Source organism: Rhodamnia argentea, chromosome 2 (assembly GCF_020921035.1).
Source record: "Rhodamnia argentea isolate NSW1041297 chromosome 2, ASM2092103v1, whole genome shotgun sequence".
Lineage (NCBI taxonomy): Eukaryota > Viridiplantae > Streptophyta > Magnoliopsida > Myrtales > Myrtaceae > Rhodamnia > Rhodamnia argentea.
The window spans coordinates 23540659-23600810 of NC_063151.1; the positions used below are offsets into that span (position 1 = coordinate 23540659).

General features: G+C 41.2%; 7 protein-coding genes across 16 annotated transcripts in view; 4 read left to right on the forward strand and 3 right to left on the reverse strand.

Annotated features, from left to right (window-relative positions):
* LOC115755495 (proteasome subunit alpha type-2-A) overlaps positions 1–2994 on the reverse strand; it is an 8669-nt gene extending 5675 nt beyond the window's left edge. Inside the window, exons 1-6 of one of the 3 annotated variants that reach the window (XM_030694913.2) lie at positions 2824–2994; positions 2622–2683; positions 2419–2495; positions 1743–1807; positions 1098–1144; positions 400–475 (exon numbers count right to left, since the gene is read on the reverse strand). In XM_030694913.2, coding sequence (XP_030550773.1) covers positions 400–475; positions 1098–1144; positions 1743–1807; positions 2419–2495; positions 2622–2662 — 306 coding nt within the window. In that variant the 5' untranslated portion in view covers positions 2663–2683; positions 2824–2994. Of the gene's footprint in view, positions 1–399; positions 476–1097; positions 1145–1742; positions 1808–2418; positions 2496–2621; positions 2684–2776 lie in introns of all 3 variants that reach the window. The other 2 variants (XM_030694915.2, XM_030694914.2) reach the window with 2 other exon arrangements.
* A 4605-nt stretch (positions 2995–7599) lies between these two features.
* LOC115755491 (transcription factor bHLH118-like) lies at positions 7600–8818 on the forward strand (the record flags this gene model as incomplete). The annotated part of the gene is made up of 2 exons (XM_048273495.1): positions 7600–7980; positions 8061–8818. Coding segments are annotated over 2 exons (708 nt in total), but the record flags the coding sequence as incomplete, so codon positions are not given.
* Positions 8819–11669: 2851 nt separating this feature from the next.
* Positions 11670–12696, reverse strand: LOC115755492 (V-type proton ATPase subunit G-like). Its single transcript, XM_030694908.2, has 3 exons — positions 12402–12696; positions 12124–12224; positions 11670–12024 (listed from the first exon to the last, which is right to left on the reverse strand). Exons 1-3 carry the CDS (start codon positions 12487–12489, stop codon positions 11881–11883), a joined length of 333 nt encoding a protein of 110 aa, XP_030550768.1. The 5' UTR covers positions 12490–12696; the 3' UTR covers positions 11670–11880.
* Positions 12697–25404: 12708 nt separating this feature from the next.
* LOC115755468 (sialyltransferase-like protein 2) lies at positions 25405–30025 on the forward strand. 4 transcript variants are annotated; one of them, XM_030694876.2, is made up of 13 exons: positions 25412–25689; positions 25803–25876; positions 25969–26058; positions 26161–26238; positions 26411–26511; positions 26877–27069; positions 27145–27235; positions 27306–27370; positions 27458–27612; positions 27713–27794; positions 28193–28302; positions 28818–29042; positions 29560–30025. In XM_030694876.2, the coding sequence occupies exons 1-12, from the start codon at positions 25602–25604 to the stop codon at positions 29011–29013; spliced, it is 1323 nt and encodes a 440-aa protein (XP_030550736.1). In that variant the 5' UTR covers positions 25412–25601; the 3' UTR covers positions 29014–29042; positions 29560–30025. The 4 variants fall into 4 exon arrangements, with proteins under 4 accessions (XP_048131388.1, XP_048131387.1, XP_048131386.1 ...); XM_048275430.1 differs by lacking the exon at positions 29560–30025 and adding an exon at positions 29237–29553 and having other exon boundaries at positions 25409–25689; positions 27306–27612; XM_048275429.1 differs by having other exon boundaries at positions 25410–25689; positions 27306–27612.
* A 301-nt stretch (positions 30026–30326) lies between these two features.
* LOC115755467 (FT-interacting protein 7-like) lies at positions 30327–34001 on the reverse strand. Its single transcript, XM_030694875.2, has one exon. The coding sequence runs from the start codon at positions 33645–33647 to the stop codon at positions 30576–30578; it is 3072 nt and encodes a 1023-aa protein (XP_030550735.2). The 5' UTR covers positions 33648–34001; the 3' UTR covers positions 30327–30575.
* Positions 34002–39605: 5604 nt separating this feature from the next.
* On the forward strand, positions 39606–41549 carry LOC115755510. Of its 2 annotated transcripts, none has more exons than XM_048275434.1 (3): positions 39606–40220; positions 40254–40799; positions 40969–41549. In XM_048275434.1, the coding sequence occupies exons 1-3, from the start codon at positions 39666–39668 to the stop codon at positions 41254–41256; spliced, it is 1389 nt and encodes a 462-aa protein (XP_048131391.1). In that variant the 5' UTR covers positions 39606–39665; the 3' UTR covers positions 41257–41549. The 2 variants fall into 2 exon arrangements, with proteins under 2 accessions (XP_048131391.1, XP_048131389.1); XM_048275432.1 differs by having other exon boundaries at positions 39606–40184; positions 40218–40799.
* A 4340-nt stretch (positions 41550–45889) lies between these two features.
* LOC115755464 (patellin-3-like) lies at positions 45890–57191 on the forward strand. Of its 4 annotated transcripts, none has more exons than XM_048273890.1 (5): positions 45890–45934; positions 54183–55547; positions 55680–55795; positions 56290–56431; positions 56515–57191. In XM_048273890.1, the coding sequence occupies exons 2-5, from the start codon at positions 54240–54242 to the stop codon at positions 56767–56769; spliced, it is 1821 nt and encodes a 606-aa protein (XP_048129847.1). In that variant the 5' UTR covers positions 45890–45934; positions 54183–54239; the 3' UTR covers positions 56770–57191. The 4 variants fall into 4 exon arrangements, with proteins under 4 accessions (XP_048129847.1, XP_048129846.1, XP_048129848.1 ...); XM_048273889.1 differs by lacking the exon at positions 45890–45934 and adding an exon at positions 54016–54034 and having other exon boundaries at positions 54170–55547; XM_048273891.1 differs by lacking the exon at positions 45890–45934 and having other exon boundaries at positions 54064–54455; positions 54660–55547.
* The last annotated feature ends 2961 nt before the right edge of the window (positions 57192–60152 follow it).

Sequence of the window (60152 nt, forward strand, 5' to 3'; positions counted from 1 at the left end):
TCAAGAAGCAGCTCGATAATACTTTTCTATCTTGTGAATTAAAAGGTATCATAAGTGTGTTTGCTAGATTATACTGATATTTTCGGTAATAATTAAGATAACTACACAAATGTACAGGTTCCACAAAAAATACTGATTATTCTCTCTTATGTGTAACCCTACAAAAGAATTAAAGACGAATAACCGAAAAACAAGAATGTCCTTCTACGATATTATGATCCTTAGATTTCGTGTGAACTGTGGATTGTACTTTTACGAAACCACACTATGCTTGCTTAGATTACCTATGAACCAAACATAGGTCAGAACAATCCTTGGTCTCAACACAAGAGAATGGCTAGCTTGCCAACTATATTGACCCAGGAAAAGAGGATCACTGTTCAGAATGCAAAGAGGTACCTTATATAACCTGTGATACTGTTCTGCCTGTTTCCTGCTTTTCCGAACTAAGACTCTAAAATCTGGACCCATGCCACTGCAACATGAACGGTGATGAAAAGACCATAAATCAATAACCAAAGAGAGTAACATGAAGAGCATGTCTAGTAGTAAAAGGAATAGTGAAAAATACTTTCCAAGTGTTACTTGACTGGAGTTGTAAAATTCAGATATACACTAATTTTCAATTACATTAACAAATAAGGGAAACATAGTGCAATTCTTGCATTTTTATCTTCCAAAAGCCCACATTTCTTCACTGTATTGTATCTTCTTTTGCTTCATTGTAAAAGCATGTTATATACCATATTTTCTCCAAGGGCAACAGAGAAGAGCGGCCAAATCTGCTTTCCAGAGCAGAACTGGAAGGCTCAAAGATTTTTTAGCAGATTAAGTATCTTCGCGGAAAAGTCAAAATACACCATTCCATGTCTTAATCTTCGTAAAAAACAATACAAGCATAACTTGAGAGATTATAGTCCCTGAGCTTTACATTAGTATCACTTTCCCGTTAAAAAAACTAATTCTCATATTGCCCTCTCCACTTTAAGGAACAGACTCATATTGCCACAGAACCGGATGCCCGATGTTGATAGTCCCGTCAGAAATAGGGCCCACAAAAGTATGCTTGCAACATTTAAAAGAATAGGGAAAAAAACCTGTAAACAACTCCGATGTTTGGTGTCAGGCACTGTATCTTTTGAACCTGAAAAGAGTAAAATTGATAACATTTAGCACAAAAGATAGAAAAAGGGTTAGACAACAGCTAAAGAATCAAAGAAATAAATGCAAACACATAAGGCCATAATAGCAATTACAACAGTGACAAGAACAAAATATATAAAATTCGCATTATCAAAGATGCCAAGGAGAGAAACCCTTCATAAGTAAAGCATTAGAGGGGAAGCCATCCACAGAGAGGAGACATTAACCAAATGCAGGACATAGACTTTAGTGCCTTGCATAATCAGACAAACTACATATATAAATTAAGTCCTTAGGAGTTGGGACCAATTATCCCTCTATGGTATTCGAAAGCCTCGAAACCCGTCTGCAACTTCTTCACATAGATTCTGTACCTTCAAGAAAGTTCTTTAGCTACCAACTTATTCATCAGAAAATTTGCAAGGACCTCTTACAACCATTTAAAGAGGCAGATTTCATCGCCAGTATATAAAACCAAGAAGAAAACGGAGACAAGTCCAAACATAACCAACAGGCATGATACAGATATTTCTTAGATAAAAATTCAGTCCTTCAAAAGAAACAAAAAGACTATAAAAGGCGTGCTAAGAGTCACTTACGGAAGTTTCATCAACCAATATAGAGGGAAGCTTCTTCTCTGTCGCAATGACAACACCATTAGCAGCTGCAATCAAGTAAATCAGATTAAGGCCATTAAATTATTACATAGTAGATTTAAAAATAAAAATATCCACAAATTTTGGCCACAGAAGGAAACGAGAGATAGAATGAATCTTAAAGAACTTGATCCATCCGGTGCTATCGACTGCCAAGAACTATTTATAGCCCCCCCAATATTCAGGTCAAATGGCCTACCTTGAATTGATCAATCAAGTGAATATTGGTCAAATGGCCAATCTAAAATGCAAAATTTAACACTGAAAAAGTATGAAATCATTGGGTCTTTGTCCCAGTGAATATTGCACAAACAATGCATTAGAAATTCTTCAATGCAATACCTAAACGTAGCAACTTGTTCACCTACGTCCACTAACAGCCAAGTGGCGTTTACAGTTTTCTCTATGCTGAACATTGGGACACTCGCATATAACTAATCAAACCCAATGGTGTTACAGCTGAACCAAAGTGAGTCTAGCAGAATCCTACCTAGAAAGCTTCCCTAGACTCCGTGTGGGCCTCTTCACAATGCTTAAATTCCTACGGCAAAAGATTCTCACACCACCGAAGAAAAAGCACTCTACCTACAGGACAAACATAAGGACCTGGGGAACTCACCTTTAATTCCCAGAGACGTCTGCCCAGAACCCACCGCCGTTAGGGCGTGCTCAATCTGTACGAGCTTGCCGGAAGGGCTGCTCCATCGCAACACAGAACAAAATCAAATTCGACGAAAAACCAGCGAAAGACACAACCAAATGCAACAAGAAGAAAACCAGTGATGACTAGGAGTTCCAGCTTCACCGGCTGCGTGGACGCACCTGAAGGTGGTGAGCGAGAAAGAGTACTGACTGTCTCCCATTGCGAATAATAGAGCGCGAATCTGCGAGGCAAAAGGGAGGAAGTCCGTCACTCGCATGCCAGAGAAGAACTACGAACTGATCCATCAATTGCTATCAATCGCACTTACACGCACAAGCACACGCACACAAACAGAGAGCGAGAGCGAGAGAGAGAGATAACCAGATCTCGGCCTCGAGCGAGAGAGACGAAGACGATCAGGATCAGGATCGTGATCACAAGCTCAGAAGGATCGCGAGGAAGCCAATGCAAGCGCACGAGGAAGGGGAAATGTGAGAATTGACTGAGGTCGCGTCCGCTGCTTCTGTGAACGCCTTCTTCTGCGCAATTAAAGCTTCCGAAAGGTTTCTTGTTGGCAAAGAAGGCATAAGCCCGGGTCCGGACCGGGTTCGGAGTCATTTGCCCCCTCTCGGGTTTGAACCGGAAAACCTAAAACACGGGTCCGGAGTTCTTTCGGGCTGGGCTTTCTTCTTCCTTTCGTCCTCTCAGGACATCTCGATTTTGACCGACGAGTCAACTTCTAATGAGAGCAGGTTCGGTTCAACTTTACTAAAGCCCATTGAGGTCCCAAAGCTCCTTAAAGAAAATGCGGAGCGTTTGGCAACCCTTCACACGGGGCTTTGAGATCAAAGTTACCCTTGGAAAAGATGAAAAGTCAATACTGATAGAGGCCAGTTTTGAGCTTTCAGCATTTAGGCAAATGCTGAGTTAAGATTTTTTCTTCCAAAACTATCCTCGCTTATTCCTTTAAATTTTGATTTTGCCCCTTATCTTTTTTCTTACATTTTTTAATACATTATTTTTTATTAAAATCAAATCAAATCCTAGGCCGCCGGTGAGCCAAATTTGGCTTGCCCGCTACCGCAGCCGAGACCGCAAGGGTTGCCTAGGGCCACACAATCCCAGGCAACGGCCGCCGGGTCGCGTGACCTCAAGCTTCGTTGCTAGGGTAGCGCGATGATGGGATTTCGAGATTGTCAAAACGCGGCGGAATATGATTCTAAATCAAAATCCTAAACATGATCCATGCGTATATTGAAATCAATAGGAGTTCAAGATGTACCTTTTGCGGATCAAAGATAAATTGACGATCGGTTGTGTCCGGATTAGCGCCCCAAGTGTTGTGCCTCTACCGGTATCCACACACGCGAATTGAAGTCTCAAATGATCCAAGTGCTAGCTTACAGATCTTGGACCTCCTCTTGCTTGATTGTCTTTGATCTTCAAGACTCTCTCAAATATCTAAGAACAAAGAACGTTTCTATGTGTTTTTTTTTTTCTCCTTGAGAATTAGACTCTCTTAATTCCCCTCGTCATTTCTTAGGGTTTTCCATGCTTATATATAGCTTCAATATTTACGCGAAACAAAAGAAGTGGGGTAGGACGATTTGGGCCCGCCAAACCGCCGATCTCCAATTGTACGTTCAATCATTATCTCATAACATGCACGATCGCGTAGATATTTAGAATAGGAAAATAAATTAAAATTTACTTCTTAAGTATATCAAAGCATAGAGAAAATGTAAATTCGGTTTGCTATTGTGTACAACCCTATAAGTTCACTAAATATTAGCAGTATGTTCAAAACTCTTTTCGGCCCATAAGTCATAAATGGCCTCTAGCAACATATTATGACTACATAAGTATAGTGAATGTCATTTTTCGACACAACCTAATCCACAACTAATGTTATAATATCCACCTTGATTAATTCCTAAGGCGGATCGCTAACGGAAAAAACATCCTACCTTTTCAAATTGGGACGTTCACATAATACCCTATCATTGTCCTACTGAGATATGTGTGTGAGTTACGTTAGAAAAGCATCGTATTGAAAAATTGAGGTGGTGTGAAATAGTTAATATGTCCTAATTAACCCATAATTCATTGATTTAAATTATCGAGTGAAGGTGGAGCCAACCGGTTTGTTGATGGGCTTGAACTTGAACTTTCTCTTAGCGATCTCCCCGAATGTAGTTATCGAATTTCTAATGTGCTCCCAACACATTCCATTCCCAACAATGTTAGGCTTATATGGTTCATTTAATTATCTATTTTTACAAGCACCAGTAGTTTACAATCTTAATTGGTTATGCGATTCGAAATTGTGATTAATTATGTAGCATCCTTAGATGATGTAAGCGATTGCTTGGAGAAAAGAAGCTGGCCAGCTCCAAAAGCCCTAAGAGGGTCATTTCATAACGCTATAGCTTGATAAGACCCAAGACGAATTTGTGACCGAGCGAACACTTTTAATCGACTTTCAAGTAGGGGTGTACATGGGAACCAGACCGAATCGACAAGTTTTGGGCTGTTCCTAGTTCCAAATTTTTGGAATAAGAAATATTCAATCCTTTTCCCAGTTCCAGGTGAGGAAAAAAAAAATGCCCGGACCAGATCGGACTTATATGTTTTTCCTTTTCTTTTAAAGAGTAAAGAAAAAAATTGTCAAAATCCTAAACCGGACCAGGATTGACCAGTCCAATTTTCGATTTTATGGTGGAATCGGCCCAACTCTTGAGCTAATCACCCAACTCTTAAACTGATCATCCCTACTTTCAAGAGTTCTCACAAGTAGAACTTTGACTGGACGGATATTAGTTGAGAATCATATTTCATGAACCGTACAATGGAGGTGTTGCGGCCGCAAGGATTACCTAGCAAACAAGCAAATATACATGGCTTGGAAAGAAGCAGTATCAAGTCCCTTCTAAAAGAGATTATAGAGCTGTTTTCTTCGCTCGCTCTTTTTGGCGTTAGTGATCAAATGTTGTCAGTTCAACGAAATTGTCTATAATCTTGCACCAATCAAGAAAATTAATACAATGATCTACTGTTCATATACATACTTATCATTAATTTTAAGGAACTAGTGAAAACTTTGTTGATTCAGTTTCTTGATATAGAATTGTGACAACAATGTCATTTTGCGGAAAATTGTAATGAATATTTTAAAGTTCACTTTAGGCCGCATTTAGTTTTCTAGATTTTTAGTTGGGATAGGACTAAATAAGATATGATAAGAAATCATGGGATATTGTAATAGTATATCTATTTTTTAGTGAACTGCAAATTTAAAGTGAGATATTTTGATATTTTATCTTATCCATAGTTTTGTGAAAATTAGATATCACTATAAATGACAGATATTGTACCCGTGAAATTATATCGATAGGTTTACGAGAGCAATAATTTTTTTTTATGTTTTCAAACTCGCGTCAGAAATTAATTGAAAAGCCAGAATGACGATTTTTAAAACAATGGATTAATAAGGTTTGCTACTCTGATGCAATCACAAGTTCATAATTCCATCACTTCCGCTATTAAAAAAGTCCCATCCGTCTTAAAACTTTGTTCCCACGACCAAATGCAGCAACAAACAATACCAACCATCCTGGTATCAAATCCAATGTCTCCTAAACGAGCATAAGTACAATGAAGACAATCTCTCTTTCCAAACCATACTTCAACTAAAGGAAAAAAAAAAAACAAATTACAATTCCATCAGTCCAATAAACAATTTCATCATCTTCCCACCTATCTTTTCCAAATGATAAAGCAAACTCGATCCTCTCGGTCCCATTTCACATGTCTAAATGGGCATGAATCACAAACAAATAGAACTCTCTTTTCCAAACACACCCAATTCATAGCTCTACCAACCCACTAAATAATTGCATCGTCTTCAAAGCACAAGTAATAGCACATCTAGAAAACATTTGATTCCAAGAAATAGCCAACGTCGTTCATTTTCATAAAACAACGAATGTCTTCAACTCTACCTAACTCACCAAGCTCCAAACTTCACAAGAAATAGCACATTCATAAAACAAATTATCAGTCTTTCCAATCTATCATCTCTTGGAGAAGCTGTTCCACAAATATCTTCTTGTCTTCTCCTTGAAATCAAGAAATTGACGAATGTTCTGAGGATCCTTCACAATTTTTCTACATACTTTTATTATTTCCATAGTATTTAGAGACATTTGAAGAAGCTCCTCATTTATTCTTCTCTTATCATTGCCCAAATCTTTAGCATGTCCGATGCGTCTAGCAATCATCTCCATCCTCTTGTTAGCTTTTTCCAAGAAGAAGCCGAAAGTGGTAGCAATCTCAACTAACCCAGCAGCCCTTTATTCTGGTTTATGGCTCAACATTGTTACACAAATAGTAACAATGATGAGAATTAGGAAACCAAAACAGCATAAATCCACACACATAGTACACCTGTAAACCACAGTAGAGCTAAATCAGATAAAGATCTTCCGGTTAAGGAAGCTAGCAATGTACCTTGTAATTCCAGAAATGCAACATAAAAGGTTTCCATGCACACGACAGAGTTTGCTCCACGAAAAAATTTCAGGCACTTCCAAATGAATATCTTTAGTTCTCAAATTCATTTTTTTTTAAAAAAGAATGTGAAAGAACGTAGGGAGGAAAGAGGAGGGAAAATGATTTCTCCATTTTCCCCACTTTGACTAGTTTATTTTCTGTGAACTAAATGTCAGGAAATCTGAAAATCTTTATCCTGAAAGTCGTTTTTCGCAAAATAAGCAAAGCCTAAGACTGAAGCTTTTCTCTTAGAGCTGACATACACCATGTGTTTGGTTTTGATTTATTTGTTCGATTGAAAATGAGATGGGACAAAAATTTGATATTGTTTTCATCATTTTCCTCATTTTTATTCGAAGACCATATAAATCAATCGAAAATTTGTTTCTTTACCGGTAATGTAGTGGAATCATCGTATTATACAAAGCCCATTAATGTGTAATGCGTGTATCAAAGGTGGATAAGGTCTGGTGTGCCTTAAGAAGAGGATACCATACCCAAGCTTTAATTAAAGTGTTTATGCTGATTCGAGGAGATTTTCAAGAATCTCCCGACATTGAGGCCCATCAAAAGGAGAAGATAGTATTCACACACACCCTAACATGATTAATAAAATGTTCATATTTCCATTCCCATTCCAGCTCAAAGCTTAGAGCTCCTCCATTAATTTATACTTTCTTGAGCAAAACGTTTCCTTTACAACCCAACACCGATCTGCTCTATCTCCCACTGAATCACTACCCGATCCCGGAGGATCGGATCATCCATGATGATGAAGATCTTCATGGCCTTTGCGTCATGGATAAAAAGGACAAGAACAAGGGCTTAGGCAAGTCTGCACTCATATCTTGCAGTGGAAGCAGCAAAAGGGATGAAGATTGTGATCCACAGAAGAAGATGCATCGAGACGTCGAACGGGGGAGGCGGCGAGAGATGAGCACCCTTTGCGCGTCTCTCAGATCATTACTCCCTCTCGAATATATTAAGGTAATCTCTCAGAGAAATTGTCTTTTTTGTTATCATGATGTTTTCCCCTAAATTAGGGTTTTTGTGCATGGGAGTTTTAGGGGAATCGAACGACGTCGGATCATATAGGCGGGGCTGCAAATTACATAAACCATCTCGAGAGGAAGATCAAAGAGCTGGAAAGTAGAAGGGATGAACTAAAGAGCAGTAATCGTTCAGTGAGAGCTTCGAGTGTAGGGCCTTGTCTGGATGGAGTGGAAATAGTCATCCAAAGTGCTAGTTCCAGGGACCAAGACCCTAATTTTCCATTATCGAAGGCGTTGCAACTACTACTTGAAGAAGGAATTAGTGTAGCAAGTTGTGTTTCCACTAGAATTAGTGAAATGACATTCATCCACACCATCCAATCCGAGGTACAACTCTCATGAAGAAATGTTGTAGAATTAGGGTTTATGTGTTGATTTAGTTCAATGAAAAATGATCTAAGTGCTAAGGATTTATCCCCTTATATTCTCGTCATCTTTTTTCAGGTGTGCCATGCCAGGTGTCTCGATATAGCTCAGCTGCAATCAAAACTTGATGAAGTGCTTGCAGAATATTGAGTGAGATACATTGTTTTCTGCTAATTGATTGATATGAACAGCTTCCCTATTCTTTTCAGATTTCCATTATCATCGGTCCTCTTGGACAAAGAATTGTGTAATTGATGTTTCTCATGTGTGCACAAGGAGGAGGTTTTCAATCCTACCAGACTTGGGTTTTCAAGATCTTTTGAAGGGTTTGCAGCATTCAGGCTAAATCGTTTTACAAGTAGTGCGCCCAAATCGCCGTAATATTATCCGGGTTATCCCCATCTATACTTTGATCATGTACATAAATATCTGATGTTGCAAATGTGGGTTTCTTCTTCGTTCGTTAACTTGTAATTGTTAACCAAAAAACAAAAACTTGTAATTGACTGATATAAAGCTGCTTGTAATATTGGAATCACCAAGTGTAAATAAAAAACGAGATATTTAAGTAGAAAGTACGGTTAGACTGGCTGCTCCATGACTTTTCTTGGTTACCAGGGGATCCTATACAGTAAGTTAGCTAGAGGAAGTAGCAGATTCCATATATTTGGACAGGGTTGCTACTGTTGCCTTTGCTGATTTCACATCCAGACTTAGTACGTGTGTGCAAAAGCGAGAAGTTACCATGTCAATACATCACTTCGAAGGTCTGAGGGCCTGTGCTTCTTAGGATGAAGGCAGGCAGGTTTCAAACTTAGGGTTTGATTGCACATTTACACTGGATCACATGCTTCTTAGTACAGTGATCCTGACTTGTAAAGGAACATGTGATGGTGGAAATCAGCACGCAAATCAAAAGGTCGGCGACGGGGTTAGTCTTAGTCATTTTCTCGGTTAAAGTTAGATGGCCATTATATGCACATAGAGGTGGCAAAATGGGTCTAACATCAATATTTTAACCCATATTTAAGGATGTGGGTCATAATTCGTTGCCTTAAGTTAAAAAAAAAAAAAACTTAAATGAGTCATAAATGAGTTACTTAACAGCTTAATGGGTCTTAAATGGTCTTTAGATGAGTCATAAATGTGTTACCTTACTATTTTAAGTGAGTCATAAAATATTTTCTGATTTCTAATTTCCTGATTTTTTATATTTTTAATTTTCTTTTTTTTTTCTTTCTTTTCTTTACGAAATCCGGCAAGGGTCGCCGGCTCCCGCCTGACGAGGGTTGGGCGACCCTCGCCAATCTTAGAACAAAAAAATTTTAAAAATTATATTTTTTTTAGATTATAAAAATTGCCCACAATATTTTAACAATATAATTTTTTCAAAAACTTATAAGAAACAAGTTTTCTTACATTTGATAAAAAAAAAAAAATGGAAGTGTTTTAGCAATATGGATCAATTGTGGATCGAAAAATTTGCATTACAATAAATGAGTCATAAACAAGTCATAGGGGTCAATTTCGGTCCGGTCGGGATGACCTCGTCCCGACCCACCCGCTTGATAGGCCCTATATACATAGTGTATAGTTAGGTGCATCTACCATTTAAAACTAATCATGTAACACACTCCAGGGAAAATGTTGTTTTGCTAACGTACACGTTTCGAAATCTTGTGTGGTGGTTTGCAAATGGCAAGTGCATCTAAACGAGGTCTACTTGCCGTCTAGTCTTGTGTATACGTCAAAGCTTCCCGGTGATCATCTTGCTCATGTTTTACAAACCAGATGACTCTTTTTAAGTTGTTGGCCATGAAGGAATCGTCTTGCTCCAAAGTCGATGCATGTTCTTGCCTAATTCGTAAACTCAAAAGGATAGAAACGCAAATGAGCCAGACGAACGCGCTTGAAAACAAATTGACTGATGTGGTTGAATGCTAACCAAATTTGTCTTCAGGATAATGCATGGAATACCTAGAAGAGTTTGGTTCGATTCAGCTATGAAACCGTATCTCCCCTTCGATTCTCACATTCTCAAAAGCAACAACATTCAACATACCTTGTGTGCTCCTTTTTCTGCATACGCGACCCACTTTCATCGCCACGGATTGTGTAGTTATAGTTCGAAAAGAAGTTGACCAAATGTCCAAATCCATAGCAATAGACGCCATTTGTGTGAAAAAAAGAAGAGTCCACGAGCTATGCATCTACTCTTCTCCATTCTGATGGATTCACTTCTAAACTTTTCTTTTCGCTTTATCATACAAGTGATTGAATTTGAAAGCGCCATTTTGCCGGCCAAACATAGTTTGTCACTAATCAATAGGTTCTGCCCTGACATGAGCTATAATTCAAATGAAAATCAAAGAGCTCTTGGGAATTAGTAATGGAAAATGCTTCTATGATAGTATTATCAAGAACGGTATAATCTCAAGCGTAGACCCACACACTATCACCGTGTATTTTGCATAAAACACTCATTGATTGGGAGATCATGTGATTAAAAATAATTTATAAGCTTGTCAGACTGGTAGCTTCCCTCACTTCGGAACTTCTGATCACGAAAAGCAATCGGAACTTCGGTAGGTAACGTGATTCTAGAATATCCTACCAAAAAAGAAAAGAAAAAAATATGATTCTCAGACAAAATAATGATGTGACCTTAACCTCTTCGGATAGTTCCTTTCCATCAGTTAAGCATGCAACCAATCATTCATCCTAAAAACAAAATAAAAAATTAAAAAAGAAAATGCTCTCTTTGCACTTTAACATCAGCACCACCAAACCAGATACCTCTCCATTCACTGCATTCGAACAACATGTGCTCAGTGTTTTCAACTTCATCACAGAAGGGGTATACATGGTTAGGTCTCAACCTTCTTTTAGAGGTTCCCAGGCCTCATTACAGCATTTCCAAAGGAAGTGTTTAAGCTTTGGTCTAGCATTCCAAAGTGAGAATCGGAATGGAATGCGAAATTGACAATCGAGGATGAAATAGGATGGAGACGATGTTTGATGCGGGATGGTGGATTTGATCGGTGGGACTGGAAGGTAAGGAAGATCAGATGATGTAAGAGGAAAGAATAAACGAACGCCGGAGAGGACACCATAACATAGTACTTGAAAAGCAGAACTTTTTCATGAGTAACCACATGAGTTCGTTGCATTATCACGACAATCTTGTTTTCAAAATCATTCTTAATCATCGTAGACTCAAAAATTTATGTGCACTTAGGATTCTTATCATCACGTGTTGGTTTAAGAGAAATCAAGCATTTCATATGTCCCAGCCATGCAAAATTGAGAGGGAAAAGCTCAAGAAGTGGAGAGAGCAAGCTAAACATACGACATGGGCTACGCCAATATCGTTACGCGAATGAAATGGAAAGAAGCACTGATCCTTTTCTAAGACGAAGTAAAGCATAATTGAGATTTCTTCTCCAAATGAAAGCAATGCAATCGGTCTTCACACCTTCACTGTCGTAACATGCTTGATCAACATCCCAGTTATGTCCTCCGAAACTTTCGAAGCTGATTCTTTCAAGTTCTGGATTTTCGCACCTGTTTCTTCTTCGAGCCTCTGTACATTCGCTCCAGATGCCCCGCCCGTCTACGAGTTACAAACGGCGAGCATTAGCTCACACAAACGACTACACAAAGTAACTGAGAAGAGAAGGTTTTTTTGGGCTGCAAAATAAGCAGAGACTACCTCAGCAATACTCTTCTGGTACTCACTCTCTAGATGTGATCGATATGTTGCGACATCCTTTTCCGCTTCTTCCTTCGCTTTTTTCAATCTCGTGATCTTTACTGTTGAATCGAACAAAAGAAATAGCCGAACCAATCGGCGGTTAAGAGCAATGAAAAGATATGACTGGAGGAAATTCTCTCACCCACACGATAAACTTGTTCTTCCGAAACGAGAACATCAATGTAAACGACATCTTAAACAAGTTAAAGAAACGCAATTTGCTGCTCAATCCTTACGATTCTTGGCGCTCGAAATGATCTGTTGAGCCTCCTGTTCTGCAGTCAACAGCATCTGAATCCCGCCTTGTCCCTTCATGGAATCCATCGGAAATCCTAACGACGTTGCCGGACGAAGCTCGATAACTAACGAAGCGGAGACAGATCGAAGTCACGATAAGAAGATGAACGCAAGCAGGAAAAAACCTGAGAGTGGCAATGGCAAATTGAGACTCGCAACGTGTAGCGTTGATGGGAAAGAGAGAATTCTCAGTGCATGAGACAACAACATGTTCTCCGACATTCTTGCCGAGATCAGCTCCTTTCATTCCAACAACATGTTTGACAGATTCTCTCGAGAGAGAGGCGTCGTATTGGCTTCAACAATCCAAAAGCGATGTTTAACGGATTTTTAGGTGCTTTGTTTTTCGAGAGTTTTTTTCTATGTATAATTTTTCCTAGGCAAAAGAACTCCTGGAGTGCCAATATTTATGTACGGCGCTCACTTTGGTACTAACATATTTTTTGGATTACTTAAGTGCCAAATCAGAGAAAAAAGATCACTTTAGTGCTAATGGCGAGAAATTCCGGCCAAAATATATACATGGCATTTTTATTTAAAACGTTTTAGTGCCACATCATTTATAAATCCACTTGGCAATTTTTTTTTATAAAAATCAGTTCACGTGGAAATTTTATTTTAAAAAAGGTCCATATGTCAATTTTTATTCAAAAATTCACTCTTAAAATTAAAAACAAGTTAAAAAATAAAAAATAAAAAAGTAAAAGCTCAATGGCAACAACGAGAGCTATGCGACTACTGGGGGCTGGTCGATCGGGGGTCGGCGACGCCCGACCATACCCCATCCGTGGGCGGCAACGGCGAGGGCTAGCCCTCGTCGCTGCCCGCTTTTCTTTAGTTTTTTGTTTTTACTTTTTTTTTGTTATTTAGTTGTTTTTAGCTTAATTTCTAATTTTTAATTTTTTTAGTTAAAATTAGGGAGTAAATTGTGATGTTTTTGCATATAAAAGTGATGGAGATTGCATTAAAATTTTTCAGATATCAATGCTGAAGTACTGATGCTTTTTAGCAATTTTTTTTATTTTTTCTATTTATTTTTATATTTTAGCTTATTTTATTTTTTTAATATTATGTGGCATTTTTTAATTAATTTTTGCCTTTTTTTATTGCTTGTAAGCCATTAGATGCCACGTAAGATTTCTAGCGACGCTCACCAGAGTTAGTACTCAAATAATCATTTTTAAAAAAAAATTGACACTTAAGTGATCCAAAAAAAAATTGTCACCAAAGTGAGCGTCCCACACAAATATTGGCACTTCATGTGTCCTTTTGCCATTTTTCCCTTTCTTATATTTAACAAATTTCACTTTTATTGTTGTTTTTCTTTATTGTAGAGTAGATGAGAAATTTGTGAATTGCAATGAAATAAGGTTCGGTTGAAACAAACTACCGGAGACTACAAAGTAATAGAAGTATAAAGTATGTGCATATTTTATAATGCTTCATTTATTCCGTGAAAAATAAATGATTTGGAGAATATTTTTCTAAAAAATTGATAGCTTGTATCACTTGAAATAACTAGTGGATGGAAAATATTTTCATCATCAATAATAATTTATGTTTAAACAATTTTAAGTCTAAGTATAAAGTGCTTATGCATATTCCCGATCGTAATCATTCATCACAATGTGTTATGTTATCTGCTTGCATTTGACTGAATAATCTTGTATGAGTTCATGATTTTCATCGATATGACACAATAGTAAATTAATGCAGACATTATTCAATTGTTTCTCATAGCTATGTTGCATGTGATTGGGATTGTAGTGTTGTGCATGCACCAAGTTAAGTAGCGAGACAATCTCCTATCTTAGACTCAAGGATTTCATATATTGGGCTTCGGCTCACTCCTTATTTTTCAAACACATAGGATGGTCCCCCCGGACAAGACGATGGAGGGAACAAGATGATGCTAGATGCCATCAACCACTGAGTTGGATAGTGGTTTGGTTAATGTGTAGGTTTGTCTTTAGTTCATTATAGGTGTAGTGGCACTAGATAGCCTGACCTTCTTTCCAGATCTAGTGTAATGTATTGTATTGGTATGAATATTGTATAAGGATGCTAACTAGTGATGTAAATATAAAGAAGGATATGTATAGTATTTAAATTCGTTAGATTGTCTTGTATGGTATGTTATAGTGCTTCTAGATGCTATTAAACAAAGGATGATATAATTAGAAAGGACACGTGTCGTGCATGACGTTCTAAGGCGTCACACGGGTAGATGGTGATGCACCTAGCATATTGGCTAGTCTTGCCCGAGATTGACCCAAATTGCCGAAATGCGATCAAGCTTGACGAGAATTGTTGATGATTGACCAAGCATCAAACCATTATTCGGTTCTTTGTGTGTGTGTGTGTGTGTCACATCTATCAATTGGTCTAATCAATGCCACATGAGAATCCGTGTTAAAGTATTTAATATGCTATTTTAATTGGAATGACCAATATAAACAAAAAGGACTATAGTTTAATGACCAATCAAATAAAGTTGAACGAAAAATGAGGGATGAATAATGTCTTATATTTCTATTTTAAACTGAGGTTCTGTTTGTTTATCGAAATGGATGATTTCAAAAATGTTTTTTGAAAAATAATTGTTTATATCGCCCAAAATAATAATTGATGAAAAATGTTATCATTATTAACAATGATTTACATCTAAATATTTTCAATATTTTATGTTTATTTTGAAATATAAGCCATCATTTTACGAAAAATATTTTTGAAATAATTCTTGTAGCATGGAACAAATAGAGCCCGCATTAAAGAAATTTTGGGACATATTTATTAGAAGTCCTAAAACTTGTCACGAAAGTGCAATTGATTCTTAAAACTTGTAAAAAGTGCAATCAAGTCCTAAAACTTATCAAATTGGTTCAATCGAGTCATTCTGTTAATACCATCAATTTGTCTAAAGAAAAATGCTGACGTGGTATTTTTAAATTAATTTCTTTATCCCATATGAAATTTTTAATCATTTTCTTTTTCGAAATCTTTTTGCAGTTAAATTAAAAATTGAAAAAAGCTAAAATTTTATTTGAAAAAAAAAAAGGCGGGGCCTTGCCGGTGAGGCCCCGCTACCGTCGCTGCCCATCGCCGGAGAGGCCGACGAAGGTCGCCAACCCTAGGAGAGGGTGGTCGGCGAGGCAAGGGCGAACAACGCCTTGCCCAAATCTAGATTGATATTTTCTCACGGTTGCTTTGTTCTCCCCTCATCCACTCGCGCCTCAACTCCCTTATATTGCCATTTCATCTTCCCTTTCGATTCACGACGATTTTGGAGCTTCTTCCATGTACACATTCTTTCTGTCCTCGTATTTCTCTCTCTTAGACATTGAACGGAACCAACACTCGATTTCTTTGTAACTCGCTTCCGACCATAGTACCGAGGCGGCTCTTATGTCATCGCATCATGTTCGAGTGTTGATTGGTGCCCATGAATGCTTCTTGGTGTTGTTTCGATTTTTCGCTCGTTCGTTAGTACCGGATATGGGTTGAAGAAACCCAAACCTCACCAGCCCTTGCCTAGGGCTGGCGAGGGCTAGCGACCTCCACCAACCCCTCTGACAATGGGCGGCGGCGTGAGTGGGGCCTCAATGATGAGGCTCTGCCCCCTTTTTCCATTTTTTTTTCAAATAAATTTTTAGCCTTTTTACAATTTTAGTTTAATTTAAAGAAGATTTTGAAAAATAAAATAAAATTAAGAGAAATTTTCAATTAAGAGCTCGAAGTGCTATGATTTTCTCAAAAAATGGCTTAAAGTGAACCTTGTTTCAAAGAAAGGCACGAGTACCCTCTTTATTTTAAAGAAGGACCTGGCCGAAGGACATTTTCATCTTTTATCATTTTAAATTATTTTATTTTTCTTTCTTTTTTGTTTTCCTTTCACCGGGACCGGCGTCGAGCAAGGGTTGCCTCCAATTCGCCGGCCCCTTTCACTAAGTTCAAAAGAAGAGGGCCAGTGAGTCAAACCCCTTTGTAATCCCCAACTTCCCCAGAGAAATCACATTGTCCAGGATGTTGTTGCCGGACTTAGTCGGGGAGGAGACCGAGTCAACCAAGTTCACAACATGGTGAAGGAATCGGAGAAGACGAGCTTCAGAGTCGTCATGAATAGCTTCTACGAGCTTGAGCCGAGCCTTCGTTGACCATTACGGGATTTTCTCTCGGGAGATGTGTAAAATAAATGTAGCCCATATGATGTCATAATAATGGTGTAATAATTATTTCATGTTATAATTAAGTTATATTAGTTATGAAAGGATACAATTGAAAAGGTGCGATTTTGACGTGCTTTGATGGAAGGCACCTCTTGGACAACATTTCAAGTTTAAAAGAAGTTTGGTCCTTTCTCCACCATATCAATGAACAGACATTAATTACGTGACGTACGGTTGTCTCTCTCCATCAGAAACAACGTGAAAGAACAGAGGGTTAAGGGAGAGAAATCAAGTCTTCATCTTTATTACGTCGATCGTTCTTGAATAATCGCTATGGATAAAGGTACGTTCTTCATATTTGTTGATTGTGAAAATCATGAAGATCGAAGATTCGTATATGATGAATATCAACATAAAGTTTACGTTAATCGCTTACAATTGATATCAAAGCATGGTTTAGGATCTCGTGATTTTCCGATTATATCAGTTATGTATATGTACTTATGGATCAAGGCTCGATGAATTTTCGTGGTTTTGATAAAATTGTGGGGCATGATGAATTCACGTTGGCGTTTTTACTTATGGATTAATTTTTGGGGTTTTTAGACGTTTTGCAATATTGGCTACTTTTCGATTCTTGAAAGAAAACGCCGATTCCGGCCAAATACCAGTCACCCACCACCCAAAATTTGTATAATAGGGTTACATCGCCATGGGCAACAAAAGCCCTAAGTTTGCTCGGCATTACTGTGATTGGCAGAGGCGAATCAAGTGGCGGAAATCTCCGTGGTTAGGGTTTACGTTTAAGAGAACTTTACTTGATTTCTACCAAAATTCTTGGCCATTTTCGTTGATTTAAGGGCCTATGTGGTTGTGTCGGAATGGTCTCCAAAATCCACCAACTAATTTGTTTGGGGGTGGGTTGTCGGAAGAGACCCATGTGAAGATAAGACCGGCGGAGCACAAAAAAAAAATTGCGTCTGTTTGCTTAAAGGAGGAGTTTACGCTAGGACAAAGAAGGCGCATGGAGTCCACATGCCACACGCGTATGATCCACAATCCCGTGAGGGCAAACATGCACCTGCGCGTGCTGGGCACACGCCAAGGGTTGGATTTTCCTTTTTACCCCTACTGTTTTTTCCATTTCATTGTTTTGTCCTTTTAAAAAAAAATACAGTTTTGCCCTAGTTTTGTCCTTTTGTGAAAATTACAAATTTTGCCTTGTTTTGTCCTCTTACGACAAAATTACTGTTTTTCTCATGAAGCCTAATTATAGATTTTCCCTTGACACATAAATTTACTATTTTGGCCGTAGATGTTGAATTTACGATCTTGCCCTTGGACACATGAATTTAATAAAGTTTGAAAAGTTAAGGGTTTATTAGTCACCAAAGGGGCCAAACCTTAAGTTTCTTGAGTTTTTGAAATTCATAATTTTTTATTCAATCTTATATGATTATTTGATGCTATGCTTGAAATTGATATGTTTCATATCTTTATTGGTATCATGGATATATTGAAATTCATTTATTATAAGAACTTAAGGATTAACCAAAAGGTTAATTAATTTCTTATAATTCATGAACATAATGGTTGGTAACTCAAATATCTTATTAGATTTATTTGTATAACCAAAGATAGCAAATAAATTTTAATGAGATATATCTATAATTGCCAAATAAAAGTTGTTAGCATCATTATGGTTTAATATATGTTGGAGTATCATAGGATCTCCCAAAGGAAAACTATGATATACATGTAATGTTTACTTTGAATACGATCGTGATATTCACAAAGCGTTAATGTATGAGTATTTTCTTGCATACATGTAGTATCTATACCCATTTCTCTTCATTCGCAAACTTCATCTGTTCCAATAGAATGAATTTCTCTAATTGGGGTGAATAAGTCCAATTTCACTCAAGTGTCATATATCTTGATTTAGCACTTCAAGTTGAGAAACCGGCTACTATTACTGACGAGAGTAGCGATGATGAAAAGTTTTTCCATAAAGCTTAGGAAATATCGAACAGACTAAGCTTAATGTTCATGCTAATGACAATAGCGAACAACTTAAACACCTCACTTCCCAAAACTGATAATGCTAAAGAATTTATGAAATTTGTGAAAGAGCGTTCTCAAACTACGGACAAGTTACTTGCTGGTACACTGATAAACACTTTGACCACCATGAAATATGCTGGTTTACGTACCATGCATGAACATATACTTGAGATGACGAACTTAGCAGCAAAGTTAAGGACTTTGGGAATGAATGTGGATGAGTACTTTTTAGTGCAATTCATTCTTAATTCCTTGTCTCATGAGCAATATAGGCTATTTCGGATGAATTACAACGCTATAAAAGATAAGTGTAATGTAAATGAATTGGCCAGCATGCTTGTACAAGAGGAAACAATGATAAAGAATCAAAAGGCTCATTCTGTTCATCTCTTAAGTCATCAAGAGCCCGAAAAGAATTCCAAATGAAAAGGTGGGAAAGATAAAAGAGCAAGAAGAAAGGATTATTGTGACGCCATGGAAATATGTCGATTGTAAGATGCCGGAATTTAATAAAATGATGAAAATTGGATTTCGGTCTGTACGAAATTTTGGAGCGTAAGGACGTAAGTGACAATTATTCGGACGATTCCCGAGTTGTCGATCGGTTTAGATTATGTTTCGAAAGTCTTAGCCGCCGCGATTGAGGATTTTTAATCCTCATACCTAAGCTTACTCTTGATCGAGCCCGGTGCGAGTTGCAATGACCTGATCGACCAAGCGCAGCCCCGGCACCCAAGGCCCGCAGTTCGGCGCCCCGCCACCTCCATCCACCACCCTTGCCTGTTGAGCTTCAACCGTCACCAAACCCCGCCCGACCCGGGACCCCTTTCGGCCTCCTCCGTCCGACGCTTCCGTTAGCCGCGGCCCCGATCGCAACTATTACGTCGCCTCACCACTCCATCGCGCCGTTGCTTCACGGCCAAGACCCACCGTTCATCGTCGCCCCCACTTCATGCTACCACCAGCCCGACGACTTTTGGCCGCCACCACCTTAGCCTGTCGAACCCGAGACCTCTATTTCCCCCCCGCTAACCCCGCCACCTCTGTCCCGAGCCAACCGGCCCCTATAACCCCGAGGAGCCCATGGGTCGTTGCCGCCGACGAGCTAGCCAGAGCTTCTTGCCCTCTGCCATGACGCGGTGCCATCAAGCCCGAGCCAACTCAAGCCTATGAACCGTCACGACCCACCGTCTTGAGCGCGTGCCGCAGAGGTTACTGACCTGTGAACGATTGCCGGCCCGTGAACAGTACCCGATCCGAAAGTTTCGTGCCCGACACCGACTCACTGTTTTTCTTGTGAGTTAAACCCCTAAATCCCGATTAGGGCGCTAATTACGCTTAGTTAGTGTAATTAGCCTAATATGGTGTTTATGTAGCTTAATCGTGATCAATTTAAATAGAGACTAGGTTTAAGTTAAATGGCCACGATTAATTAAGTCGATCTGCTAGTCGGGTTGTCAACGGCTATTTGGTGATTAATTGGACTAATTGTTTGGGCAATAATTGTCGGTGTGTGTTTACGAGCGAGCAATAGGACAGAACCGAGTTGACGCTTGATTGTTTGTTGGTAGGACTTTCGATAGTTGAGTTATAAATCTGGATCAACTTTTATCGTCAAATTATTGAAATATGTACGGTTGATTGTCCCGATTGCATGTCTGGATGCTTAGTTTTGCGTGTTGGATGTTATCGGTGAAAATTATGGGTGTCGGTCCCATGTTTTCGGATGCAAAGTCTGGTGGATAATCGGTACATTCATGCGAATCGAGTGAAATCAAATTGCATATTTTAGCATGAAAACGGCATGGTGCCGAGTCCTTGATCATGATCGTATGAGCATCCGGCTAAGTGTAAAGATAAGAATTTGACTAGTTGTTGTCGGATGCGCTTGAATGATCACGTAATGGTTGTCCCTAACAAGATTGTACCGTGTAGATCGGAATTACACGACTTGTTAGATCCACGTCAATCCGTATCGTCGGGTTGATCGGATGCCGGTCGCAGCTTGTGACGGACCAACGCTCCTTTTGGAATGCACGCTATGTCGTGCCACGTCGATCGGAATTACAACGGCACGGTAGTCGCCGTCACCGAAGTAACGGGACGATGCCTAGTCCCGCCAGTAGAGCACCAACTGCCTAGTGTGTTAGGCACCAACTATCTAGTGTGCCGGGCCATGTAGCCTCATCTGTTAATAATTGGATTTCATGTGGTGTCCTGTGCATGCAAGTTGATATGATGTCTTGCCGGTTATTTATCGGCGGTGGATGTTGATTTGAGTCAAGCATTGCATTATGCGTGGGCGAGGACTAGTAAGTTGCACGTGCTTGAATTATATGCTTGATACCTTGTGGTTGTTGCCTTATAGGATTTTTCGAGTGAATCAACATCCTAACCGGACTTAGGCGTTGACTCACCGAGATTCATATTTCACCCCGTCGTTGTTAACCATTTTCAGGCCCTTAGTCTTAAAGAGCTAGAAGTGGCGTGGATCTTATTGGAGTAATTTGGGAGATGTGTTAATTTCGACTTGATATCTTCAAGAGTTGTAGAAAGTGTCCCGAAGAATGGGCTTGTAAATAATTCATAAATCTCAATCAATGAATGCACTTGAAGTGTATATTAAAGAGGTTAACAGACAATTAGATAAAAAGGTGAAAATAGTAAGGTCGGATAGAGGTGGTAAATATTATGGAAAGTATGATGAATCAGGATAATGTCCTAGTCCATTTGCCAAATTTATTGAAAGACATGGTATTTATGCTCAATACACAATGCTAGGTACACCACAACAAAATGGTGTACGCGAAAGGCGTAATCTTACTCTAATAGAAATGGTTAGGAGTATGATGAGTTATTCATCTTTACCCTCATCTATGTGGATGTATGCATTAAAGACTTCTATGTACTTATTAAACAAGATTCCTAGTAAGGCAGTTCCAAAGACTCCCTTTGAATCATGGACGGGTAGAAAACCTAGTTTACGACACTTACATATTTGGGATTGTCCAGCTGAAGTACGTATTTACAATCTACATGAAAAGAAATTGAATTTTAGAACGACCAGTGATTATTTCATTGGTTATGTAGAAAAATTCAAGAGGTATAAATTTTACTGTCCTAATCATAATATGAGAATTGTTGAATATGGAAACTCTAAGTTTATTGAGAATTGCGACATCGGTAGGAGTGAAAGAATACGTAATGCTTACATTCAAGAAGTTATGGTAGAGGTTCCTTTACCCAAAACTTCTAAAGTTGTTCGTGATATTATTGTTCAACCAAACAATAATCAAGAACAACAAATAAATGATCAAACAATTCATAATGAACATGGTTGAGCCACTAAAAATAGCATTAAGAAGATCTCAAAGGGACAAAAAGTCAGTTATTTCTTATGACTATGTGGTTTATCTACAAGAGTCAGAAATTGACTTAGGAATTGATAATGATCTAGGTTCATTTTCACAAGACATGGATTGTTGAATTGTGCGGGATATTGTTGAATTGATAATGATGCCATAAAAGAAGAGTTAAAATTTATGAATCGGAATCAAGTTTAGGATATTGTTGAATTGTCTAAAGGATGTAAAAAGGTTGGCTGTAAATGGGTCTTTAAGACCAAGCGTGACTCAAAATATGATATTGAACGGTATAAGGCCACACTTGTTGCTAAAGGTTTTACTCGGAAAGAAGGCATTGATTATAATGAGACTTTTTCACCGGTCTCTAAGAAAGATTCACTTAGAATCATTTTGGCTTTGGTGGCTCATTAATATTTAGAGTTATACCAAATGGATGTGAAAACTGTCTTTCTTAATGAAAATTTAGAGGAATAGATTTATATAGACCAACCTAAAGGTTTTCGGTTAAAGGAAAGGAATACATGGCGTGTAAATTAAAGAAGTCAATGTACGAACTTAAACAAGCTTCCCGACAATGATATCTCAAGTTTAATGATACAATAGTCTCTTTTGGGTTTAAGGAAAACAACGTTGATCGGTGTATATATATAAAAATCAATGAGAGCAAATTTATATTTCTAATTCCGTACGTTGATGACATTTTGCTTGCTGTTAATGATCTTGGTTTGTTACATGAACCAAGAAATTTCTCTCTAAGAAGTTTGAAATGAAAGATATAAATGAGGCAACATATGCGATGGGAATAGAAATATTCCGTGATAGAACACAGGAATTGTTTGGGTTGTCTCAAAAAGCTTATATTAGTAAAATTCTAGAAAGATTCAATATGAACAAATGTTCAGCGGGAATAGTTCCAATTCAGAAATGGAACAAATTTAGCCTTATGCAATATACGAAAAATGAATTGGAACGTGAGCAAATAAAAAGTATTCCTTATGCATCTGTTGTTGGGAGCTTAATGTATACTCGGACTTGCACCGGACTAGACATTGGTTTCGCCATCGGAATGCTGGGCAGGTATCAAAGTAATCTAGGATGGATCATTGGAAAGCTGCAAAGAAAGTTTTCAGATACTTACAAGGAAGGAAGGATTACATGCTTACTTATAAAAGATCCAATCATCTTGAGGTGATTGGATATTCAGATTCAGATTTAGCCGGATGCGCCGATACAAAGAAATCAACATTTTGTTATTAGTTCCCTTTGATTGGAGGTGCAATTTCATGGAAAAATACAAAGTAGTCGGTCATTGCTGCATTCACTATGGACGCCGAGTTCGTGGCATGCTTTGAGGCAACTATTCATGGATTATGGTTTCGAAACTTTATTTCAAGGCTTGTGATTGTCGACTGTATTGCCGGACCGCTGAAAATTTCTTGTGATAATTCTGCAGTAGTTTTCTTCTCTAAGAATGACAAGTATTCTAAGGGTACTAAGCATATGGAAATCAAATACTTGTCCGCCAAAGAAGAAGTTCAGAAACAAAGAGTGTCAATTGAGCATATTAGCACCAATCTTATGATTGCATATCCATTAACAAAAGAAATATCACCCAAAACATTTAATGAACATGTTAAAAGGATGGGCATTATTGGACGTCACTAATGATATTGTATTATGACTCTATTAGTTTCTGTATTTGACACTCAGAGCTCATTTATGTGTGTTTCTAATTTATCATGTTTTCTACTTAGTATACGTGATGGAAGTAGATAATGTTTGAGAGGATAGTCTCTAACAGAGATATTATAATTGGATCATTGATATATTTCTTATCTATGAATCATGATGAGTAGAGAGTTATAGTTGTAGTACATAAAAGGGATTGTATCGATTAATGACACATAACCGCTATGACTCGCATTAGTCTAATTTACTTTATTGTAGTTATTATTTGATAGCCAATTAAAGAAAAGTTTTAACATGATGTTATTGTGCACATTATGGTATTTATTAAACCATGAAAGGAAACTCATATAGGCCAAGTGAGAGAATGTAAAATAAATGTGGCCCATATTAATAATGGTTTAATAATTATTTCATGTTATGATTAAGTTATATTTGTTACGAAAGGATACAATTGAAAATGTGCGATTTTGAAGTGCTTTGATGGAAGGCACCTCTTGGATAACATTTCAAGTTTAAAAGAAGTCTGGTCCTCTCTTCACCATATCAACGAACATACGTTAATTACGTGACGTACGGTTGTCTCTCTCGATCAGAAACAACGTGAAAGAACAGAGGGTTAAGGGAAAGAAATCAAGTCTTCATCTTTACTACTCCGATCATTCTTGAAGAATCGCTATGGGCAAAGGTATGTTCTTCATATTTATTAATCGTGAAAATAATGAAGATTGAAATCCATATATGATGAATTTTCGCATAAAGTTTATGTTAATCGCTTACAAGATGATCTTGGTTCGTAGGCCCATTCTTATTGTGCAGTAAGGAGATTGAGGACAAAGCAAACAGGCAACCAAGCATCCATAGACCAGCACAAGCGCCTCAAGTGGCTTGATTTGAAGTAACCCAACTCGGTGATCTATATTTTGCTTCAGAAGCATGGAGAGTTTCAATGCTGCTCGGCTCCACGAGATCGCAATCGGATTGGAAGCATCGGGGTAACAGTTCATCTAAGTGGTGAAGAATGGCCCAAATGTGGAAGAAGGCAGAGAAGAGTGGTTGCCCGATAGGTACAAATCGAGAACCCAAAACAAAGGCCTCATCGTGAGGGGTTGGGCTCCTCGAGTGCCGATTCTCGATCGCGAGACGATGGAGGCATTCGTGACATATTGCAAGTGGAACTCAATCTTGGAGGCGATCATAATCGGTGTCGGGCGACACTAGCTCGAGCGAGGGTCAATCGACGGCGGCGTGGATAGCCATGGCTTATGAGGGGAAGGGGGAAGAAAAAGGGAAAATAAAAAATAAAATAAAAAGAAAAGGAAATGAAAAAAATTTAAAATGGTAAAAGATAAAAATATTATTCGGCCAGGCCTTTCTTTGAAATAAAGTTCACTTCATGCTCTTATTTGAGAAAATCGGAGCACTCTAAATCTTTAATCAGAATTTTTCCTAAAATTAATTTAAAAATATCACGTCATTCCTTTCCGTTAGATAAATTGACAGTTTAAATAAAATGAGTTGATTGAATCAATTTGAAAAATTTTAAGATTTAATTATATTTTTCTTTTGTAACAAGTTTTAGAAATTATGGTGAAAACATATCCAAAAAAATTCTAACGGAACTCGCCTCACCCGACATTTCTAGACAGACTAGACTGCGTTGCCGCGTCGACTCGGCTCGGCTCACCTTTCCACGGCTCTCCGACTTCTGCTGCAACTTTTCTTTTTCTGTTCTAGATCCCGCGTGCGACACCGAGTGCGTCCGTTGTCTTGCCATCGCAGCAAGAGTTCGAATCTGCGACTCGAGCTTCTCTTCTTCTTCTTCTTCTCTCGCGACTCGGGGAAGAAGGCGACCGGTATGAGGGTGTTGCGGCTTGGCCTCTTGCTCGCGCTCGCCTCCGGACTCCTCGCGCTCTGCATCTACATAACCGGCGTCTCCGATTTCTGTATCCCTCCCGCTCTCGATTCGCGATTTTCTCTTCGCTCGTTTGGTCGCCCGCAATCAAATGCATTGTGATTATTGACCTGCCGTATCTGTGTCTTTGCTCGTGTGTGGCAGACGGTGGCTATCGGCTCTCCGACGACGATTTGGACGCTCTGCGGTCTCTGCAGAGCCAGTTCCAAAAGTGCGTGGTCAGTCATCTCCCTCCCTTTTCTTCTCTCCTCTTTTTCGGATCGATCGTGTGGTGGGAACAGTTATGATTCGCACCTTGCCGTTCGTGTAGAAGGCGAATGGATTGGGATTAGAAGCTGTCAGTGGGAAGAGTATCTGTGAAGTCGCCTTGAGCTTCCCTCCTGACACTGTTTCCAAATGGGTGGGTGATTGGGATCTTCTTGCCAGTTGAGGCACTGCGTTGTCCGTGGGCAGTTGGGTTTCTTTTTTATTTTTTAAGTGTAAAATGGGTTTTGTTTGACAGAAAGATCCCAAATCTGGAGAACTTGAAGGTTTGTCTTTCGATTTCAATCTTTGTGAAGCTGTAGCTACATGGGAACAGGTGAGCCTAGGGTTGGCAAATTGAAACACAAATTGAGATATTGAAGATAGGATAGAGTAAATGTGGCCTTAAACACCCCCCCGGCCCCCCTTCCTTTTCCATGGAACTTGGTTCCTGAGAAATCAGATACGCTATGCGATTGATTTATTATGTAGCGAGTTGATTGCCACAGGTGAGGAATAGTACCACTATACTTACCAGGGAGTTCCTTGATGCTTTGCCAAATGGGTGGGAAGACTATGCGTGGCGGAGGATTAACAAAGGAATACAACTGTAAGTATCATGTAAATTTCTCTCGATGTTGTTCATAGTTCGATTCGGCCCTCGCTTGGTTAGAGAATGCCATAATGTTAGGAAAAGAAAGAAACATTGGGGGTAGTCTATGGGATGGAATTTATTGACATTTCTTCAAAATATAGGAAATTTTGTTCTTGCATACAGTCACTTCTGGCTGCTCATATGTATGAAGTTTGCTTTGCAAATGAAATTAGTAGCGTCCGATGTCTTCCCTTGGTTATGTTCTTCCAAAGTTTTAGTCACCTTAGGGAGTTGTTATATGAAATTTGTATAGCTAACTAGAGTGAGCTGCAGAAAGATTGCACACAAGTAGTCTGACGAGGTACATTTTTGTGTTCCAGCAACCAATGTGAAAATAAGACTCTATGCAAGGAGAAACTTTCTCTGGTACTTCCTCAAACCCCCCCATACTTTCCACGGCAGTTCGATCGCTGTGCTGTCATTGGTAACTCTGGAGATCTTCTAAAAACAAGGTTTGGAAAGGAGATAGATGATTATGATGTTGTCATCCGGGAAAACGGTGCACCTATCCAGGTCAAATTTCATAGTGCATGTGCAAATTTCATTTCTACTCTACTTAACCTGCTCTTGACTATCTTTGTATACCAGAATTACACGGATTATGTAGGAAAGAAAAGTTCATTTCGTCTTCTGAATAGAGGATCTGCAAAAGCTCTTGATAAGGTTGTTGAGTTAGATGGTATGTGTGACACCTGACTTATCATGTTCTCTGACTCCACTGGAGATATTGTAACAACACTCTTCTGCAGAAACGAGGAAGGAAGCTCTGATCATAAAAACGACAATTCATGACATCATGAGCAAGATGATAAGGGTCCGTAAGTTTCCTTTTTCTCTTAATCTGTCTCATAGGCATGTTTGGAGCATCCTCCTTACTTGGCACAAGGTTTGCCTTTTGCAGGAACTTCCTATAAAAAATCCTGTGTACCTTATGCTAGGGGCATCCTTTGGATCTGCTGCTAAAGGAACTGGGCTCAAGGCTCTTGAATTTGCTCTATCTATCTGTGAATCAGTAGATATGTATGGTTTCACCGTGGATCCTGGTTATAAAGAATGGTATAGATTGTAATTTGCGTATATCATACGACCTCTTTCACGTTTTCACTGTGGATCTCTGGTTTTCCTAATCATGTGTCCTTCCCAAGTGTTCTCTCAGGACGAGGTACTTTTCAGAATCTCGACAGGGTCATACACCTCTTCATGGTCGGGCTTACTATCAGATGATGGAGTGCCTGGGGGTATGTGAAGAGTTTATCTACGTTTTTCAATCAAACCTTTAATGTTTTCGATAATAAAATTGGAAGACTCTGGCAATAGGATTTGGTTTTACATCAATCTGGTGAAGCATCTAGATGAATTGATTTTTTAACATATCATTTACATGACAAGTCGAATGCAATTCTTTCTTGAGATTTGAATCCATTCTTAACTTGTTTCAGTCTTTTATCGTATCTTTGTAATTTGTACTTCCGAAATGTATCATCATCGTATTCTATCCCACTGCATGTTAGAATGCTCACCTGTCAGTTTTTGTAATTAACATTATCTAATGTCATTTTTTCATCGTCTTGTAAAGCTCATCAAGAGTTTTAGTAATTAACATTATCTAATGTCATTTTTTCATCGTCTTGTATAGCTCATCAAGATTCATTCTCCAATGCGTGCTGTTCCAAACCGTGTCGTGAAGTGGTTGCCAAGCCATAGCTTAATCAGAGCTGCTAGAATTGCATCAGAGAAAGTGTTAAGGTGACGCTTCCCATTTGTCCTTAGTCTTGATTGTAACTGATAGCTTGATATGTATCTCCTTGCTCATTCCTCAAGCAAGTTCCAAAATAGTGTGTCAAGACTTGAATCGTTTGATTTTTTCCAGCCATAGTTGGATTGATAGGCTATTTCTGACCTCCAATATGATAGTGAGAACTCATGTGATTTGAGGTCAATATGATAGTCAGAACTCGTGTGATAAACATCTATTTTCTTCTCTTGCAAGACAAATCCTTTAGTCAACTCTGCATCCAATGATCTTTGCCTGCTGATCTAGACTGAAAATTTGGTAAAAACAAAATTAGATGGAGCAAGCCTTGCGTTGCTGTAACTTTTTGTCATCGCCATGATTTTTGTGTTTATCTCAACAAAATGTAAAAGCCTAATCACTACTAGTTGACAGACTGACGTGGTCAAAGTCTGCTCCTAAGTAATCAGATTTTTGGGTGTTGATTTTTATTTGGAGTCTGGTTGATTGTTTTTCTGTATGACTGCAGGAGGGCTGGAGCTGCATCTTTCGACCCTCTGGCAGCTTGTTCAATTGTCAAAAAGCAAATTAAAAGGAGCTCTAGAGGACTCTCCAGTCTCAGAAAATCAGCAATAGACCATAAAAGATATGTTAGAGGGACAACAATGTATCCTTTGGAGCATAGTCCTGGACATGGCTTGCTTTGTACGGTGCCTGCTGATTGAATCTGTGGCTACTTCCAATTGTTTTTCAGGTTTGCTCTCTCTTTAGTGAATAGAGCTTGTACAGAAGTGGTGGTTTGCAGCAGCGTTACCTCTATACCGACATGGTCGAGTTAGAAATAGCTGGGAGCTACTTTTGCCAAAGGGCGCAGAAAAATTTTCCCCTGGTATTTGTAATATTCTTTGTCAATCCTGTCAGAATATTTTGCACTTTGTTGGTCAAAAGGCAAGAAGATGGTGGAGATATACATTCGGTCATTGACTAGCGCATTGGTCTGTAGGGTTAATTGGTTCAGTTTCTGGCATAACTATGTCACTTAAAATAGAATTCTTGCTCAGTGTGATTGTAGAGCAGTGTGTCTGAACTAGTTAGTCCTAGGAAAAAGGCTGAGTGAGGTTCTTGAGTTGGTCGTTGTCCGGATAGATCCTTAAGTCTGCGAGCTCTAGTGCTACTGGTCAAGTAAATTGGCTGCCTCTGTAACCTGGAAACCTGCCTGAAACACTGATGCATTTTTTGGTTTCTACTCCGATCACGTGGGTGTAAACTAGGTGGCAGAACCAAGGCGTACGCATCTCGCCAGAGAGATATCAGGTTGAAAATTTGCGGGAGCCAGGCCAGATTCCGAACATGTAAGTGGAGAATTGCAAGCAAATCTGGGTCGTAAAGCTCATGGGAGTGGATTTCCTGGAAGGGTCCAATCTAGAAGACAGCCGCCGATACCATCACATAACTCTATGCAGTTCAAGCTCCTTTAGAAAGTTTTCCCCAAGTCTCGAGAGCCATAAATCCCTTACAAAACCTTCTCTTTTTACTTTGGATCAATTTGCAGTGAAATCAAAAAGAAAAATTTCCAATTAAGCTCAAGTGACCTGCCATGCATGGGAAGAAAGAGAGCAATGACCTAGTGAACGGTGATCAGCTAGGAAATTTTGCGACTTCTCGTCGCCAACTGTTGATGCAGTAAACGTCACAGAAATTTAATTTGAAGAGTGGAAGAAGGAACCGCTTTAGCAACTCTCCAGGACCGGAAGATGCCTATGATGTCATTTTCTTAGCTTGACTAGAATGATCAATACATATTCTATGGTAGTTTCGCATTTAGGGGAAATGTTTATAAACTGTGGACGTCCTTAAGTACAGGTTAAACCGAGACATTATTCAGTCTCAAACTAAATAGACTTTGGAAAAGATCTTCTCGATGCCATGTTTGCATATCCATGCATTTCAGCCCTGTGCCTCGCGATCCGAAACCGGGATCATTAAGGGAGTTCCGAAATCATCGATCCTATAATATAGGGGGATACGATAAAGTATATCAGGAAATGAATATGTGTCGCCTAATTCGTTCAATATCTCTTATCTTCCAAAGAAAAACTATACGATAGATACCACAGAGTACAATTTTCTGCAGCAATCACTACTTGAAACAGCAAGTTGCTGGCATTTTATTACTCTGACGTACCACAATCCTTCAGGTTTATTGGTGAACCACTGTCCTATATATATATTGAATCAATAGGACAGGACGCATCTGAAGTTAATTCGTATATATATGAACTCTACCTTACAGTAGCATGTCTGACTTGGCCGGCAATCTCTTGAAGAAATTGACCGGCACAGGAGGCAGCTTGCCCCGGAACCGCGGATGCCTCAGCAGGTACAGCCCGACCAGCACGGCAATAACCTGGAGCGGAGTGATATAAATGATGACTGCCCATATCAATGCGAAGATGATGAAGATCGTGGTCGCCCTCGGGTCCCGCCAACTCAATATTGCTTGTGCTCGTTCGCCTTGCGAGGCTAAATCCCCCATCACGGTCTGGACCTTGCCTGCAATGCTCCGCAGCCTATCGTACCTCATCCTCACAATATCCGGATGCCTGCTTGTGGGAAATGTGTCGAATTCCTCGTCTAGCTCGTCCACATGGACTGCATCCGCTTGCGACAGCCGGGCATCCATATGTGGTGGGTGCCTCGCCCTGAATCGGTAATTCCAAATCCCGACTGCGAAGAAGTACAGGAAAATCGTCGGCAAGATCAACTCCGGGTAGCAAACGAGTATAAAAAACAGTATGTGAACGAGACAGGTGGTCACGGGGTTCCTCCAGTGGCAAATGCTGTCGAACCATCTGCAAAGGGCGGTGATGCTCGAAAAAAGGTACATGAGCCGGTTGAAATTGGCTTTGCTCCTCCTCAAGCTGAACATGTGGGCATCCACATCTAACATGTATTCCACAACTTCACGCCTAAGTGGTGGCTCGGCCCGGGCCAGGCGCGCCGCCACGATCTGCGTGGCTTGGTGCCGGAGCCAATCGATGTACCGAACAGGTATGGGTTGGATGTAGTGCATTTTCGGAAGCAAAGGCCTGCTGTATTGAGCCACCATGTTCACCCACGCCGTGCAAGTAAACCGTAGAGCCAAATGGAGCTCCCCGTGCTTCTTCAAGCCGTTGGGTTGCAGGACGAGGAGGGGATAGTAGTGAGTGTACACTCGATCGGCTTCTAAAGTCGAGAGACGAACTCTCACTTTCCCGATTCTCTGATCTCTAGCCTCGTCTTTTCCGTTGATGTGGCAGTTGTCGAAAACTCCGATCGTGATCACGGTGCACAAGTCGTAAACTTCCCAAGTGTACTGCTCGTTCCACTGCGGAGCCAGGGTGTCTAGGAGAGTCCTGGTCCTGACCCATTTGTTCCCGTACTTGGCTACGCAATAGGCGTCGGTAGTCCTGTGCCCCTTCATAGGAAGTAAGTTTCGAGCGCTCAGGATCCCGAGCTCAAGAATCCCAATGCTCTGCTTCCTTAAGATCTTCGACGATGGCTGAAGATCGCTGCTGAAATGTGTGGACTCGTCGAGAACATGATACCCAACTTCCAGGCAGAACCGGATGCAAATCTTGCTAGAGAATTTTGGTTCCTTCTTCTTCTCTCCCTCTTCGATAATAGTTGGCTTGTGGAGGTTAAACCACTGAGGATCAGGCAGCTTGGCGGTATCGCCTCTTTGCCGAATGTTCCTAACTGGAATCAACAACCTCCCTAAGGGCTCGTCCCTTCCGGGACCTACCCGTTCGTCGACCGACACGATTATGAGATCCTCAAACGGCTCGGACACCACAAACATTAGCTCATCGTGCCACACGGGATTCACAGTCTTCACCTGGGAAGGTCTAGTTACCCTTCCCTGGTTCCCTACCTGAACCTTGACGTATGTGTCGACCGGTCGACCGCCCTCGGTGGGAATAAGATCCTGAGCTTCCATGACAAGAACCCGAAGGTAATAGAGCTTCGGCGAGAAATAGACCTTGGATCGAGTATTTTGCAAGTTCGCGTGGCTAATGTTGTGCGCATCGGAATGCCAGGCCTCAGGGAATGACTCGTCGGCTTGTGTCCCGATCCACACGGCGAGCATGATCTCTCCTCTGAATCTCTCTCCTTTCTTGTTCTCCAACTTATACCACTGCGGGGCCAGAGGGCTGTCCGGAGGAACTCGAGTAGGCACCTCCGAAATGTCGAGGACGACCCTCCCCACGAAATCGTCCTTCAAAACAAGATCCTTGTCCATCACGATCACCTCGAGGAAATTCGACTGCAACCGCTCCTTGGCGAACGCGAATATCTGACGCCACACGGGGTTCTGGTTCTTCTCCAAGTGTTTTGTGATTCCTCTGTAGTTCCCAACCTTCACTTCCACATAGGGATCGAGGCTCCCGGTAACATCCTTTGGAGGAAGATCTCTGGCCTTGACCACATTCACGTACAGATAACGCATCTGCTCGACGAGATCATAAGTAGTGGTGGTCTTATCCCCTCCCCGGTAACGCAAGTGTGCCGCCACCGGCGGCCGAGTCTCCTGCAAGGCAAATTCCGGGTTCTGGCCTGGCATCCGCATTTGCATGAGGGAAGCCGGGCCCGCTCGGGCGAAATCAGTCCTGGTCTCGACGCTCGGCGCCTTCTCCTTCATGAAATGGGCTTCGACCCCGGGACCCGAGGAAAAACTCGACGCCGGAGGAGCGCCGGCTGGAGCCGAAGCTCCGATGGAGTGGAAAGTCCTCACTTCCGGGTCCTTATTCTTCTTCTTCTTCTTCCTCTCATCGAAATCGACATGATGATGATGATGATCGACACCAACGTGGTCATTACCAAGCTTGTTGTTACCTCTAAAATCGGCCTCTTCCAGAGGTGCCTCTGCAGCTTCAACACTATCGTTAGGACCAACATTTGGGGGCGACATGTAAGCACCAAAACCATCACGAGCGGCATAAATCCTAAGCGAAATATCGCCACTGATGTGCGAAAACAGGCCGCGCTTATCAAGCGGGTATCTTTGGACCGAGGCCTCCGATTCAGACAAAGGGACCGAAGCACCAGAGATCCTTACCCGGCCGAGGAACTGCTTGTGGTGACCTCCTTTGGTGTCATTGTACACCATGACATGGATGGTCTCGTCGTGGAGGCTCCTCGGGTCGCCGATATTGAAGACGAGCTTCTCGTTCCACTGGGGGTTGAGGTCTCTGTCCTTGGTCTGCGTCCTCTGCCGCTGCTCGTCCAGCTCCACCTCCACGTACGGGCTCGCGGAGCCTTGCCCGTCCTTGGGCTTCAGATCGCTCGCGTCGAGGACTTCCACGACCAGGTTTGGCATGGTGGGTAACTGGGGTTCTTCCTCAAGGATCGTCCCCAAGTGTTAAGAGAAGTAGCTTTGTTGGTTCGACCTAGAATGGTGGGTGGAGATAACAGTTCTTGGAAAGGACACAGAGCCAGAAAGGAGATGGAAAAGATAAAATTCGCAACAAAGAGATGAGCAGCTGGTGGTGAAGAAAGATGAGATGGTAATTTGGAGTACGAAGTCAGAAACATCATGTTAGAGAGAGAGAGAAAGAAAGAAAGAGGTTTTGTCTGGTGGTGTGAGGTGGCCCTGGAAGTCACAGATGTTTGATAGAGAGTGATTCTGGTGGATTCTTATGTCAGACAGTCAGATCGAGATAAAGGGAGAGAGAGAGAGTTAATTTAGTGGGGTTCCATTCTAATCTACTTGTGGGGTATAATTATGATTAAGAAAGATTTAACTTTTTAGGTAGAGAGAGAGAGAGAGAGAGAGAGAGAAATTCTTTGATGTGGAAACAGGGGAGGTTTGCTCTCTGTTTTCAAGAACATCTCCCCTTTTTGGCCTCAAAAGAAAAAAACCAGTGAAAGGAAGAATTTTTCTACCTCTTTATCTCCAAAGGGTGCATCCAGGGGATCCATTATTGATCCACCACCATGGTGGAGGTAGATGTCGAAGTCATGGGCCTTAAAGTGGGTCGGTCAGCATCTTGATTGATTCTCGCTTTTGTCTGCCCAGGAAAGAAGATCCTCTTGCCTATTCTCCCGACCCCCCAAATCAAACAAACATCAAAAGCTAAAGAGAGATGCAAAAGAAAGGTCTCCCAAGCATACCCACTGAAGAAGGTCACATGGTGTTTCCTCTCTCTTTCTCTGTGGTTACAGAGAACAGACCTATGAAGAAGTCTTAGCGACGAAGATGGAGGCTGGAGCAGAGCCAGCTCCGAGGACTTTTACAGCGCCCCTGTTCTTTGATGGGGATCGTAAATCTAATTGACCCTTAGCTTTTTTGGTGACACTTCTGTGCTTGGGCAGATGCATTTGGCTACTCCTTAGTTGAGATCTGCCTCTTGGGTGGATTGCACTGATTAGTGATTCCAGCTCGAGCAACAAAAGTTTCATTTTGCTCGTCCTCGTGCGCAGATTCGAGGGGGTCCTCCAGATTCCCGGCTTTTGAAGAGATAAGGATTTGATCTAGCGGTAAAAGCGCTCCCGTGCCAACTGCGCGGGGAATCGATAGTTGCGGGTGCGATTCTTGCAATGAGGAACTCGGATTTAAGTGATGAAACACACTGATAAGTCGCCGTGCTTGTTTTCCCTCAAGATTGGAGGTGATCAGTTCCTGATCCGGTCCAGTCTCACTCAGGAACCAGGAACCTAATCGCAAGGACTAGTTCTCGATTTCTAGGACTGGGTCCGGCTCCTAGTTTGTCCAATGACATTGCTGGATTAATAGTATGAGTGAGCAACATGAACTTTAATTTTAATATATCAATAAAAACAAGGTGTGCATTTAAGAAATAAGAAAAATAATCGATAAATTATTAGATTTACATATAAGAAATAAAAATAATAATAATAGTCCATCCGTTCTGGTCCCCTCCTAGAATTGGATCGAAAATTGTCTGTTTCGATTTTATGGAACCGGCAACTAGACCAGCGTCCTCGAGAATCGAATCGGCCGGTTCGGTCCGGTTCGGGTGGTTCCCGATTTACTCATCCCTACTCAAGAATCGAGATTGTCATTTGTATTACAACTAGGCCTTTGGATTGTATAGAAGAAAATAGAAGAGGTTATGGGCATCGTGCTTGATAACATGGTTTTTTTTTTTCTCTTTTGCCCTCACGAGATTAATCCAAGGAGTCCATATATTGACTAATTTGACCACAAAAACTTTGGGGCTAGGACCCGCCAAACTTTTGTCCAGACAATTCGATCTCAATCCGCCATTTAAAAAGTCTCGACCATACATTAAAGATGATCCAAAGTTAAAATCTCATCGAATCTAATAAAAGCATAATGAACTAATATCACAAAGCATAGCCACCAGACATCTTGAACCGATCGATACCACTGTCTCCACCGATCGAACGTTATCTTCTTTGCCGAAAACCGCGAATGAAGAAGGAAATCCTATCGAACAAGAAGAAGCATAGGCATAGCCTCCCGATTACATCATTTCGGTAACTAGGCTGCCAGACACGGCCGTCACATCGAGATCGTAAAACCACGGCGTACGAGAGGGAAGAAAGTCAATTCGCTTCTTGTGAACAAAAAATTCCCAATTTCACAAAGTTACTTCTGGTCCATTTTGGAGTACTAGGCCGTTAAAACGCTGGCCATTAGAGATTGCGCACGAGGACCAATCCCCGTTCGGGCCGTGGAAAACCATTGGATGCCTCCGTCGCTTTCGGGGCTTCCGGAACCAAATCGGAGACCGGCGAGGAAACGAATATTTTATTGGTGGGCATGACCTTTTCAATTTCTGGTCAAACGAAGAAATAATTTTCTACGATCACGGAAAAGTATGGTACTACCTTAACATAATCATTAATTATGTTTATTCTGAAGATTTCGATATATACTGAATGGAATAACTCTACTTGTCTATAGTCGTGTTCAGCTCATTTCATACGTTAAAGTCGTAGTAAAACCACTTTTGGTTACGATCTCGCTTCTTTCTCGTCTTGGATATTGGCTATCGGACTTTCATCTGGTCCATCGCTAATGTAGGGAAACAAGTTGCACTTTTAATACCGATCGTTCCACGCGGCATACCGAGTTGGACAATGCGTGGATCGATACGTCGGCAATTTCCGGCTGACAATTGACCCCGAAGGACTACAATGGAATCTTACGCAACCGTGTAGGACTATATTGGGAAAACTGAAAAATTTGGAACCGAATTGATATCGGTACTATAGATTTAATGCTGATTTGGTTATTTCCCACGTGTTGCGCTACATGTACTCTATGTAGGACGGACACTCTCCGAAGGCCCCCATACCGTATTCGACACTCTCCTACAATTCGACATTCTCCGACATGCAATCAATACATAGTCAGCACTTTAGACACGCCAGCGACATATGAGTCCAGCATCTCGACACTCCATTTCGATACGCACATGGTCAATTTTATGCATTTTCAATAAATTATGGGTCAAAATATAAATTTATCAAATATATATATACTTAATTCATATATCCAACCACTCCAAAATTAATATACTCGGCCAGTCCAAAAAATACTTAAGCGTGAATATCTAACGGAAGAAAAATAAGAAGAAGCGACAACTTACCGCCGATATTTTTGTATATACATTTAATATACGTGTCCCAACATGCCGAAATTCTGCATTTTTTATAGAAATCACATGTCGGTATATAGTATCGTATCTTGTTGCGTGTCGTGTATCATGTGTCGTATCGGGGCTACATAGCATGTACTTGGAGAGAGATGATGGAGTTGGCCTAAGTCTCTTTCGGCCATTTTCCTTTGGGGCCAAAACAAGTCATCGTTGAAGGTGTGAAATTCTTAGCGCGCTCATGGTGGGGGCAATGCATCCTGGGCTTTTTCCCCTAACTGATTGGCCTGTTGAATTCTGCATTCGGGTCTGTTCCAGCCAGAAAGCTATCGCATGCGTTGGATCCTTGTGCTTCACCCACATCATATAACAATGATCGGTTCCCAATCTGGTCTGGTCCGATTCCCAAACAGTCCAAACATTGAATCGGTTGCATTTTTTTGTGATTTGCCATTAGATTTTTTCTTGTTAACAACATATTCACCGAACCACATCTCGTTAATTGAATCGCGTTATTGCTAAATTTGAAAGTCGTAGTAAGCATCTTAAGCAATTTACGTTTACATTTAGGAAACTTAAAAAATATATATGTATATGTATATATATTATCCAGTTTGATTCCCTCTAGAACCAGGAACCAAACCTAAAATAACCAATTCCAATTTTATGAAATCGGAAACCGGAATGGAGCTCTTGAGAATTGGACCAAACCAACTAATTTGGTTCTGTCCCAGTTCGATCGGTCCATTATGCTCGGTCTTAACTTCAACAAGGTCTCCCTTTTCTCCATCAATTTGAGCCTTCGGTTTTCAATGATCGGGAATATTTCACGTGTCGATAAATCATATGGTACCAAAATAAGAGCATCGTGCAAATACGTCCAATCGGAATAGCAACATATATAATAAACATGTCGAACTTTCTCGACGCATACAGTTCAAGACAAGTTTAACGAAACAACTCTCACACACGACACGACGGGACACTATAGAATATTGAACTAAGCCAGCGGTCCGAGAAGTGTTCTTTAAGACAAGACATGAATTCATATTTAGACACAATATACAAGACATGTTCTTCATATGTGCAGTAAGGGTGAGCATAGTTTCAGCGTAAAATCGAGACTCAAAGAATAGGACATGCAGAATTGATCCGGTTCCAAATGCGATATGATCCGATTTCTGGTTCCATATTTTTTGGAACCTATACTATGTGGTTCGGACTCGAACCAAACCACCTACGGTATCGATGAGGGCCATGAGGCAGAGGCTAAACAACTGTGTTTTTGAGTGCGCTTCGCTTTGTGATTATTGGTATCGGCATCATGTGGTCTCAATCTATTGAAGTGCGGTGCGGGAGATTTACTGTAGATCATTAGATTAACTTAAAGGTACGTTCAAGATTTCAAAAATTAAAGCATTTGCAAGGTACATTCAAGATTTCAAAAATTAAAGCATTTGCTCCAACGGGTAAGTTTCAAATTTCAAATGAAATTTAATTCGATTCTGAAAATGCTTACCCCTAATGCACGATGACAAAGATAATATATTTCAGCACTTTAATGTTGTGAACCAAAACTATCCACAATCCTCATATGATCTCGCTTGAGTTTACTAATTAAAAAGTCTGGCGAATGTCAATATTCAGCTTGGTAGCATGTAACGTTGATTTAAACGGGTTAACTTTTTACCTAATCGGGTCGCGAGAGTTGAATGGTGTCACGTCATAAATGAATCTTTATCACCACGTACATAGAAAAATATGACCACATTTTTTTTTTTGGTACGTCGCGAAAAATGAATGATTTTAAAATTATTTTTTAAAAACGATCGCTTATGTCGTGTGCAAAAAATAAATTAAAGACTTTTTATCGTTGAATAAAAATGCTTGCACATAAATTATAATCGATATAAAAACAATTCTTATTGACCGATTATTTCGAACAATAAAAATGATAATCTTTAGGAATATGTTTTTCAAGTTATTTATTGTTTCCGAAATAAAAGAGCATTTCCTATTTGTCTCCGATCGTGTCTCATATTCTAGGGGTGATCGGGCCCGGTTCCCAGTTTCAAGGAATGGGAACCGGATCGACCGGTCGGGTCCAATTAACGGGCGGTCCAATCATTGGACTAGTCGCATTTTTTTTTAATGATTTTTCATTATTAAAAATTTTTCCTCGACAACATATTCACCGGACTACCTCTGATTAATTATATCGTATTGTCGTTAAACTTGGAAGTCATACTAAGCTAACTAAGCATCTTAAGTTTAGGTTTAAGTTTATAATTAGAAAATTTTATATTAAAAAATTAATCAGTTCGATTTCTCTAAAACTGTCCGAAATGGATTTTAATTATATGAAATCGGGAACCAAATCAGAATCCATAAGAATCGGACGAAATCGATCCGTTCGGATTCGATCCAGACGGTTGCCGATTTGATGTATGATGAATTATGTTCGGCCCTATCATATTCGTCTGTAGAAATCAGAAGTGAGAAGCGGTTTCTTTCCTCTTTTGGCTTTGGCCGCACCGAGTAACTTTTTCTGGCTTCCACATCTATCCAGACACGCACGTGGCATTAAGATGCACACGTTCTGGCCCAGGTGGAACCTCCTTCCTTCCACGCGTGTCAGTTATCTCTGGGAAAGCCAGCCCTTTTCTCCTTCCCGCGACTTGCCCGCAAATCCAACCTCCCACTTTAGTTGGAACTTTCCCGAGAGAAGAGAGAGAGAATTTTACGTGAGGATGATGAACGTGGTGGCCATTTGCCTCGTAGTGACGTCGCTCGCGGCGGCCGGAGTCTTGTCTCCGGGCCCGGAGAAGCAGAGCAGCGACCGAAAGAACGACGAGGTGATCTTGAAGGAGGGCCACCGAGTCGTCGTCGTCGAGTACGACCGGGACGGCCACGCCAACACCAAGGTCTCCATCTCGCCGGAGCACGACCACGTCCCCATCAAGCCAGCCTCCGTCTCCAACCTCGAGGGCCACCTCTACCAAGGCGCCAAGGACGTCCTCGAACGCTCCAAGGACAAGGTGAAGGAGGCGGCCTCTTCGGTGGTTCCGGAGCGGAAGGAAGACGGTGGCGGTCGTGGCTATACTGGCGCGAAGGAGCTGATATGTGACGCCTTGGGCAAGTGCAAGCACGGGATCGCCAGCAGCCTCGAGAAGGCCAAGGAGGAGGTGACGGAGAAGGTCCACAAGGTCGAGGAAGACGCGAGGCAGGCGAAGGATGCGGCGGAGGAGAAGCTGCGGAGGGCCGGGGAGGCGGTGACGCTGAAGGCGCACGAGGCCAAGGAGATGGCGAGGGAGGCGGCACAAGAGGCCGGGGAGAAGGCGAGGGAGACCTTCGAGAGCACGCGGGGCGCCGTGCAGACCGCCAAGGAGGAAGGGAAGATGATGGCCGAGGACATCCGGAGGAACGTGTCGGTGGCAGCCGGGGCAGCGAAGGAGCGGGCCAAGGAGAAGGCGGAGGAAGCGAAGGAGGCCGCAACCAGCGTGGGCTCAAGGCTGCGCAGGCTTGGGGAGACGGCCAGGAGGCACGTGGCCTCGCTGTTCGACAGGAGGACGCTGGCGGGGCTGGTGCACCTACTGGGGTTCGCGATGGCGTACGGGACGTGCGCGTGGGTGACGTTCGTGTCGAGCTACGTGCTGGCGGGGGCGCTGCCGAGGCAGCAGTTCGGGATGGTGCAGAGCAAGATGTACCCGGTGTACTTCAGGGCCATGTTCTCCAGCGTCGCCCTGACCCTGGTGGGGCATTTGTTGGGCCAGGGGAGGCAGGTATTCGCGAGCAAGCCGGAGATGTTGCAGGGCTTGAACTTGTTGGCCTCGCTTCCACTGGTCCTGGCCAATATGCTCTACTTGGAGCCTCGTGCCACTAAGGTAGGACGAGTTTATTTTGATCGGATCATTTATCTCCGACTCAACTCAATTTACCCGTGTAACAGGTCTACTAAATGGCACGCCGCACCTGACCTTACATTGTTTCTCCGCATGATTGTATGTACCCTTTGTTGATGTTAACTGTGCTCTTCCTTACGATTCATTCCAGATAATGTTCGAGAGGATGAAGCTGGAGAAGGAAGAGGGCAGAGGGCGAGAGCACCAGGGCGGTGCCGAGGCGACCCGCGCTACCGAACGGAGGCCCCCGCTGCCAGATGACGCTGCAGCGCCGACACAGGAGGACAGGGAAGGAGACGCCCTCCGGTCCCGAGTAGCGAGGTTGAACGAGAGGCTAAGGAAGCTGAACTCGTATTCGTCGCTCCTCAACGTCGCGACACTGATGGCCCTCACTTGGCATCTGGTCTGTCTTGCCCAGCGCATCTCGGCGCCGTGCTGATGTGCACCCGAACTTGGGAAGATTTTGATGAATGCCGGTGCAGTAAAGAGTCCTTTTGCTTGCTTCTGGTTCATCTGTGTACATATACGCCTTTGTGTATGGTTCGGCTTTGAAACAGAGACCAACTGCTTTTGGGTTTTGCCGTCATTTGGTCTGATTGCCCATACTTCTTAGGTTGGATGCGCCGCCTCTATTTAAGTGCTTTGCTACTCAGGGTGCTGCCATACAAAATAGATTTTCTTCGTTCTATTGGGCTAGGTGCTTCAAGACAAGCCTCTCCAAAAGATTTAATTTCATTGGGGGATGATATTTTCACTCCATTTTGACTGAGCCACTCTTTTTTTAAGTTAAACAATCAAAATACGTTCATCTCTCTCTTCAATTGATTTTTCTTTTTCTGTTAGACTAACCGACCAAAGCCACATTGATCATTTACCTTGTTAGTTTCACTAACAAATACTCCATTATACTCAATAACATATCATCTTATCTTGCATTCTGGTATCACTTTATCTAAAGAAGGTTGTTAGTTTTAATATATCAAGCTCGGCTGTAAGTTGTTCAAGAATAGTGGTCAAGTTTTCAATTAGAAAAGCTACATGAGTTATCACAGGTTTCTATTTACGACGGCTATAACTATAAGGCTTATCGATACATAATTAATTATCTATTTTTTATCAAATAATTTGACTGAAACTTTATTTGAAGTTAAAATTTAAATTTGATCTATTCATCTAGGCAATCTTGACCTTGAGGTGCTTTTTGGGAATGAATTTGCAGATTTTTAATGTTAAACATTATTTATTTTATGCTTCCTTTTGAGTTTTTGACATTTTAATTTGAATTGCAAGATGGGGATTGAGGAATTTGTTAAACATTCTTCGCTCTCAAGTTAACATCAAATTATTTCAGATGAAAGTTTTAAGCGTATGTTAAACTTTTTTGTCAGAGGTTAAATTTACAATTATTAGTTTCTTCATGGTAGGAGTAGAACAACAAGGAGTTCCTTTTTTTTTTCCCTTTTTCTGGTTAACATTTGATTATGATTCTAACAAATTATCCATTTCAATATTTTTGAACAATTTTTTTCTTTTTCATTATTGATTAAGATCGGCTAGAGAATGAGATTGAATTTTAATCTTCAACTTTGAAATATAGTCTCAAAGCAAATAATTGTGTGCTTAAAAATCGCCATATTTTAAAAAATTCTAATATTCAATATTGCCTCTTATGAAACAAAATGTGAAATCATAAATTAAAGTTAACAACTATCATTAGGCAAAGTGATAGTATGATGCATGACAAGATGATGTCTTACTGAATATAATGGAGCATTTGTATGGTACAACTTACGAGAAAGATGATACAAATAAAAGTATATTTTTTTTGTTAGCTTAATAAAATAAGCAACAATAAATTGACGAGAGAAAGGAGGGTATTTCGGCTATTTAACTAAAAAAAAGAGTATCTTAACCAAAATGAGAATGGAAATAGCACTATCCTTTTATTAAATACCGTGAAAAATTTTCGACTATGTCACTGTGACATTAATTTTCCAATCTTTTTTGTTTTTCCAAAGCACCAAACTTGTACAAGTATGATAAAAATACTTTCTTGTCCATCATAAAAAAAAATTCTAAATTTTGCCCATTGTGGTATCGCATACCACAAACTTTTTTTTTTTTTTGTCATCTGTATTCAAATTTGTACCATTGTGACAAAATTTTGAGGTATTAGTGTCAAGGTGGATATAATTTAGGGATTTTAATGACACAAAGGGTATTTGGTAACACGAAAAAATGTTTGTATACAATATTGGTGTTATAGTGGGCATACTTTAGGATTTTGGTAACACAAATTACATTTTATGTACAATTTGCAACCCTAGCTTTGCTTTCTAGGCTTCATTTATTTCATGAAAATGAATAAGGTATAAATATTTTTCTAAAAAAATTTAGTCAATAAAAAATATTATTATTATTATTATTAATTTATGTCTAAATATTTTTGTGAACTTAAATTTTTTATAATTATCATTTTAGGTAAATATTTTATAAATCAATTATTTCTCATGAAATCAATAGTCATTATTTTTTGCAAAATAACCGGACGGTAAATTCACCATTAATGTCCAGAATAGATTTCTTCAATATGTCTTGATCTGCCTCGGATTAATCCTATAACGTATCAAAAGCCCGTACGAAACATGATCAGGCGAAGCCCAGTTTGGTTAGCCATTCAGATGAGAACGAAAGCCCAGTTTAGACTGGATTCCAAAATCCTTGCATGTGTGGGGAAAATTGTCAAAAAAAGTCTTAGAAATTTGCAGACGCGGACATCGGCCGGCCTACATGGCACGGTTGACTCTAACATGAATATTTTTTAAATTTTTTAATAATTTTTATATTCTATAATTTTTCCTTTCTTCTTCATTCTTTTTTCCTTCCCTCTTCTGCATTGCAGGTGGATAACCACCGTCCTGCCGCAGGCTGCACGCTAGGATGGTTGGCCTCACCAAGTCGAGGGCGAGCCTCACCACGGATGACCCTTCCCGGGAAGGGTGGCATCGACTAAAGGCCCACGAGGCTGCCACGACGATACCTCGCCATTGCGCCTCTCGTTGTCATCAAACGCCAACCCCTCACCACTTGAGTCATCGCTGCCAACCCTCCATTATGTCTATCACCATTCGCGAAGGTCGTGGGTTGGTTTTGGCAGTGGGAATGAAGGTCACATGCGTCGGTGTCACCAAATTTGGCCTAGGCGAGCCTCACCCAGGCCAGCAAGGCCTTGCCGAGTGTCGCCTTCGCCTAAGTGAAGCCGACCATGGCCACCCTGGCCTACGCAAGGGTTGACCATGGCAAGGCTCGCCCTCAAGCTAGCGAGGCCAGTCGTCCCAGCGTGCGGCTAAGCAGTGACAGATCACATGCAACACAGAAGGAGGGAACGAAAAAAAGAATGAACAAGAAAAGAAAATAAAGTAAATAAATTATTAAACTATTTTAAAAAATATTGAAAAATATTCACGTTCACGTCGGTCGTGAAAAATATTAAAAAATATTCACGTTAGCATCGGTCGTGCCATGTGATACGGCCGGCGTCCACATTAGTAAATTCTGGCTAAAATTAATCGAATGAACTCAATTGGCACAAATACAAAAGGTTTAAGATTAAATTGGCATTAATAAAAGGTTTAGAATTGAATTGGCACAAATACAATATGTTTATAAATTTTTTTTTTACGCTTTTCCATACTATATACATACACACGTCCGAATAACAACATACAGTTCGAAGTCAACATTTATTTTCCAGAGTACGAAGGACTCAAAAGCGCACTCGCGAGATTTTGATTGAAAGAGAAACTGGCAAGCGGGGTGGGCTCGTTGAGTAGTCCGAAGCCCAGTTCGTAGGATCACACGTCTCGGCCGGTCCCGGGAAGGACGGGGCCTGGACTTCAGCCGCGTTCCCCCCAGGCCAAAGCCCATTTTCACGGGGCGGCGGCGCGAGGGCGAAACTCCTGGACGCGCCGCCAACTCCCTTATGGTGCGTAGACCAGCTTCTTTCCCAATTCCGTGTATATTTTAACGGGAAGTTTGGCGGACATACGTTGGATGCGTACGGGGGGACGGAAAGACGTCGATCCGGACAAAAAAAGGGACGAAAACGACCGATTAATTTAGAACGGAATCTCGAGACATTGGGTTTAAATTCGTGGGGGACAGCTGTTTGGGAGGCGGGGACACCTAATCCTGGATTATCGGCCAATTTCCCCGCTCCTTAATCATTGCGAGCCTCCAGCTGCGGAGGTTGCTTCTCCGTCAAGCCTGCCACAAATCGAGACAATCATGAATTTCTCCTCCTTCCCCACAATGTTTTTTTTATTATTTTAAAGTGGATGGATTGCTGTCAAACTGATTAATTCCTCTGCTAATTTGGTGGGAGATTCCTCCTCATGCTCTTGATTGGCCCAACTGTCCGTGCTGGGCCCCCCCAGGCCCCACTTTTTTTTTTTCTTTTTATGTTTCTTTTTCATTGAAATTTTTCAAAATTTTTCAATATATATATATATATATTTTTTTTTGTGGGGGAGGGGTCTTTGACAGAATCGGAGGACCCCACGAACGGGCGTCAGTTTCCTCGTAGAGACCAAAAAGCTTATTGCATGGACCCGAGTGCAACTTACCAAAAGTAATTTTCTGGCCGAAGCATATTATTTTCGCAAGGCATTTTTATTTAAAGTCGATTTCTTAAGAAATAATAAAAATAAAGAGATCCAACTTTAAGTCAAATTTCGATTCTGTTCTGAATTTTTTTTTTCCTTTTTTTAATCTAACATGGACCTTCGACTTTCGTCCCGATCTCAAATCTGTTAACATGTGAAAAAATCGCAACTAATTTCTTCGAGAATATCAATATTAGTGCGGTTGCCAACGGATCAATTCTACTTGAGAATCAAATAGGCCCGACCCGAGAATCGGGGTTGCCGTTGGAATCGGTTAGATTCCGGGAGCGAAGAGCCACTGGAGACCGAATTTGGAATCGATTTCATAAATCCTAAAAACCCTAATTTTCTTTTAGCATCTTTTTCTCTACCTCACTTTTTTTCTTTGTTCTTCCCGACCTCATTTAGGTATTTCACGACTCTCTCTCTCTCTCTCTCTCTCTCTCTCTCTCTCTCTCTCTCTCTCTCTCTCTCTCTCTCCGCTAGCTCTTCGTTCGAGCCTCACAGCACTAGCTCGTTCTCGACTCGCCTTTGCTCGCTCGTCCTCGTTCATCTTTTACTTTGAACCGTTTTGTCGCTCATATTATTTTGCTGTAAAAAAGGAACAAAAGAAGCCGGGTTCTTCTCGGGTAGAATCTGGAATTGACGGCAAAAGTAGGGTTGGTTCCAAAGTCGGTTCCGAAACAAGTAGGGTAAGTTTCAAGTATCAAAAATTGGAAATCAATTGTAACAAGTTATGTTACAAGTCTAGAGCCTAGCCACTTCGGAACCGACCATCCCTTATCAACAATGGAATGCTATTGTTGTTCCATAACAAGTTGATGGCGTTGAAGAAGACACGAGTTTTTGATAATAGACATGTAACCGACCCCAATATTAAAACTTTTGAAGAAACTAGAGGCAATATTCAGACGTGCGGCCATACTCAATGTTAGAGTAAAAGTCGGGAATTTTTTAGGGAATTAGCAACAAAGAAAAAGAGTGACTTCGCTGGCATTAACAAGCCGTCTTCTGCCGTTCCACGAACATGGGCCAGGAAAGGGCAAAAGCTAAAAGGAAAATCAAAAGGAAATTAAAACGAGTTACGATCCGAACAAAAAGCAACTGCGACGAAACCGAGCAAGGCGACAAAGCCAAAAACGTTCGAGAAAAACCAGATGCCGTAATTCGAGGTACGACGGAGGAATATCAACGGCGGCGATGTCCCGAAGCGAAATTAATGTCCGAAGGGTCGTTGTCCAGTCCCCCATCAACGAGCCCTGTTCCAAAGCTGGCGCTTGGCCTCTTTCGTTTCCCCCGATTTTGGCCTCGCGTGAATTAAACGTTTTTCGAAATCTAATCGCCATGATTAAGGAGCCAGCTCTTAATGGGATCGCGCCACCTGTCCAGCTCCATCCCAAGCTCGGGTCGAGAGTGCTATAATATTTACATAATAAATCAAGCATTCATCTAACAATTTAAACTCCTAAAATAAGAACAGTGATCTCGTAAAATTTCACATTTTATTAGAACGTGAATTGTTGGGTTTGAAAATACAAAGTACCAATTTCGAAACATTACGTAATAGCATACGACCATCATTGGCATACAATAACACGTCTAATCAAATGTTTCTCTTGGATGACCCTTTCCACAAAGCCTTCGGGCATTCAAACAAGCAACCGACAATTTTTTCCTTAATTCGGATCACGTGCAAACTACACCTTTACAAGTCGTGATCGTGGAATATTAACGACGTATTACGAAATCAGCGACTTAGTCCCACAGTTTCTAATTTTTTTCCCATTTGAATGCTTCTAGATAAAGAAAAGTCAGCATGCGACTTAAGGAGGATGGGATCTTAATCATCTAATCCTGGACCACAAATCCATTTCATTAAGAGTATTGAACCCCGAAGGTTGGTCACGATAGCTGAAAAGGGATCAGCTTCCCGGGACGAAGCGTTCCCTGATTACGGCATTTAAATTTGCTCGGGTCAATTTCTACACCGGCATATGCTGAAAAAGATAAAGGAATTCATGATGATGATGACTTGACAATTGATTGATTGGAAATTACCTAGAATTTATCTTCTTCTTTTTTTACCCTAAATGCGGGAAACTTTTGCAATAAACAAAATATTAATATATAAAGAGTTAATATTATGAAAAATCTTAAACCGATATATCTGTAATAAATTTACTTCAAATCATTTTTATCACAAAAAATTTTAAATTAGTACACATGTAATAAATTTACTCCAAATTATATTTTTCATCACCAAAAACTTTAAACTAGTACATTTGTGATAAATTTACTCCAAACTAATTTTTTTTTACCACAAAAAATTTCAAACCGATTTACATGTGACAAATTTACCATTTGCTAACTATTGTTACATTTTACTCTCAATTTGCTGTGTAATATATATTTTTTTTAGCAATATTGTTTAGATGACACGTGGCAATTGGCGGATGTACGAGTTGAGGATTTTTATCTTCTCCCATAAGTAAAAGTTGAGGGTTTTTTCATAAAATAAAAGAAAGTTTCGGATATAATTTGGACAAATGCTAAAGTTTGGAGTTTTTTACGAGATAAATGCTAAAATTTGGGATTTTTTTTTTTTTTTGGATATTAGGCTCAATTCAATATGATAAGAGATGTCAAGAGCTCATAAAGGGTGAAAATAACGCTGAGCCTAAACATAACCAAATGAAAGTTTCAGGATCTTATTGCATTTGTCCGCACGGTTTAAGGCACTCCCCACCTGCCGTCCCACCTTGTAATATAGATAGATACACAAATATATCTATCTATGTATGTATAGTACAAGTATACAGCTAGCATTTCTTTGGGAGTGACAACGTGATGATATTAAGAGCACATGGATAAGATGGGGAAGTTCAATTGGGTTTTTAATAGGAGCAGTTTTTCATGAGCCGCCAAAAAGCCTTTGGGCATGGACAAAGTTCGACCACGCCTTTGGAGCAAGCGTGCTGTGCTCTATATACCTCTCCACATCTGCATACCGATATTGCGTCCTCGACAAAACACGCTAGAGTGAAGGATTTGCCTGATCGACAGACTATCACTGGTGCCGGTGGGAATAGGAAGCCAATCGGGGTCTAAAACGTGGGGATCGAAACGGCGATCGAATTGATGGGTCGACATAACAAATTTTGCCCGACCGGAAGCTGCACATAGACGGCCTCGAGACCTCAAAATCCGCACGCATTCTTTCTGACAACGGACCACAATATGGCAAAGGTGGACTTTAGAGAAATCGTCATACGGTCGTTATAGAATAATTGATGATTTATGAAGAAGTAAATCGCACGTTACAAAGCCGTCATATGACCGTTGTAAAATCGCTGTAAAATCATTATATAGTAATGACAGATAAAAAACGTTACGAATTGATGACGATAAAAAAATCGTTACAATAATAGCTTTCACTATTTCAAAAATTATTGAAATATTCAACAAAAACTACATTCATAATTTGATCTAAACGGATACACTAACCGCCAGATCAATCAATTACCATGACGACAGCAACGATCGAGGACACATTTCTCTTCCCCGATTTAAGTTTCAAACGAACGACCGACGAGCATTTGCGTTCGAGGCCCCAATTAAAAAGAAGGAAGGAAAGGAAAAAAAACTTATGGGGCCAAGAAAGGATGACATTTGAATAATAGTGCCGTTGGGAGGGGGCACGTGGTAGGGCATAGGGTGCAGTCCATTCGTCAATCATGATGGAACAAATTTTGCGTGCGTTTTGGAAAAATTGTTGGCGGCTTCTTGTAATCGTAACCTTACCTTAGCCTGCCCCGTAGCGTAGGCCCCAATAATGACGCAATAATTTTTTGCAATTTTTCGGGGAATCCGCTTTCACTTCCCCTCCCCTCGCCTTCGCGTGTAATTACGGTTTTGCACTTGGTGAAACGTGCGAATTTCCCCCTTTTGTCTTCTGCCCAGTACTCGTAAAAGATTCCAACATCATGACATTCACGAGGTTCTTCTGCCTTCTGTCCTCGAATTGATACGTTAAGAACGTTGGAGACTCGGCTATCTAGAGATTCACGAATCACCTTATGAATCTCGTAATTATGAATCTCGTAAATAAGTGAAGGTCGAAGTTTTGGTATGTGCAAAGTAGTCCTAATTTAGAATAGTTTGCATGTAATTAGTGCGATTTGAATGGACGCCCCCCTTTAGTGCTCAAGTTAGAAATTCTCAAACGCCCTAATTGATTGTGTCAATCCGATGCTTAACACCCTCGAAAATAGCGTCTCGTTTTTTTGTTCAACCTAGTTATCGGATTTTCGAAAGTTCATTCGTTGTAGCCCTTCCGTTAAAAATTTCTAACACTGTTAGCCAATGTGGCCATAATTTGTGTTAACCTGATTTTAGATTTGCCGTGTCGATTTCTCGCATGGTTTATTCGTGGTTTTTCTGTTTGATTCAAAAAAGAGAAATCGGAAAAAAAAATGCTACGTCATATTTTCATCCTTTTCGATGCTGTTTAGAGGATTCATCAAACGGCTAGCTAGAGAAGGCCCCCCACGGACACTGAAGTGCATAACGAAAGTTTGTTTCCTGTTCGCACCAAATGATAAACAACGGCGTTAACGAAAGCTGCTTTCCCTTTTCAACCAAAAATCAAAAAACGACAGAAATTGTCTGATCGGCTGCTACATTTGAAACGTGCCTTCCTTAACAGTTAACACCCGCCCGCAATTGCAAACCGATCAATGTTTTTTATTTAATAATCCAAAATATAAATTCAATCCACTAGAGTCTTCCATCTTTTCTTTTTTCTTTTTTTGTGTTCTAGAAGGGGGAAGTTTAAAGGAATCTAATCTTAATCCGTATTTCCGTAATTGAACCGTGCATCCGGAGTTTTGACTCACTCTTTCGTGAATGCGCACTTAACCCTTAAGGTCGCGTTTGGTCGTCCGTATAAAACTCGGGATAGGGTATGTTTTATCCTATCCCGTGTTTGGTAGGTGTCCCGGATAGTATAATGTCGGATATAAGGGGGATATAACCCGGATAAAAAAATCCTAGGGGAGGGGTAGAATAAGGTCGGATAGGATTTCTCTTATCCGTCATATAAAAGCTAACTTTCTTGTCTCATTTGTTTCTATTTTCATTTTATTTATTTTTTTTGCAAAGAGTTTTGAAAATCTAATAAAATGTGTACATTTTCAAGTTTTTTTTTTTGTATGAGAATATTATTTTTATAGTAATAAGATTGGAATATTTCATAACATCACATAGAGCATATATGTCATTTATATTGATATACGGTTTCTACCAAATGCGATATAAGATAGGATATGAGAATATCCGACTTTAAATCCGTAGTTTACCAAATGATGGATAGGATATGGCCAAATCCCTAGATTTCTTATCCTATCCTATCCAATCCTATCCCGACCAGAAATCCCGACGACCAAACGCAACCTAAGTCGCCCGAGTCATTTCTTCCGTGCGACTCGATCTCGCCAATCGAGCCCCGTCCAATTGTACTCAACCGGAAATCCGACCACTGACTCGATCCAATCGCTCCGGCGAGCCTATCTGTTGAACCGTCGGGACGTGTTGATATACTCCACAGGTCTATGCACACGAGATAACGACGTCTAAGAGTACAGATCGTTCCTGCGTTCGCACATAGATAAGATTCAAACTTGTGACCTCTCGCTCAAAAAAACATAAAAAAGAAAGGGTGGGCCCGAGAGGATTAGGCCAAGTGGCCAGATGATAATCCCAGTCCTTGGCCCCTTAAGTCAAGAGGTCTATCGCGGTCTTATAGCAGGATAAACCGGATGAGATTTACCTCCTCGCGCATTAGAAAGACGTCAATTCGAAACATGACATTACCATATGACTTTTTTGAAAGTAACTCCTCATTAGATACGAGATAAGGATCCACGGGGGAGCGATGCTTTTCTCGAAACGACGTCGTACCGCGCGCTCTGGATCGTTCAAAGTTTTGACCGCAGCTACGCTTTCATTGCTACACCGAAAGATTACTGAAAAAGGCGGGGCTGTTTCCCGATTATTATTGGATTGTTATTGGACCCGACCCAAGAAACGAATAAAGATCTAATAATAATAATAAAAATTCCAGCAAAAAAAATAAAAATGAAGAAATCGAAATCGAAAATTTTTATTATAAAAGCAATTGATTTCTTTTTTTCAACTTTTTTGAAAGGGCAAAGAAAGAGACAGCCAGGAAAAACCAGCCAACAGCTTTGGGTTGCTTTGCGGGGCAAGAAAGCCGAGCTTCGCGGGCCCCACGACCTTGGGGTGGTGGGGCCCACTGCCCCCCTGACCCTGACAGTTAACTGTTGCTGGCCGGCCCTCCCAAAGCTCTCTCGATAACGTCGAGGTGGTCGTGAAATCCATTTTTTCTTTTTTATTTCTTAATTTTTTTTCTTTTTTGATTTTTTTTCGGGGGATTTTTTTCAATTCTTTTTTTTTATCTAATATTTTTCCAATTCATTCGCACGAGAAAATGATCGTGCGACAGGGTGTTCTGAAGACATTCTCAATACGGAGGCCACTATGAAGTCGTGCGTTTCCGGCCAAAAAAAAAAAAAAAACGAAAGTCGTGGGTTTTTTTGGAGGATTTTTCTCTTTTTCGAGGAAAATAAGGTGAAGAGAATATTTGCATCCAATTTTATCCTAAAGTCGGGCGGCGCTTTGGGGACACGAGAAACTGCTCAAAAGGGTCGTGCCCGCAAGTCAAAAGTGACGGGCGGGTAAACATGCGATATTACCATTGGACCAAAAAAAAAAAAAACATGCGATATTACCTGAAGTATACATACATTCCTAGCCTCAAATCAATCAAAAGCCAGCCCCACACGTGATTCTTTTTGTGTGATTGATCGTTTTTATTTCGAGCATGATAAATGAACGAGTCGAGCTCACGTTCAAATCGTTCGATTCCAAAATTTGGCCAATATGAAAAGTTCTAATCAAACGAGTCCTCTCGATTAAGTTACGTCGCTCGACCTGAATTAAATCATGTGGTACACATTTTACATGGGTTAATAGATCACCGAAATCATCCGTACGAAAAATCGAGGAGAAAAGATTGTACTGGAGAAAAGATATTGCTCGGAGCATGTGCGAATCAATATTGTATTCTAGGCCATAAGCGATGGAAGTTTGGTCAGCGGTGTCTCGAGAAACTTCATTAGCGTCCATTTCCTAAGTGGATGGAGTAATGCTTCGGTGATGGAGATTGATTTTTATGCAACGGTGTGATAAAATCACGGGCGATGGCAAGTCTTTAGTTTAGTATCGGAGGATCGGGCAATCGATCGAATCTTCAGATTATTTTTTGGACTTAACTCGATTTGTTTCAACTCGGGGGATGTTTGCAGCATTAGAATATTTAGTTGATTCAGCATATTTTTCGAAATTATGCATATATCTCCTTTGATATTGCATATTCTTAATTGATTATATTTGATATTATTTTTTCCTAAATACCTTAGTTAGTCTTTTAATAATAGGGGCCCACGTACCCGTTTCTAGATACATAGAAATATACCGAAAATTCTCTTTTTTCGCATCACGGCGAAACCATCAATCCATTTATTTTAGGCACCTAACAGGGGAAGGTACCATTCCAATTGGTCGCGAATACCACGATTTCGGGAACTTATGATCGGAGCTAATGGCATGTGGTTGAGCGAACTAACTTGTACTTCAAAGTTTTATCCCAAGCTTGATTCCATTGCTCCTCTCTACCCCACATAAGGTTTGATTAATGTTCGCTCTCCCAAACAATGCCTAATCACAAAATACTAAACTTTGCTTTCGAAGGAAAAGAAAAGAAGAGAAAAAGAAATCAGGGCAATACCCAATAGATTATAAGATTGCTTTGCGGATGGGGGCATCTAGAACATCTGCATGACCTCTTTACTCTAAAAATACGTGCACCCAAGTCGCACTCTAGATGAGATGATTTCTGTTTTCGGCGCATGCTTTGAGTTACGTCTCTCTGTAGCTGATCGGATCAGCAATTTCCCGACTCTTCTTCTAGAACTCGAAATGAAAAACGCGAATTATCTTTATGAAAACATCACGGAAAATCACACGTGTTCGGTAAAAGTACATGTTACTTTATAACGGCCAGACACGAGTCCGAGTCGAGAGTTTCGATAACTCGATTAGTATTGAAATTACATTATATTTTTTTCGAAATTTTCATACGGATTTAAATTTGGTGGGAGGAAGTTCTTTGTGCCTTTTTTTTTTTAATTTAATGCGAGTGCAATCCGATAGAATAATGTGGAAAGAAACAGAGGACATTACTATTCCATCCACGAAGGCGAAGAATTTGGGGGGGCCTTCGTGATTATTATGATTTTGAGAAAAAGAAGAGGGATTACTGCGTGATGGCGGTTTTTCTTTTTTTTTTTTACTTTTAAGAGACGTGCGGGGAGTGGGGCCCGAGCTAACGAAAGTGGTGTACTAGCTGGCAATCTCACTCTGACAGTCTGTTCTTCTTCTTCTTCTTCTTCTTCTTCTCCTATCTCTCTCTCTCCGCTCCTACAAACACACCACCAACTCCATACCTCCGAACCTCAACTCTCAAACCCTGCTCCATTTCTCTCTCTCTCTCGCGTCCCTAAAAAACCTCCGCTTTCTTCATCAAAACGTACCCAAACCCCTCCTCTCCTCTCTCTGTCTCTCTCTGTGATAGTCTTCATATTCTATTTGTTCTCTGTATCGCCTTCGTCCTTCATCCATGGCCGAAGAGACCCAGAAGCCTGCTGCCGAGGCCCCCGCCGCCGAGGAGGTCGTCGTCGTGCCTGACGTGCCTCCTGCCGAGAAGCCCTCAGCCGAGAAAGAGTTACCTCCCGCGCCCGAGCCCGAGGAGGCTCCCGAGAAGCCCGCCGCCGCCGCCGCCGCCGCCGAGGAGCCGGCCTCGGAGGAGAAGGCCAAGGCGGTCGAGGAGGAGAAGGTCGCTGAGAAGATCACCGAGTCCGTGTCCTACAAGGAGGAAACCAACGTGTACTCGGAGCTCCCCGAGCACCACAAGAAGGCTCTCGACGAGCTCAAGCAGCTGGTCCAGGAAGCTCTCAACAAGCACGAGTTCACTGCTCCTCCTCCTCCTCCTCCGCCTGCGCCGGCGGCCAAGGAAGAGGAGAAGCCGGCCGAGGAGGAGAAGAAGGAAGTCGAAGAGCCCAAGACCGAAGAGAAGCAGCCGGAGCCGGAGCCGGCAGCTCCTGTCGAAGAGCCTCCGAAGCCCGAGGCCGAGGCCGAGGTGCCGCCTCCGCCTGCGGTTGAAGAGAAAGTAGAAGAGGCGACGGCGGCAGCGCCTCCGGCTGAAGAGATGGCGGTGGTCGTCGAGGAGGTGGTGGAGAAATTGAGGGCGGAAGTCGACGAGGACGGAGCCAAGACCGTGGAGGTCGACAAGGAGACGATCGTGGAAGTTGCCGCTGCCGCTCCTGTGGCCGAGCCGGAGCCTGTCAAGGAAGCAGAGCCCTCTTCGGAGGCAGCCGTGCCGCCCAAGGAGGAAGCGGATTCCACCCCGCCGCCTCCGCCAGAGGAAGTGTCCATCTGGGGATTTCCCCTCCTGGCGGACGAGAGGAGCGACGTGATCCTGCTCAAGTTCTTGAGGGCCAGGGACTTCAAGGTGAAGGACGCCTTCGCGATGATCAAGAACACAGTCCGCTGGCGGAAGGAGTTCGGAATCGAGGCCCTCCTCGAGGAAGAGCTCGGAGCCGAGCTCGACAAGGTCGTGTTCGCGCACGGGTTCGACACCGAAGGCCACCCGGTCTGCTACAACGTGTACGGGGAGTTCCACAACAAGGACCTGTACCAGAGCACTTTCGCGGATGAAGAGAAGCGCAAGAAGTTCTTGAAGTGGAGGATTCAGTTCCTGGAGAAGAGCATCAGGAAGCTCGACTTTGGCCCCACAGGTGTTTGCACTATTTTCCAAGTGAACGATCTCAAGAATTCGCCTGGACCTGCTAAGAGAGAGCTCAGGCAGGCCACCAGCCAAGCCCTCCAGTTGCTTCAGGACAATTACCCTGAGTTCGTGGCCAAGCAGGTACCCGAAACATTCACCTCTGCTCTTGTTGGAATTCTTTGGTTCTTTCTTTGAAGGGAGGTGAGAAAAGTTTTCCTTTTTGGGATTAGCAAGCGGAGTTCTTATTGTTGGGTTATTGTGGTCTTTCTGCAGGTGTTCATAAATGTTCCATGGTGGTATTTGGTCTTCAACAGGATGATCAGTCCCTTCCTGACTCAGAGAACCAAGAGCAAGTTTGTGGTTTCCAGATCTGCTGAGGTCCTTTTCAAGTGAGTATTAATTGCTCCCTTGGATTCTTTGCTTTGCCAATCTTGCTTCATGCTCCATCGATAGTACTTCTTGTTCCATCCACCACCCCTAGTTATAGTCGTACCTACTCAATTATTGTGTTCCTTCCCCTTCGGCCGTTTTTTTCCTGGTTCAACTATATGATATATCCTTTTGGCTAGGCCCCAAAGAAATCTTTGATGATTCCCCGTGACAAATTTGCTTGATCATCTGTTGCCTCGATTGTTCTGTCTCTTATTCCTTGTGACTGTTTGAGGGCGAGTCTGTAATATCGAAAGAACGTGACTTTTTCCTGCATCGTGGATATTATCGACGGGTGCGTAACCTGAATTAGAGTTCTTGTCTTTGATATCTTGTTGGCGTCATACTGGTAAAACATGTAACACGTGAATGTGTATTGGGTCGTGACAGGCTACTATTTGCAACACAAATTCGTTGTGATTGTAATTCGTTTCTTCCAATTAACATCTAACAGGTACATAGCCCCTGAACAAGTCCCAGTGCAGTACGGTGGGCTGAGTAGGGAGGGCGAGCATGAGTTCACCACCGCCGATGCCGCCACTGATGTCACTATCAAGCCATACTCGAAGCACACCATTGAGCTCCCAGTCACTGAGGTACATAGACATATATCCCTAAGATTCATCCTTGTCTCCATGGAAAGAATTTGCATTGACCCAGAATTTTCTTAATTGTGCAGAAATGTCTTCTTGTTTGGGAAGTTCGGGTCGTCGGTTGGGACGTCGTATATGGAGCTGAGTTCGTGCCGGGCGCAGAAGGCGCCTACACTGTGATTGTGCAGAAGACAAGGAAGGTCGCCCCTGCTGACGAAACAATAATCAGCGAGACCTTCAAAGGTGGAGAGGCTGGCAAGATTGTTCTCACCATTGATAACCAATCCTCCAAGAAGAAGAAGCTCCTCTATAGGTCCAAGACAAAAGCCTACTCTGACTGAACTGCAGATTGAAACGAATTCCCATGCTCAATCATCATCTAAAACTGCAGGGGAAAAAGAAGGGGGGTTGGGGGTGGGTCCTTTCTTCCTAAATCAGTCCTTTCATGGTCATTTACTTTGTCTGAAACCATAATTTAATTTCCTATATTTCGTGTCTGGGGATTTTTTTTTTCTCTTCTTCCAAACTTCCTTATTTATTCCATACGTTTCAAGGTTCTAGCTTTTGGGGATTTGGTGGTTTTTGGTATTTGGAATGCACATACCTTCCTGCTGAATTGGGGGAGCATTTGAGGTTTTATGTCATCATTTATGTAAAGGGATGGTAATGTTTTGTTGGCTGTGAATAGACTCTGTTCTTGTTCATGATACTTTCTGTATAAATGGTGTAAATTTGATGGGTCTCTTCGTTTTGAGCCGGGTCATTTCTGTGTGCTGTACAATTTTGTCTTCGTTCAAGAGGTCAGGAATCTTTGGGTGGCGAAGGTGTTGGTGTTTTGACAAAAGGGGGAAACCTTGGTTTGAATAACCTGGGATTCCCATCTGCTGGAATCTGACTGATTACTTCCACCGCCAGCCGCAGATATAAAGTTATACAGGTGAACGGAGGCCGGGCGGGGCCTGCGCTCCAGCTTTTCCTGATCGATTGATGATTTTTGTCTTCATGAGGGTCGAAGTGTCTGCATGTGATGGGATCCTGCAAACCACTCGTGATGATCACAGAGGCACTAAATCCATCGTTCTTCACCAACCCAACATAGGATACTGGTTCACAAATAGAGCACGCCATGTTGATAAGCACCTTGGAAGGAGGATGAAGACAGTATTTGACCTTGTGGGGGGGCTACGGTCTTCGGGTCTTTGGATGCTCCGTTAACATTACATTCCTTTCTTAATTAGAGTTGTTGTCATCTTAATCTTTTCCTCCACCATCATAGTACAAGAGCTCCATTAACCACTTACCAGTATAATTTCAAGTACTTAGAGCAGTAAGAATGCTTTGAGAACCCAGGGAAGAACCCGCGAAGATGATCATTGATCATTGATCATACATAGCAGAGATTCCCGAGTTCCCAATGGTGAGCCGTCGCCGCCGATCAAATTTAAAAATCAAGCTGGGCGTCTCGTAGCGTCTGATCCGGCAATTTGTAATGGAAAAAAACAACGGTTATAGGGTCGGAAGTAGGGTAATAACCCTTATAACTAGAATTAATTAGCTTTAACGAAAGGTAAACCCGCAACCAGGCAGATAACGTTGCGTCAATTTTTTTTTTTTTATTTGGTCGAAATGTTGCGTCAATTTGGACAGTGGACAGTGACGGGGTCGTTTTCGACGTTGGCGTTCGGCCGGGGGACATCGCTTTCGTTCGTTCTTGGACTGGCTCGAAATTTATTAGAGACGCGTAAGGGTTCCCGGAGGATGGTGTGCGGTCAGAAATCCAGTGAACGAGGCCCGCCCTCTTGCGAACTGACTCTTCGGACAGCGACCATCACGGCCGTGACCACGGGATGTCCCTCCTCTTGTAAATTTACTCTTCTTCGCTTCTTTCTCCCTTCGTTTTTGAGGATGACGATGTTGAATATAAAAAACGACAACAAGATTTGTCCGAGGGATTGGAGATAAGTCCTGGGACTGGACGACGGTTCTGAGATGTGGGGAGAGGTGTAGGCGAGCTGGGAAAGCGAAGTTTGAAGTGAACGAGAAAAACATTCTCTTAATTGAAGAGTTCATGAAAGAATCGAGAAAAAATTTGTCTCGAGTTGCTTGGTCGAGAGAGTCCGACTTTATGGGGGAAAATGCCGCGTTCGGGGTCCGGACGAATCTGCGTGATGCTCTTGGCTCGGCGCCATCGACGTGATGCCAGGCGATAGCGTTCGTGGTCATTGGTGGTGAAAGGTTCGGGTTGATGGGGAAAGGGAAAAATGGCGTAGAAGTTGTAGGATGTGGTTGGAGCCAATCTACTACTGACACGGCTCGTGACGCGACGCGATGCGACGCGACACGACACGACACGACGACACGTGATTTTTCAAAAAATAGAGAATTCTGACACGTTAGAACATGTTGTATATTAAATCTATATTTTTATATGTACAAGATAAATTATATATATATATCAACGGCGAGCTTCTTCTTCTTCTTTTATTAGGGATTCACAATTAAATTTTTTTGGAGCAGCTTAGTATATTAATTTTGGAGTGGCTAGACTTATGACTTAAATATATATTTTTTAAGATTTACATTTTGCTTCATAATTTATTGAAAATGCTCAAAATTAATCCCGTGCTTGTCGAAATGGCGTGTCGAGATGTTGGACTCGCGTGTCGTTGGCGTTTGCGGAGCATTGACCACATGTCCGAGAGTGTTGGAGAGCATCGTAGAGTTTTGAAGAATGTCCGATACGACACGACACAACACGAAAGCCTTCAAAAGATTAGAGCACAACATGGATCCAACGCATGCTAAGTAGCTTTTCTTAAACCGACTCGAATGTGTGAAATCGAAAATGCCCATCGATCGGGGAAAAGCTCGGCCCGGATCTAATTTAAAAGTCATTTTCGTACTTACCCTTGGATTATCTTTTGTTTAATGACATCTACCTTTTGTTCTACCATTAGATTTGATCTTCTCATTAAAAAAAAATTACGAAGGCTTAAATTGTAAAACAGTCAAAAGATTTTAAAAGAAGGACCCAACCCACCACCACTCGCTAACCTTAAAATGGAAATACAAGTCAAATTCACGTGTAAAACACGTGACGTGCGTGGCGCGTGTTAGCTCTAGCTTTAAATTAAGCGATACACATTGAAGTAAGGTGTCCTCTGCAGCTAAGAAAAAAGGGTAAAAATGTAATTATACATTAGACCTCTTACTCAATAAAGTAGAATTCCTTAATTGCATGACTATAAATTATTTTCAAAACAAGCAATCTTATATAGGAATAATTCTGGAGAGATATATTTATATATATATATATATATATAATTTTTTTTTTTTATGTGTTTCTCTAATTTTAGACTAAACAAGAGGTAAAGGATTGGAGATGACAAATAAGTTAGAGGTAATTGCCGAATGACTGTAAGATACCGCAAAGACAAATGAAAGAAAACAACATTTAGGACCATTTGTTTGAATAAAACTGTTCCCATGAAATTGTTTTCCGATTTTTCGATGTTTGGATGACAACAAATTGACATCGGTTTACCCCCCGGTTGCCGGCCGTGCGGGGGTTCCCTGGGTCACAAAAAAAAATAAAAATTGATCGATATATGGAAGACGTTTTCCATGAACTGAAAACAACAACTTTCGATTGGAGAAAAATGACTTCCCTTTCTAGCAAGAAGGAAATCACTTTCCCCGGACCATCAAAGAAATGGAAAATAGC

Bases quoted from the DNA above. Each gene is read 5' to 3' on its own strand.
- LOC115755492 (XM_030694908.2), bottom strand. From the start codon at position 12,489: ATGGATTCCATGAAGGGACAAGGCGGGATTCAGATGCTGTTGACTGCA. The intron at 12,225-12,401 runs GTAAGGATTGAG...TCGATTCAACAG, and splicing joins CATTTCGAGCGCCAAGAATC to TAAAGATCACGAGATTGAAA. The intron at 12,025-12,123 runs GTAGTCTCTGCT...TGTAACTCGTAG, and splicing joins ACCAGAAGAGTATTGCTGAG to ACGGGCGGGGCATCTGGAGC.
- LOC115755468 (XM_048275430.1), top strand. From the start codon at position 25,602: ATGAGGGTGTTGCGGCTTGGCCTCTTGCTCGCGCTCGCCTCCGGACTC. The intron at 26,239-26,410 runs GTGAGCCTAGGG...TGATTGCCACAG, and splicing joins CTGTAGCTACATGGGAACAG to GTGAGGAATAGTACCACTAT. The intron at 27,070-27,144 runs GTCAAATTTCAT...TTTGTATACCAG, and splicing joins AAAACGGTGCACCTATCCAG to AATTACACGGATTATGTAGG.
- LOC115755467 (XM_030694875.2), bottom strand. From the start codon at position 33,647: ATGCCAAACCTGGTCGTGGAAGTCCTCGACGCGAGCGATCTGAAGCCC.
- LOC115755510 (XM_048275434.1), top strand. From the start codon at position 39,666: ATGATGAACGTGGTGGCCATTTGCCTCGTAGTGACGTCGCTCGCGGCG. The intron at 40,221-40,253 runs GCGAGGGAGGCG...GCCGGGGAGAAG, and splicing joins CGCACGAGGCCAAGGAGATG to GCGAGGGAGACCTTCGAGAG. The intron at 40,800-40,968 runs GTAGGACGAGTT...GATTCATTCCAG, and splicing joins TGGAGCCTCGTGCCACTAAG to ATAATGTTCGAGAGGATGAA.
- LOC115755464 (XM_048273890.1), top strand. From the start codon at position 54,240: ATGGCCGAAGAGACCCAGAAGCCTGCTGCCGAGGCCCCCGCCGCCGAG. The intron at 55,796-56,289 runs GTGAGTATTAAT...AACATCTAACAG, and splicing joins TCTGCTGAGGTCCTTTTCAA to GTACATAGCCCCTGAACAAG. The intron at 56,432-56,514 runs GTACATAGACAT...TTAATTGTGCAG, and splicing joins TTGAGCTCCCAGTCACTGAG to AAATGTCTTCTTGTTTGGGA.